General features: G+C 35.4%; 1 protein-coding gene and 1 pseudogene across 1 annotated transcript; one reads left to right on the forward strand and one right to left on the reverse strand.

Moving 5' to 3' along the window:
* The first annotated feature begins 12,015 nt into the window (after window positions 1-12,015).
* LOC149147583 (uncharacterized) lies at window positions 12,016-18,023 on the forward strand. The gene is made up of 3 exons (XM_089441880.1): window positions 12,016-12,131; window positions 12,844-17,023; window positions 17,082-18,023. The coding sequence occupies exons 1-3, from the start codon at window positions 12,016-12,018 to the stop codon at window positions 18,021-18,023; spliced, it is 5,238 nt and encodes a 1,745-aa protein (XP_089298006.1).
* Window positions 18,024-21,400: 3,377 nt separating this feature from the next.
* LOC149147584 (LRR receptor kinase SERK2 pseudogene) lies at window positions 21,401-22,231 on the reverse strand (annotated as a pseudogene).
* Window positions 22,232-72,089: the final 49,858 nt, after the last annotated feature.

Raw genomic sequence — 72,089 nt, forward strand, 5'->3', positions numbered from 1 at the left:
CGCACGGAGGTGTGACAAGATTGTAAAATTGGCTAAGTATGAAACTTGGTGTTTCCAAGTATACTTGTAAAGCTTTGTGATATTGAAAGATTGTATAATATATTATTCGGGCAAACTCATTGTTCAGGGAGTTGTCCCTCCCTTTAAACTATGCAATTGTGTTATTGTTTATAACTGCTGATGTTAATGAATGTGTATGGGTGTTCATTGGTATAAAGGAACATTAATAGTACTTAGTTGCGAAACACAAACTAAGTAGGATAAGTGGATAGGCGTAGTCCACGAACATAAGTATTGGTGAAAAGAAAGTGTTCGGCGGTGCCGCACCTTGCTATAAGCAGTTGAAAGACTACCCCCGGCCTGGGGGCGTGATAGGTGGTATCAGAGCTAGTCCGAAGACTTGGAGGAGTCTTGCAGGAAGCTGGGTGAAGCAGGTGTGTAAACACTTGACAGTTGGTGACAGTGAAGTAGGTACTTGCAGGTGAAGGAAGTTGTTTCACATACAAGTGGAACAAGGGCTGGTTCAGGTTGTAGGCAACTTGGTAAAGTTGTTGGATGGTCGAAACTAGATCGCAAAGAAGAAGGAAGTTGTTAGCAATGGCAGCTGAATCTCAGGCTGGGTCTAGTCACGGTGCGAAGGATGCTACTACGGCATTCATTGAAAAAGTGTTGGAAAAGATGGAGGACTTAGAGGCTTTCTGGACTAAGAAGATGGACTTGGCGAGAGAGATCAAGAGGCCAATTCGAAGATGAGGGAAGAGCTCTAGGAACTCCAGACTCAACACGAGTACGCTGATCTTTTGTGTACACAACTTGAAGTAAGGGTCAAGGAGATTGAAGAGGCAAGGGATTGAGGTCTGGCAGAGATCGTGGACTTGCAAAAATATCTTGACGAAGCCAGAGATGATATCGTGGTGTTGAAGAAGGCCGTGAGGCATAACTCAGGTGGAGGAGTGCCTCATGTGAAAGTCAAGGAACCGGAATCTTACGATGGTACAAGGAGTGAAAAGACTCTTGGCAACTTTCTGTGGGACATGGAGCAATACTTGGAACGATTGGGTCTATCTGATGATGAGACGAAGGTGAAGGTAGCTGCTCAGTTCTTGACAAAGGATGCTAAGATGTGGTGGCAAAGGAGGATGGATCAGATTGCCAATGGAAGTGCTGGTGACATTACTTCGTGGGACGAGATGAAGAAAGCTTTGTAGACCCATTTCAGTCCTCAAGATGAAACGTGGGAAGCAAGGATGAAAATTAAGTTCATAAAGCAGACAGGGAACCTTTAGACATATCAGCAGGAGTTTGCAAGTGCGGTTCTGGAACTTCCTAACATGGCAGAGAGGGACAAGGTGTTCAATTTCATTATTGGGTTGAAGCCTTGGGCACGCAATGAAGTGAAGAGGCAGAGGATTAGAACACTTGAGGAAGCTTTTGCTGCTGTGGACAGGTTTGTGGAGCATTATGATGAGACTTCTGATGATAGGAAGAAGAAGTCCGATAAGTTGAAAGAGAAGAAGAAGGATGATGCTTCGAAATCGGATGATAAGACGAAGACGAAGAAAGCCTTGAAGTGTTGGATATGTGCTGAACCACATACGGTGAAGAACTGTCCTTCTAGACCGAAAGCAGCTGCTATAACATAATCTAATGCGAAGAATGAAGAAGCTTATGTGGGGATGATGCAGATTCTTGGAGCTGCTGCTGCTACAGAGGTGATCTCTCGGAGGGATCCTAAGAGGAACAGTTTAGAGTATGTTCGGATGAAGGTTGCGAGTGCTGATATACTCACTATGGTGGATAGTGGGGCTACTCACAACCTCATGAGTGAAGATACTGCGAGAAGAATTGGGCTGAAATTTGTACCGGTGAAGGCACAGATGAAGACAATCAATTATCCTCCTAATTGTGTTCTTGGTGTAGCTGAAAAGTTGGACACAACACTAGGTGAGTGGACAGGGAAGGTCGACTTCACTATAGTGCGAATTGATGACTATGAAGCTGTGCTGGGAATGGAATTCTTGAAACAATTCGATACTATGATTGTTCCACATTTGAAGAGGATGTATATTTATGATGGAAGGGAAGATGTACCCATTGGTGTAACAACCATTGGAGTGACAAAGACTGATTGTAAGTTGGCAGTAATGCAAATGGGGGATGAGAAGTGGATGGGAGATATGAGTAAGCGGTTGTCTATCGTTGAGACAAAGCTTACCGAGCAGTCATTGATCATTAGGACACTTTCTAATAGTATCTTGGATTTGTCAAGAAGGTTAGAAATGGTTGAGGATGATGATGATGAGGAGGAGGCATATGTGAGGCCGAATGTCCGGGAGGAGGATCGAGTCACTTATCTACGGAGGATGGAGATAGAGAATCCTGACAGATGGATTGAGATGATTAGTGAGGGAGAGCCTTCAGGCTCTACTCCTTCCACATCTTCTTAGATGACGAGAAGATGAGGCTCATTGTTAGCTGCTCATGGCAGTGAGTCCTTAAAACAGATTGAGCAAGTATGACAGATGGTGTAGGGATGGTTCGACATCAAGCATCATGACATGTTGCAGATGGGATGGAGTTTCCATGGACCTGAGCATGGGTGAGATTCTTGGTGAGTCCGGGATGTGGCAGAATCCGAGATACACTGGTGAAGGCATAAGGATGTTCACTCTCATGGCTTGAGCGTGACATTTGGATTAGCTACCCAACTAATTCAAACATGGGGTCTGGAAGTGCATGGAGAGATGCTGGCATCAGGCAGACGAGGAGGACAATTCATAGGATGGGACGACACATGATGGAGATGGAAGTTCTACATATGTTGCAGGGATGTTTGCAGTATGTGGAGGAATTGACATCATGGACCAAGGATGAGACAGATATTGATGATGATCTTGGTGGATGGCTACCAGGATGGTATGTTGTCGAGGACGACAACGACTTCAGGTGGAGGAGGATGTAAGGACCTGCAGTCCTTGACACGCGCTCCGGCATGAAGTGCGATGACAAATGAAGAAAGTGCGAGCTCAACTTAGCGTGCGAAGGTGTTATGTTATAATACAAGTGCGTAGGAGGAGAGCGAGGAGTTTATATATGCGTGGGGAGCATGAACGCTCAACCCACGGCCGACCCATACTTGGAAGGAGGCCAACTCATGTTTTAGAAGAGTTTGCGATGGAGATGAGGGCGTGGGCAGGTCGGCTGGGCAGCCACGACCTCGCCCTGCCACTCGTATATATTGGTGAGGCGTGGAGCTCATTTGAGACACACAACAACTTCACTCATCATGTGAAGAAGTGCGCAGATCTAAGAGGTGGACACAACAAGATAGGAAGGCACAGATTTTGGTGATGCGCCCGTTCTTGGGCAAGGCCGCACGAAGGTAGCGCATAGCTTGGTTTTGGGTGAGACTTGGCACGGGTGTCTTGGTAGCTCGGGTGAGCGCCCACCCATCGTGCAAGGGTAAACAGTGGAGACTTGGTGAGTTGTCCGCTGGTGTGAAGTTAGAAAACGGTGGAACGTAGTGAAGCCGGGTGCATGGTGAAACGTTGGTGAAGCTAGTTGTGCGAAGAGGGTGTCTTGGTGACTTGGTGGAGTCACCCACTCATCGTGCATGAAGACAAGGTTCAGTTGTGAAGTGCGGAAGGTAGCTCGTGTGAGGGCGCGCCCGCCCGCCTTGGGCAAGGAAATCTTGGTTGTCGCACAGAGGTGTGATAAGATTGTAAAATTGGCTAAGTATGAAACTTGGTGTTTCCAAGTATACTTGTAAAGCTTTGTAATATTGAAAGACTGTATATTATATTATTTGGGCAGACTCATTGTTTAGGGAGTTACCCCTCCCTTTATACTGTGCAATTGTGTTCTCGTTTATAATTGTTGATGTTAATGAATGTGTATGGGTGTTCATTGGTATAAAGGAACATTAATAATACTTGGTTGTGAAACACAAACTAAGTAGGATAAGTGGATAGGCATAGTCCACGAACATAAGTATTGGTGAAAAGAAAGTGTTCGATGGTGCCGCACCTCGCTATAAGCGGTTGAAAGACTACTGTCGGCCTCGGGGCGTGACACGAGGGGTCAAAATTCTGTAATTCCACTTTTGGTTCTATTTTCCTGTTCATGAGGGACTTGAGCGATACCTTGTTGAATGTAAATGGACTGGTGAATTGGACTCATTTTGAAGGATGAATGAAACTCTTTGGTGATTCCATTCAGAGCAATATACAATATGTTTACCCTTTGTTTATCACTTCATATATGTTTTTCTCCCTCTGAAATAGTGTAATGAAATTGTCGGTTTCACTCTTATTTATGGTTGTACATTTTGTTACTAAATAATAATGATACATACAGTAATTATAGATTTACTTATATTATTCAATAACCTACAATGTTTAAATAACCTACAACGTTTATATGAATACAAATTTACATATACTAATTAATAAAAAATATATTCATAATATATAAATCTTGGGAACTTAATTAGCGCTTCACTGTTTCTATCATCCCACCTCTTCAGTTTTCCATACTTCTACTTGAATGTTGTTGCTTAAAATTGGTGTTTTTAGTAGTAATGCTAGTCGGCACCAGTGATCAAATTTGAATGGCTGGTCTTAATTTTATTTGGAAGGGCATATATTTATCTAATCCTTCAAAGATGAAAAGTTAAAAAAAAAAAAATTGTATTTCTATTAACCAGTGTATATTAAATAATTTTTTTTATAGAAAAGAATGACAAAATGAAATGGTGTCCTAAATATTTAAAATTTAGAAATTGTTTACATTAAAACACTATAAAATCTCAATAGAATTTAGTATATAGGCAAACATTTTTCTCAAATTCTGTTTAAAAAATTAAACATATGTTTCTTCTATTCATTAGATAATCTTCAAAAGTATTTGAATTTACATCATTGAAAATATAAATTTATTTGCACAATGGAAAAAAAAAAAGGTTAGTTTTCATTGTTTCTAATTTATAATATATCTTTTGCTTAGCTTGAAACAATTTAAAGAAAACCAAAAAAACAAATATATACTCTCAACAACCAAGGGAAAACCAAAAAAACAAATATATACTCTCAACAACCAAGGGAAAACCAAAAAAACAAATATATACTCTCAACAACCAAGGGAATTGAACTTTTCTTTTAACATTGCTCAATCAAAGAACACTATCAATAGACTTTTATCTCCATTAAAAACATCAAGCTCTATAGATTCAAAAATTTATGTAATTAAAAGGAAAGTTTTCCATATCTAATAAGGAAATATTGTAATATTGTAATATCTAATAGGCAAACATTTTTCTCAAATTCTGTTTAAAAAAATTAAACATATGTTTCTTCTATTCATTAAATAATCTTCAAAAGTATTTGAATTTACTGCACAATGGAAAAAAAAAAGAGGTTAGTTTTCATTGTTTCTAATTTATAATATATCTTTTGCTTAGCTTGAAACAATTTAAAGAAAACCAAAAAAACAAATATATACTCTCAACAACCAAGGGAATTGAACTTTTCTTTTAACATTGCTCAATCAAAGAACACTATCAATATACTTTTATCTCCATTAAAAACTTCAAGCTCTATAGATTCAAAAATTTATGTAATTAAAAGGAAAGTTTTCAATATCTAATAAGGAAATATTGTAATATGTAATACACATCTGCAGTGTTGTTGTTGTATGGCTTGGTTGATCATTTTTGTTGTTGTTTAAGAACGGTTTTCAAATTTGGTCCTTACAATGAATTCAAGTTTGGTTGATATCTTTTTCTAATAATGTGGTTTCTTTTCGTTGATGTCTTTTTCTAATAATATGGTTTCTTTTCATTAACAATGTCTTTTAATTTTTCTATGATTTCAACATCTCCTTAAAAACCCCTTCATAGCAGCAGCTACATGGACACCCACACACACAACTTATTTCCTAGATACCGAATGGAAAAAATGAAGCGGGAGAGACAATAATAGTTGTATGGATAACTATTGGCATTCTATATATCTTTTGGGAAGACCGACTGGAAAAAGAAAATGAAGTTGTAGCCCTATAGGCAGACCAATCTTCGGTTGTGTGGTTATTAATAGAGCTTTGGAGTTTCATTTTAACACTTCTCCTCGGTTCAAAACTCTACATAGTTTTATGGGAAGCACACTTATTATTTCTCAATTTTTTTAAAGCATTAACTTCTATGTTTTCAAAAACTAGAGAGTTAATAAAGAAAAAGGCTTTTTAAGATAAGAGAAGAAATAAAAGGTTTTAAATAAAGCTTGATTTTACAAATGTTAAGCTTAATAGTAAGCTTGATTACAGTAAGTTCAAATGGAAGCAATGCTAGGCTTTTGTAAGCATTATGATTGTCAGTCATAGAATCATCTAAAATAGAAAAGAGATGGTAGTAGTTATTTACCACCATCTAGTGGGGTAATTTCATAATTGAACAATCTTGTATGAATGGTTGTTAAAATTGAACAATCATCTAAAATAGAAAAGAGATGGTAGTAGTTATTTACCACCATCTGATGGGGTAATTTCATAACTGAACAATCTTGTATGAATGGTTGTCAAAATTGAACAATCTTGTCTGAATGGCTGGTTGACAAGAAAGAAAGAAAATTTTACAAATTAGGAAAGAAAACGAAGATACAACAGAAAATATGGTTATGATGTAAAAATATCAATATTATCATTTTAATCTATTTTTAAACACAATAAAATTACATCTTTAACTAATTTATTTCATTTATTACTATAAAATGAAAAATTATTCATTTATTACTATAAAATGAGAACATATTCATTTATTAGTATAAAATAAGAATTCAAATTAATAAACAGATTACTATGTCTATATACCAATGTTCGCTAAAAAGAAACCCTAAATAAAGAACCCTATCGGTCTCATTATGCTATCTCAAGATTTCCATGTTGAATAGAGTTTCAAACTAATGATGTTTTCATTGAAAATGTAAGCAACCATATCAGCGTTATTATACTATGTCAAGATATCTATGTGGAACATCAAAGTAATGTCATGAATATGTCCACATAAAGGTAGGATGGAAGATGTTTTCATAGCCGTAGGATGATTAGTACTCGAATATATTCATCATCCTCGAAGATGTAGTAGATGGTAGTAGTTATTTACAAGATGACAAATAAAAGTTTGTGAATCAGTAAGCGTAGGTATCACTATCTAATGGGGTAATCTCATAATTCAATGATCTTGTGTTAATGGTGGGTTGACAAGAAAGAATAAAAATTTTCAAATTAAGGAAAATGAAGATACCACAGAAAATGCAGTATGTGGTTATGATGTAAAAATGTCAATACTGTCACTTTAATCTATTTTTAAGTGTTGGACAAGTATAAAAAAATATCGTTTTAAATGCTAAATTGCATATTTGTTGAAGGCCATTGATTGGGACTTTGAAATCACTTATCTTTATTGACGCTTCAGAAGCTTCATAACTCCCCTTCCAATACCCTAGAAAAACGAATATATGAAAAAATGTGAAGTGAAATATTTCAACGGATTGATTTTTCAGAGTTGATCACAGCAAGATGTAATTACAAGCAGAAGTAAATAGAAGGAGACACAAATCCACATCAAACCTTCGAGTTGAATGGAAAGATTAAGAGATTCTGCTTGATATAGAGTGTAACCTTGATGCTTCTCATTCCGCAGCTATTTCATCGTTTCCTCCTTAGGAAGGGCAAAAAGTTGTCGACTTTGCTCAAAGACTTAGTCCAAAAAATCTTCATCGATGACATGATGGACAATATAAAAAAAATCCAGAGTCTACACATGACTATATAAAGATCAATAAACCATTCTAGACATAATAATTTTAATTGGTTCCGCCTAACTGAATGAAAGGCCAGGGAAATGAATGTTGAAAATTAAAATTGAGAGTTAAAACTACCTTGCGAACTTGTGTTGCACTCGTAATAAGATTGGGATTGGAAAAATCAATGCAGGCAAGATTCACAGGCTTAGAATAATCTATCTTAGTTATAATTAATTCTGTCTTTTGACATTTGTTTCTTCTAAATCTCCGATACCTTCAAAATATGCCAAGTTCACGAATACCAATACATAGCTACTTCTCCTCTGCTATCAATGAATGCGAAAAGAAACCTGTGTTATCAACGAATGCGAGCATAAACCTCATATCATGACTTCGTACTCTATCAGTACTACCATTATGACTAATGGCCTGGGAATGGATGAACAACCTCCATTACGTCCCATTGCACTTTCTAGAGTGTTGCCAGAGCCTCCTGCAGACTTTAGAGTGTTACATCAATCAGACAACTAGGTTTTTTTTGAAATGTCCTACAGATAGTGTTACATCAATCAGACAACTAGGTTTTTTTTGAAATGTCCTACAGATAGATAGCCTTTCATACGACATTTTATAATATTCTTTAAAAATTTCTCTGACGTGCTAGAGAGCTTCCAAAGGGCTGTGGGCTGTGATGTGTTCAAATTTGAACACTGGTTGGCACCTGAAAATTATAAATTCCAAAAAAGTAGCCATCAACTTTTTCATTCGAATGTTATACGTCAACTTATTATTAATTACAACTTCTTCATTCAAATGTGATACGTCAACTTATTATTAATTACAACGTGTCAATTTTTTACGTGCCATAGAACTCGTGGCTGGGATTCATCAGAGCGCTTGTGGCCAAAATTTGTTGAGAGGATAACGTCTCAAATGACAGGAACTAGACGTACAATGGTTATGTTTAGAATCTTTTGACACGTCAGCGCGATCTCTCTTTTCTGGGATGTATTTTTGACGGCGCGTTTATGGTCATTAACCCTCCCCGTTTCTCCATTTAAAATTATTTTTTTAAATATGGTATTATTTTAATGATAGTTTTGTATGTTTTATATCGGTATATATGTTATAAAATTTATTTTATTTTTATTAAATTATATGACGGCAGCGAACAACCAGAATGAAGTTGGTGGTAGCGGTTACGATGACAATGAGAAAGAAGTGTTTTTAGATTACTATAGTTTTACTCATTGAACAAGTCAAGAAGGTTGGTAGTGTGGCAAATATTACAATTAATATTAAATAAAGAGTTTGTGGTCTTGATTGATTTGATAATGGATGACGATGATGACGACAATGGCGGCAGCGGTGGCGACGACGATGGGAAAGAAGCGTTCCTAGATCACTATAGCTTTCCTAACTGAACAAGTCAAGAAAGTTGGTAGTGTGGGAAGTATCACAATTTTATTTCTATGATCAAATAAAAAAGAAAAAAACATTCCTAGATCACTATAGTTTTCTTAACTAAACAAGTCAAAAAAATTAGTAATATAGTAGATATTACCATTAAGATATATTGTTTTAAATATAATTCACTATTTTAATAATAATTCTTTACACAAATTTATTTATTATTATTATTATTATTATATATATATTATATTTTTATTTTTATTTTTATTAAATTATAAGGTTCTTATATTGTAAATAAAAAGTTTGTGATACTAATTGATTTAATCAACTAAAATTTATTATATCAAATGTTTGAAGTAATTTTATGAGAATTTTCATATTAATATTATTCATTGGAATTATAAAAATATTATTTTTTATGGCCATTATTTTAATAATATGTTTTTTAGAAAATTATATTTAAAAAAAAAATTATTTAATAATATTTGCAATCATGAAAAAATTATTAAAAAATAAAAATAATATTTACTAATTAAATGTAAAATTCCCAAATTTATTTTGGAGATGTAACATTATCCGGACATTATAGAATCAAATCATTTTTGTTATAAGAAAATTATTTAATTAATTAATTATATATATATATATATATATATATATATATATATATGTTTAAATAAATAATTTTAAATTATCATTTTTTATTAATTAAAAAAATATGTTAGATTTTAAGCTTCTGTGGAAGTTTTTTGTAGTTTCATGATCCGGATTATCTGAGGATAAAAATTGAGAGGAGAATTGCGGACCTGCAATATCCAGGTCGCAAGGCTCTCTTCTCTCAATAATTTTTCATTCATATTCTTTCTGATTTGTCCTGATGATGGACCCCCTTTGGGGTTTGAAACGTTGGCAGAATGAACTAGAAACTGTGGATAATCCGGATCATGAAACTACAAAAAACTTTCACAGAAGCTTAAAATCTAACATAACTTCCCTGTATGGAGGGGAAACATGGAAGGAGATCTGTCTTCTCGAAATCCTGAGGATAAAAATTGAGAGGAGAATTGCGGACCTGCAATATCCAGGTCGCAAGGCTCTCTTCTCTCAATAATTTTTCATTCATATTCTGTAAGGGCCTGATTCCTATTATTAGAGCCTCAATCTATTATACACTAACAGATCTATTTTCCTGCTGATTTAAAAGAATAAAATGAGCTTACTGACCTTCTTACATAGCTTTAAACATTTAACATCTTATCATTTTATCATAAGCAACATAAATTAAGGTGATCATTCCATTGATATCAACTTAACAAGAGTAGTCCATGGAAAAATACCTGTTCCGGTGGTTGATGATGATACCTTTGTCTTATAGCTCCAGCTGAACGCTCCTTATCACCGACCCAACCGGATTTACCTCCCAACCAACTAGGAAATAAATTCCTAGCCCAGGAAACCTCCACAGGTTCCCTAGCCCTCCGTGCCCAAGTCCAACCAGATATAGTGTGTTCTCAAGAAGAATGTGCAAAACTAGATAATGATACTTTCCTCTTCTCAAACCCAAGAAACCTCCACAGGTTTCCAAGGTCTCCCAAAATCATAACAAGGCCAACCAATCACAACCAACCCCCACAATCCTAAGCAAGACTCCAACCCCCCTTTTCTTCCTTCCCCCTTCCCTTTTATACCCTCTTTCCTCAACCACCTCTCATTAATGTCATTAACTTCTCATCCATCCTTAGTTGACTTCTCTTCTCCCAAGTAAGCTAGGAGTACATTTGGAATTGTGACATGAAAATAAAATTGAGAATTTAATGGGAAAGGATCATGTCTTCTCCCAAGTAAATCTGAAAAGTACATTTGGGAATGTGAAGTGTAATTACATGGAGAGGACCATGTCTTCTCCTTAGTAAATGTGAGGGTACATTGGGGAATGTGAAATGAATAAATATATATTGATGATAAGATGGAGAGGACTATGTCTTCTCCCAAGTAAATGTGAGGGTACATTGGGGAATGTGAAATGAATACATATATTTTGAAATAATGGAAGGAGACCATATCCTACATAATATTCAATTTGAGAAGGTAAGTGGGGAATTTGAATAATGGAAATCATAAATTTATATTAGACCAATATTTCTCAATATTTTCAGATAATGTAAATATTAACAAAATTTGTACCTGGCGAAAAGGCGGGAAGACGGACTGCGACGCTGCGATGGTGCTCTGATCGATCGCCCTGTGCCTCTGCCCTCGCCCCCAGGCTCTGCCTGGTCGGGCCCCCGCTGCGTTCTCGTCGTTTAGCGCGGACCCCTCCCACGGGGCTCTTGCCGCTTGACGGTTTGTCCTTCCTGTTGTTCTCAGCGGGCCTGCAATGGCAGGATCCGCTTCCCCTCCTCCAGCTTCAGATCCAGAACAAATCTTTGCCTCTCTTCTGTCAGAGCCATCAGAAGCCAGACCTCGACCCTCTCTAACAAAGTTCATAAAAAAGCTGGATGAGATCCCTGAGGTAAACCTACCTCCTTCCCTCCCAAGGAAATCGGCAATAGCTTTATCAGAAAGAGGTCTTGTTGGACAGTTCACTGGCCTCTGGCCATCTCCAAGAACGGTCCAAAAATGGGTGGAGCGCAACTGGAGCACAATGATCCAAGGGAAGATCGCCATCAGATTCTGCGGGCGAGGATACTACACCTTCCTGTTCGAGACTAAAGAAGACAAGCACCTCATCTTCCGCAATGGACCTTACTTCATGGATACAAGAGGTCTTTATCTGAACAGATGGACCCCGGACTTCGATCCGGAAATGGACATTCCCAACGCGGTTCCTGTTTGGGTGCGCCTCCCCCATTTGCCCCTGCACTGCTGGGGGGATGAATCGGTCAAAGCGATCGGCAATGCAGTTGGAAAATATATAGACAGGTCGGAACCAAGGGAGAATATGCATGCATGCGCAAGGATCTGCGTTGAAGTTGATCTTGGGAAAGGACTGCCAGAAGCCATTAAGTTAAAGGTGGACCAATGGATGCACATTCAGCAGCTGGACTACGAACAGCTGCCCTTCAAATGCAAGGTATGTCATGAGTACGGTCATTTCGCCAATAGATGTAGCAAGTTAAAAGTAAATGAAGTAGAACATAATGAGGAAAATGTTGAAGTACCATGGGAACAAGTTAAAAGGAAAAAGTCCTCCTCTAACTCGGGCAATAGCTCCTCAGCCCCTCCGGCATCTAGTCACCCTCCCCCTCCTCCCCCTCCCTCCTCAGCTTTCCCCTCCTCCTCCAACCCCTTCGAATCCCTGACAGCTGAAGTTCCGCCCTCCCCTCCTCAATCCCCTCGCCCAGCCTCTCCGTGCTCCAACCCTCCTCCCTCCCCCCTCCTACCATCGAAAGAATCCTCACTAGAAACAAAGCAAAAGAAGCCAACCAGCCATCCGACCCCCCGAGAAAAGTCGGTCGAAAAACGAATAAAGAGCTAAGGGATGAAACAGCAGCAAAGGAGATGGCAACCGGTACTCAACAACCCATGGACTCATTCCTAGGCAAGCTAAAAGGAAGTGGCGAAAAAGCCAAGGAGAAATCAGGATTCCACCCCACAACTGGTAAATAATGAACTTGGTCTCTTGGAACTGTAGGGGGATCGGCTCTTCCTTAAAGCTGAAAGCAATCAAGGACCTTATAAATCAGGAACAGCCAGATATACTCCTAATCCAGGAGACCAAAACCACCGAGCAGGACTTTCTGCTCCAAACCCAAAGATTCAAAAACTACACAGGCATATCAAAAGGCTCAGATGGGGCTTCAGGAGGTATAGGAACATTATGGAGCAAAAATAAGTGGGAAATCATCAACTCACAGCTATGTAACTGGTGGATCAGAACAGATCTAAAGAACAAGAGCACCCAAGAAGTTTATTACATTTATAATATATATGCACCTAACCATTACAGAGACAAAGCCAGCTGTTGGAACTCTATAGAAGCGGATCTCACCACTATCAACAGCAGCTGTATAATTCTCGGGGGAGATTTGAATCTAATTAGGCAGGTGGAAGAAAAATATGGTGGGAACTACCATGCAGATCCATCGAGAGACAAGTTAGAAGCCATCATTCAGCTCTTCAATCTGATCGACACTCCTTTGTCGAATGGCAAATACACATGGACCAATAAGAGAACAGGATCTCACAATATAAAAGAGAGGCTGGACAGGTTCCTCATCCAGGAAGGTGTAGCAGGTAATTTCCAAGCAATCAGGAGTCATATAATTCACGGCACAGCATCGGATCATAAGGCCGTGGTCCTCACCTTGGACAAAGGAATAAACTTAGGTCCCCTTCCTTTCAAATACAACAAAGCCTGGGACTCCCATGAAGATTTTCGCACCCTTGTACGAAAACAGTGGGCAAATGAAGTATTAGGCTCTCCACATTTTGTATGGGAATCAAAGCTAAAAAATCTCAGGACAGTTATAAAGCAATGGGCGAGGGATAAGGCAACATTGGAAAGGAAAAAGAAAACAGAGCTGATAGCAGAGATGGAAAGCTGGCACAAAGAAAAGGAACAGATGCAATACACAGCAGAGGACTTAGAGAAGGAAAAAAATATGTACAAAGAACTATATCGGCAAAACCGAATGGAGGAAGAGGAGCAAAGAATGAAATCCCGCTGCTTATGGTTGAAAGCTGGGGACAAAAACACTTCTTTCTTTCACAATAATGTCAAAATCAGAAGAGCCAACAATCAGATAGACAAAATCGAAGTGGAAGGGAGAGAATTGAAGGATCAAGAAGACATAAAAAACGCAGCATTTAACCACTTCAAGGCACTTCTCTCGGCAGATCCCCAACAATATGACAGCGATGCATTTCTAAGTGTAATAGAGACCAAAATAACAGAGGATCACAATAACAAATTGGAGCAAGAACCCACAGTAGAAGAAATCAAAGAAGCCACCTTCAGCATGCAACAAGACAAGGCCCCGGGGCCGGATGGATTTACAGTTGCATTCTACAGGCAGCATTGGGAAACCATAAAGAAGGACTTTGTGAGAATGGTTAAAAATGCATTTAAAAATCACAAGTTGGGGGACAACACAAAGTCTTCACACATAGCTTTGATTCCCAAGGAAACAAACCCCAAATCCTTTGATAGGTTCCGGCCCATCTCGCTCTGCAATGTCTCATACAAGATCATAACCAAAATAATTGCCAACAGGTTAAAGAAATTCCTCCCTCTTCTAATTTCAGAGAATCAGGGCGGCTTTGTCCCAAAGAGGCAAATCACAGATAATGTTATCTTAATACAGGAAGCCATCCATAGCAGTAACAACAGAGGAGATCGTGGAATGATCATCAAACTAGACATGGCCAACGCTTTTGACCGAGTGGAACACTCCTTCTTACGTGCAGTCCTAAAAAAATTCGGTTTCGCCTCCAACTTTATTAACATCATCAGCGGGTGTATCTCCAACCCATGGACTGCCCCGCTGATCAATGGCCGACCCAGCAAATCCTTCAGAAGTTCTAGGGGGCTAAGGCAAGGCTGCCCCCTCTCCCCTTTCCTTTACATTATCATGGCGGAGACTCTCAGTGTTCATCTTGAAAATCTTCGCAACAAAAAAGAAATCACAGGCATACGCATTGAAAGAGGAATAAAGGAGATAAATCACTCGTTATTCGCGGATGACACCTTATTAATTGGGGGAGCCTCCAGTTTGATGGCTAGGAGGTTCAAAAGAGTTTTGGAAGCATTCCTCCAAGCATCCGGAGGCAAACTGAACAACAGGAAATGCAAACTGTACACTTGGAATGTGCCCTATCAGACACAGCAAAGAATAGCCCAAATTCTCGACATTCCACTTCAAAAAAACTGGAACTCCTTTTCTTACTTGGGCCTGCCTCTGGCAAAGGAACACATTAAAGCAGAGGTCTGGACAAACCACATTGAAAAGATGAGAGGACTACTCCAGAGCTGGGGCGCCTCCTGGCTAAACCTAGCTGGCAGAACCATCCTTATAAAGGCTGTCCTCTCAGGCCTCCCTATTTATCAATATGCGGTAATTATGGCTCCTGCTAGCATCCACAAACACATGGAAATCATGATGAGAAGTTTCCTCTGGCAGGGAGGTAAACAGGACACAAAGAAATTCAGCCTCGTCAACTGGGACCAAGTCACTCTTCCTTATGAAAAAGGAGGCCTCGCCATAAAAATTCCAAGCCTTTCCAACCAGGCGCTGGGGCTCAAGCTGATCTGGAGGATTCTCACAGAAAATGGCTCGTGGTGGGTGGAGACAATAAAAAGAAAATATCTCAGAGGTCCAAAATCCAACATCCTCAATGAACCTATAGCAGACAGGCCTTGCACTCCGATGTGGCGCCTCATCAAGAAAGTTTTGGCTCACTTCAGAGAAAATGTCTCCAAGCTCCCAGGCAACGGAAAGAACACCAAGGTATGGTCCGACAGAATAATGAACTCCAGTCCAAGAAACCTTCTTCAAGAGCTCAGGTCCCTGCAAGATTGGATGGAGGAACGAAAGATAATCACCCTGTACGATATATCTCAGTGGAACCAAAATCGATGGCTGGCTTGGAAAGATCTGCATCTCCCTCCGGACCTCATAGAGCTATGGCTCACACTGAAGCGTTCACTATCTGGATCAGCACCAACCTACAAGGAGATCGAGGATAGATACATCTGGGACACTGGTGGAGGGTCCTTCTCAGTAAAAGAAGGATATAAATCATTACAAAATACAACTCCTGTAGCAAATTGGAACCTTCACTCAGCTGCCTGGAAGACAGAATGCCTTCCAAAGGTAAAACACTTCAATTGGACCCTCTTAAAAGGGAAAATTCTCACAGCTGAGAATCTGAGAAAGAGAGGAATACAAGGCCCATCGATCTGCTGTTTCTGCCGAGCAGAGGAGGAGTCTATTCAGCACTCCTTCCTTCTTTGCCCCTTCGCTAAAAGTTGTTGGAAACAGTTAACAAGCCCTTTGGAGATACGAGGAACCCACGAACAGATGCACAATCTACAGAAGAACTGGAAGAAAGATTTCCCATATTCTAGAAAAGGCAAAAATAATTTAATTAGGGTGTGGAAGTGCATCCCTGCATCCCTTTGCTGGAACCTCTGGCTAGCCAGGAATAATTACGTTTTTAACAACAAAATGCCTAAACTAGACAATGTCATAGCAAAAACAATGGCTAACATCTCTGAAGCTGTCAGCGCAAACTTCATAGCTTCCCCAGATCAGTCGAGTTGGGTTCAAGAAGAAAGGGATTGGTACAGTAACTTCAACATCACCCACTCCCAGAGTCCTCCCCCCCAGAGCAAAGCACTTCAGAAGCATTCCAACTGGAAACTCAGGGGAACAAAAGCAGAGATAAGTCAATGGATCTCCAATCAAAATCGCCCCCTGCTCTTCTTCGATGGCGCATCAAAGAAAAATCCCGGAGAAGCGGGAGCAGGAGGCATAATTAAAGATCATAAGGGGAATCTCATTTGCAGCTACGAATGGGGACTTGGAAAGGCATCGAATAACGCAGCCGAAGCATACAGCTTACTACTAGGCTCCGCAATTCTCTCCAGATTGGGATTAAGGAACGCCATCATTATTGGGGACTCGTCTATCATCATCTCAGCTATGAGCACAGGCAAAGAATTCAGTAAAGCAAGCCTCAACAACATAAGGATAAGGATTAATGATTACATCAGAAGTATGGGTGAAGTAACCTTTAGGCACGTGCTAAGAGAAAATAACACAGAGGCGGACTCCTTAGCAAGTAAGGCAGTCAACAGGCAGCATGGTCAGGTCCGTGAGAATGAAAATTTTTATGAAAGGGCGATACCATAAGGAATCAAATGGTCAGAAAACACATCAGAACAGCCTCTCAGAATTCCGTCATATCAGCAATCACTTCATCGGTCTCTCACCCTTTGATTCTCCTTTCTCCTCCTCACCGCCGTCATTCTCCTCTCCCTTCGATCCCAGAGCAATGCACCCTCAATCCTCTCGTGATCTCCCCACTGACTTTTCAGGTAAACATCACTTCCGCCCAACCGGAGAGTGCACTTCGAATCTGAAGCAGGATCCGCTCCCAGCTCTCGCAGAAAAAAATATCCCGCCCTCTCATCATGAATGGTCCCCCCCTTCCCTTTATATCCCCTCTCCCTCCCCCGACTTCATCAGAAACTCATTGCATCTTCAGTCTCAGATTGGTAGAGTCGGGCGTTCTGAGTGTTGCAACGCAGTCCACCACAGAGAAAGCAATCAGTGCGTCCTCATACCACTGCGGTTCCTTTCCTCTGATCTCCTCTTCAGCAACAAGCAAGGCAAAAAGCAGAGCTTCCTCGATCAGCAGGCCATCCACGCAGTCCTCAGGTATAACTCAAGTCATCATTCTACTCTTTGTTTGCTAACCAGCTTCTTCTCAGTCATGGCAGAGAACAGACAGCAGCCAGCGGCGCAGGAGGGAGCAGAGCCTCAGGGGAATCCTCTGGATAGGGTGCTAGGAAATGACACCTGTACCCTTTGCAAGGAACACTGTTTCTTGATTGCCCGGTTTGTCAAGAACCACAATGACCTCAAAGACGATTTTCATGCCGACAGTCGTTCCAAACGAAAAAAGCTTGAAAAACAAAAGAAGGAAATCGAGGATCTTAAGGAGAAGTGTCAGCATTTGGAGGAGGCCATCAGCCATATCAAGAACCTCACGGAGAGCATGCAGGCGGAGGCCTCTACAAAGGCAAGCCAAAAGGATCAGCAGAAGGATGATCAGATGGAAGACACAGTAAACCAATTCTGGTGTTAATCTCATGAATAGCAAAGTAAGTATTATAGATGGCTTGTTCGTCAGACAGTACAGTAGATATCTATTTCAACATTTTCTCCTCAAGTTAAACTCGCAGAAGTCAAGGGCTGCGTCCCGGTTTTGGACTTCTCCTCTACTTTCTCTCCTTAAATCTGATGTAATAGCTTTTGCATAGCACAATTTTATAATATATGAGTAGACGATCTTGTAAAAAAACAAAATTTGTAGGATAAGATTTAAGTGGGGCATTACATACACCCCTCCTTCAAAAAACTTCGTCCCGAAGTTAGAATGAAAAGATACAAGGAGTTTGAAAGCATAGCAAACCAAAGAGAGTTATAGCATTAAAATCCGATAAGTCAGACAATGACATTACTTCCCATCAAGAGTCTCCAACTGATCTATATCTTCCTATCCACCCTGGCCTACTTCCGCTCCCGCCCTATCCATCCTCTGTTGCCTTATCAGTGGCAAAGGCCATACTGACCACTGATAAAACCAACATGGTGGAAGCGTCGAATGCCTCGACCAAACTTTCCCCGGCAGGAATCTGGCAATCGTCATCACACGTCTAGGGGGAGCGTTCAGTTATCCTCCCCACGATTCCAGGTTTCGGAGGATACACGATGGGAAACACCTCCACCCCTCCTTCAAAGCACGGACCACACTACAAAGCTGGTTGGACTTGTCATCGAATAATCCAGTCAGGTCGTCTTGCCACCTGTCATTTTCATTTTACTCATGTCATAGGAGTGCATATCAAGTAGATACCAAATGTAATAGAACAATGTACATCGTACCTTTCCTCATTGGTCATCTCGACCTTCCCCAATGGAATAGTAGATCTTGGTTATCATACGGTTCTTTCCAACCTGTAGTTTAGTTCTCATCCATGCATATATACAACCACAAAATAGATATAGATACATGATCTTAAACATCATGTTTATTAAGCCCAGTGTCCACGTGTCAATTTTTGTTGTTCATACTGGAAATAAATCTTACATCAGATAAATCATAATTTCACTAAGTCATTGATTAGATAAATCATATCTATATAAGCCCATACGATGCAAAAATAACTTTGACAAGTCATGCACTAGATAAATTGTAACCAAGTAAGTCATACATTTGGTCATACATCCAACATGTCCATCATCAATACCAAAACCATCAATTGATTTTCACGTGTCCAACCAAATGTATATAATGTTCATAAATAACATGGAACTGCAAAATAGAACCTTAACATAGGTGGCTATCTATGTTAAAATGGGCATCATAAACGCTCATGTGACATCCTTGTGGAACCCCTTAATAACAATTAGAGTTGAAACAGAATTAACTATTTGTCATGGAAAATAGCATTTGAACCCGGATATGCTATAAGGTGGTACCAAAACCAAAATAATGGCAAGCAACGGATTCGTGCACTATCAATTTCCACTAGAAGGTGCTAGTATAAGTTTCATGCATATAATTTCTTTGATACCTTAGTGAATATAAAAGTCCCACTCTTCCAATTTGTTGGTTTTTCATCTTCCAAACCAATTAGTTAATCTTGAAAATAAAAGACTCAAAACTTCAGAAATTGTTTCCAGTATGATTTTCATACCTTTTTTTTTGTAATTTGAGAGAAATGTCCTTTACATATCAAAGGTTCAATTTTTTTTTTTTAATCATTGTTTACTAGTACTAAAACAATTTCATGATATATAATGCAGCTCACAATATGATCTGTCAAATGAGAAATAATTAAACAAATGGAATAATTGCCTATATTAAAGATGTTTTTAAAGTAGAGTTGATTTTGAAATTTTTGTGTTTATATTTATATAATAATAAGCCATGTTTCCAAACAACTAAGAGGTTACATGGTTATTTTAATGCAAGAACCAAGAAGACATTAGCATAAACTGAACATAAACGGATTTTTTGGAATAAGATCAATATGATTCCACAATATTCACCATCCAACAAATCTATGCATTTTATGCATATTAATGTTTGTGGAGAAGAGAAGATGAATTTATAAAATCTTCACCATAATATGATGCATGGCCACAACACATAACTTATACAATATCACTAAGATACCGCAGTACATAAATGCCACTGACAAGAGATGACACTTAATTTCATAAGGTTAAAATTTCATTTGATCAAACTAAGGTCCAAGAATCAATGTTGTTTTGTTCAAACTATAAATGACACCCTTGTAACACGTACCACATGAAAAATAAATGAAGATTGCATATTTATTATTAAAAAAACAGACTAGTCAATTGGTTAGGAATTTTGATTAGGAGAACTAGCATAGGCATTCAAATCCCACAAAAAAAAAACAGTCAGTTTTCATTATATTTTGGACACTGCCCTCTTTGAATCCTCTCTTTATTTATTTTCATGTGACTAAGGCATCAAAAAAAAGAGCTAAGAATTGTACATCAAGCAACAATTTGTGTCCAAATACAAACAAAAACTGCATCATCTCGATGCCCTCAGATACTCTTTCTTGTGTGAGCCTCCTATTCAGGGGCTTTTCTTAAAAGCTTTCCCAAAGCATCATATTCTTGTCATATCTTCTACAGTCAACTTTGTCTCTTTGCATAATTCTCAAAAAGTTGTACAAGGGAAAACGGCTATAGGCTGCCATGTGGCAAGAGCACCCCTCTCCAGTGTGGTAGGTGCCTTTATAATATTGTATAAGGGCATGGGTTGTTTGGAATTATTCTCATCATTCCGTTCATACTTCCTATGCTGCATAAAAATGCTTTGCTTCTATTAGTACTTAGCTGAACAGCGAGTGAGTGGGATGATTTTCATTTCGTTCTTGAAAATTAAGCCAATAAATTTGAACTCAACCAGGGTAAATTGGTCGTTGGAAGTGACACTCACCCAAAACAATGAGATCCCTTAGAAAGGAAAAACATTTAATTTTATCTTTTCACATTACATCAAGGAATTATTCCAATTCAAAAAACCAGCTTTGGAGATTAGTATTCCATGATAAATACAAAAACTATAATATTGTTGGATATAATTTCCTCACCATAATCCAGATCTCTCCTGGTTAATGAAAGTCAGGGTTTTCCTGGTATTCAGATGTTCAAGGATACCTAGGTGAATATCTAATGTACACGATTTCAAATGGACAACAGCATGATTGGAGATTTCATACTGATGAAGCAAGGATTCAAAATGAATTTGAGTATCGTTGAACAAGCAGTCACACCTTGCTTACAAAAGTGGAAGAATAGGTAAATAAAATCTTACGACCTTAAAAACCACTTTTACAGTTCCAATAATGATATATTTGAGGAAAACTGTAAAATGTTCCAAGTTACAAAAATATGAGACAACAAAGCCCATGTTGATCATCTTCCACCAGAGAGTTCGATTGCATCCTGGTTATATACAGAATCCTCAACCCACTCAAACCTTCGAGGCATTAGTTCATATTCTTGTCGACGAATGACTTCAACCTGCTGCCACTCTTCCCAACGTTCATCCAAACCCTCTCCTTCCAACATGCACACAACTTTTGTCATTTTGGGTCGATCTTCCGGTGAGGTCTGTGTGCACAACAATGCTACCTGAATCATTGCCTCAACTTCTTTAACGTCATTGTTCTGCTTTAGGTTTTCATCTACAATAGCATCTAATCTTTTCTCTCTTTGTAACTTCTTAATATGATCCAATAATAGAACGTCATCCTCTTCCTTGAGACGTGAAAAATCTATAGCACGTTGTCCAGTGACAAGCTCCAAAAGAGTAATACCATAACCAAACACATCTATCCTCTCTGAGGATCTTCCAGTTGATAAGTATTCAGGAGCAATGTGACCCACGGTTCCACGGACTTGAGTTGTAACATGAGTTTTCCTAGCATCAACCAATTTCGCTAGCCCAAAATCACCAACAACAGCTTCGAAGTCTTCATCTAGCAAGACATTAGCAGCTTTCACATCCCGATGAATGATTTTAGGATTGCAGTGCTCACGAAGGTACTCCAAACCACAGGCTGCACCTAAGGCTACATTTTTCCGAGCAGGTCAGTCTAATGGCTTTTCTGTAGGTTTGAGCTCCCTTAGCCTGTATGCAACACTACGTTTTTGCATATATGGATAGACTAGAAGCTGCTCTAATGGTGCAACACAAAATCCTATCAAGCGCAGAAGGTTGCAGTGGATTGCCACACTGATCATCTCAACCTCCCATAGAAATGCTTGCTCCCCACCAGGGCTATGATAGTCAGTCAATCGTTTTACTGCAACCTTTGTATTGTCTGCCAGCACACCTTTGTATTGTATGCCAGCACTCCTTTATATACTTTTCCTGTTGTTTTAAAATATTTAGTTTTTATTTATAATCTTTCTTGTACGCACATCACCTCTGAAACGAACAAGTTCATATACACAGTAGACTACTTCAGAAGATCTGAAATATATAAACATCCATGATAGGAAAATAATATATTATAAAAGTATATTTGAATACAAGTGAGATGATTGAATTACAAATGAAACTCTGCTTTATATACCTAGGCAGGTATGCTTTCATGAATGGTCATGTCCTTAGGGACATGCCTATTGATTAACTAATTACTATTTAATTAACTATTTCTTATTATTATTATATTTATATTTTATTCCTAATAGTTAAAATGTAGAAACTTTGAACACAACAATGACCACTAAAAAGTTAAAAGTTAAAACATTTATGTTGTAACTTTTCAAATGGATTTCATGAAAGTACACGTGAGGTTCTGGTTCAACACAAATGACATTTTTGCATTTTCAATCATATTTGATTGTTTCATTTGTTGTTTGCATCAAAAGATAATAATTGTAAAAGGTATGTAATTGTATGCTGAAACATATGCATTAAACCAATAGTTTGAGAAGGCAAGCAGCTACAATAGTATATTTGTACACTTACTTTTTGATATAATATACAAGAAATAACCTGGGTTGCAATAGATAGGTCGAAAGCATAGAACATCTGATATTTCTATGTGCTTGGTTTGTTATATAAATTATAAAATGGAAAAGATTTTGAACTGATAGCCTGGACAGGAATTTCAATCTGCAGCAGGCATATTAATCCATCTTTAAGTGATAAACTTATGGAAAATTATTTGGTCATTCACGTAGAGCATACCCATAATTTTCTCTATCCCCCATCTATTAAGCATTTTGGTTTTGTACAGTGCTAAAACAACTACAGTTGTATTAGCAAGAAAGGTCACTACTTGCTTAGCTTCATAAACATAACAAATGGTTGAACTTAAAAAAAAAAAAAAACTGGTTTGACTGCTACATACTTTATAAATTGCTTGGTTTGATGGTGATTTTGAGCCAGGCTATTTTTAAATAATAGAGGTATATGCGAGTTAAATATTGGGTTACTGCTTTCAAGATTGTCACCAACAAAGTAACTATTGAAGAAAGTATATCATTTGAATGTTTTTCAGATGAGTTTCATTGATGTTACGACAAGTTTTATTGACTGAATTGAACAATTACATTTATATTTCGGCTATCAATTGAAGTTAGTGTGCCTGGATTCATGCTTATCATATTTGTATTTCTAGTTATGTTTAATTCTGCCTGGACTCCTGCTTATCTATTGACCAGGTTACTGCTTGCAACGAATGCAATTCAAAGAAAGGCCGCAAAACCCTGGAGGAGGCAGAAATGAAACTGATTAGGACTCCTAAGGTTTTTAAGATTCCCTTTCTGTTGAACTATTTGGTTGTTATTTCTTAGAAGCATTTTGCAGTTAGTTTTGATGCATGGCAGAAAAGGTTTCTAACGGGATGTAAGTGACCATGTAGCCACCTAAAGATCATGGTGCGTGGGGTATACCTTTAACATAAGCAACTTACAAGCTGCTGAAGTATCGAGAAAGGATGCCCGATGAGTGGAATGATTACATATCTAAACCATTGTTTGGGTCATGATATTTGTTACTGTTCCGGATGTAAAATAGGCGTTCTGCTTGGTTTCTTTCATAATATGCCAAGCTAGTAAGATATCGATTGTATAAAATAGTATAATACCAGATCAAATCCAACAGAAATAGCCTCCAACTTGGCTCTGTGACTTTCACATCCGTATAATCGAACATGTATCTTGGATTACCAAATTAAATAAACCTCAAGTCAAATTGAGAGGAGATTATGAGAAATTTTTTCAATCTCATTTATAAATTGAACGCTTGGCAAAACAAAGAGATCAGGAATGGTCAAAGATCATGTTGAGCTGTGATGTGCATGCTTTAACAGTGCATATAGTATATGGCCTCCAATTTTTTTAGTTGAAAATAACTTCATTAATACTTGGATTGTTATAATCACATGACAATAATAAGTGGGTGGCTACAAGGCTACAAGGCCTTTGAACTTTTTCTTTTTTAATTATTGGATTCTTTATGTGTACTTGTTGATTTTGATTTACTCCTCGCTTGAGCCTTCACTACCTGCATCTTGGGTTTGGGAAGTTCATCTTTATTGAATTATGAATCCTCATCCCCCTCCAGGATAGTTGGTTCATCTAGTTTTGGAACTAGTTCTAGTTCATCTAATTCATCCTTCTCTAATCTAAATTCCACACTAGTCATTATCATGGCTAGAACCAATGCTAGATATAATATAGGATATAATGCCAACCAGTGCCTTCTACATATATGGCAGGTTTGAATCTCCTCAAATAATATTAATGTTCCTATCCATAAGTATCCAAATTGGCCAATATGCCAACTAATCTACCCTTAGTCATTCCTAAAACTAATGGTAAACCTAAAGAAGATCCCTCCAACCACATTATATCTGTAGGGGAGATATATTAACTGTTGGTTGTAGTTTTTCATGTTATACTTTAAGGGCATGATTATTGTTCGATCACTCACAATCTCAACTACATGCGTACCTAAGGCACTATTATGGATGAAATTAAGTTGATACCAATACAACTAGAAATTGGTACAGAAAAGCAAACCATGAAATATTAATTGAACCAACAAGGTCAAGGATGGCTTAGACAAAAGAAAAGGTTCACTCTTGGAATTCTTCATTCGTAAACACTGTTAGCTGTTCACTTACCAAGCTTGTAAAATGTAAAGTAAATGTGAGTACAAAGGTCTTATGTTCAAATCCCCTATTATTTACCTGTGAACACCTGCTGGGGGTGGCGCTGTTCACCCAGCAGTTATAATGGTTGTTTTTATAGTGGTAGTAGTAGGGTAGGAATAGACCCCATATCACACAAGTATGAGACCGGTCCAGTTGCTGATTAATCTAATATTGCTGGCCAAGAATGGAAGTCAAATTGGAATTTCCATCTTTTTATTTGACAATGTTATGATCGTCACTACCCACAAAAGAAATATAGCAAGACACAGGTAAAGATATTAGCGTGTCCCTGGTGATATGATAACCATAGCAAGATAGGAAACAATTTGAAACAACTTATGTTTCTTGCCAGATGTAAATATTGGATATACAACTATACTATATAGACATACCGACAATTAAGCTAGTGTTCTGGTTTTTTTTTTGAAAAGTCAATTTATTCAGAGTGGCATGTTTCAAAATGCTGCAATGACTGGAGTCAACGAGGATGCTAAGAAGAACTGTGATTTATATTCATATATGCTTAGAAAATACTCCATCAAAGCTTGCAACATACCTGGTAGCCACGCCCACACACAATACTTTCTCACAGTTTAGTTACATGTTCACTGTAAAGTTTGGAAGCAATTCAGTTACCTGTATCTTTAGTTAACACTCTAATATCACAAAACAGTAGAACATGGGTCAAAGCAAAACAGGACTGACATAAGTACAAAATTGGGATCGATCTCTTTCAAAAGTTACTTTTCCAACATATATGCATTTCACGAATCTGCCCTCTCTTCAGGCTATGCAGAGATATAATAATGGGCTCTTACCATTCACACTTTCTTTCAGGAAGCTTTGTTGGATCCCTTTGGGAGGGATTTGGAGAGCCCCCGGATCACGGAGACAGTTATGAGCAAAATATAAATGGATAGACTATGATAACTGATTCTTTGTAAGCAGCAAATGCACACCTTCAACAAAATGATAATTTAGATGCCTAATAAGCATGCAGTTGCAATCAAGGCATGAGCTGAAAGCTCTGGCACGGTTGCATGGGCGTACCCAGTTCTTAGGATTTTTGGCTTAAAAATGGCCACAAATCATATGAATTTGCATCGATTTTTCTTATGCATTTTAACTTCAATGTACATTTATATCGTAGCTCCTAGACAGAAACAAAAACCCAAAACACTGGATTCGAGATAGCCTGGTTTCAGCTCTCCTGGGCCATCATATTCAGGAGCTCTCGAGTTCGAATCCAAGGAAACAAAGAATGAAAAGGCAAAAGCCAAGAAAACCCTGAACCATAACAGGTTTCACTGAAACAAGGCTGGATCTACTCACTCACTCGGTGAGAAATTCGGAAACGCACCCAGGCAGACCAAAGTTTTCCCGCCTTCTGGGCAATGTGGCCTATATAGTGCATACCCCAATTTATAGTGCGTATGTGACTACAATCCCGCAGGCTGATGGCACCCTTGAAGCAAAAGTAGTTTTCCCTGAAGGATTACAGCAAGGTGAAAACCGACTCCAGCTACTAACTTAACTGCTATAAATGAATGAACATGTAACGTTGTCTTTGCCAACATGCTCTATTTAGCTATTTTGTCAAAAAGAAACCCTTTTGGGAGATTTCAAGAACCACCAGTGAGTTTGATGTAGTATTTCAATACCTAGATTTTAAGAGGAAATCCAAGAGTTCCTATTTTCTTATGCCTATGCACCTGTGGCTGTGCAATTTCTTTAGATAATGTATTTATGTAACCAGTTAACAGAATCTCAATGGCATCAATCAGTTTTTCTTGTCAAGTGAACGAAGAGGAAAATTATAGGTAAGTTCACAGAATCTATGCAGATACATGGATCTTATGATTTCACAAGTGTAAACGTGGAGACTTGGACACAATATATAGAACAGAGGGGTATCATAGACCCATGTGCATGTATTCTGATTTCACTGTTCTAAAAGAGGAGATGACAAAGATATACGTAAGAGGAATGCTATGATATTCTCCCCCATTGACACAAGGAGATATGTGCAGTAGTGAAATAGGGACCTGAAAAATCAATTTAAAATTGAACAACAAATCAAATTGTCTCTCTGTTAGCGCTCGAATTTGGCCTCAGGATGAAGAAGGCAAAATGCAAGGCAACGTCAAACCACTTAGCCTCGTAGCTAGCCCTACGAGGACAGGAGAGGGCTCTCTCCAGTCTATCTCAGCAAAAGGGTTTTCAAAAGGCGGAGATGACTTTAAAAGAAACTGATTTTAGGCTAGTAAATTGATAAAAAGGGGTTTTTAATAAAAGATGGGGTTTTTCTGGGCTGCATGGGGCAAAGAAACAACTTGAACAGAGAAATGTAATCAAAAACACAGATTATCTCCTGAGGCAAGGTAGGCAAGAAAGTTTAACATCAAATTGAGATTAAATGGAATGGCAAGACTGCTGAGGAGCTGACAAGGGCATAGAAGATGAATCCTTGTCAAACAGAAGAAAACATTAAATATGAACAAACTTAAAGGCAGAGCATATAAATTATGAATTCTACCTTAACACTTCATTTGTTCAAATGGAAACGATCATGAAATGACATGAACACATAACAGGCTACATATGAAACAAAAGAGGACACAAATGTTAAATCTCATACCACAGGAATCTCAGGGGTCAGAGCTGCATTTTTTAATTAAAATCTCTGTCAAAACTGTACAATGAAACTCTCTATTCTCCACCAGCTCTCAAAATTCTCTTCTTCTACTCACTTTTACAAATGATTTTTTAATACATTAAATAAACGCTGCTAGGGGAAAAACAAATCGACCCCAAAACAGGGGCGTTGTTTCACCTGCAGTTATAAAAATAGAAAAGAGCGTTTCCTCTATTCTAAAATAAAACAGCGTCCCTCTAAAAATCCTCTGATGGTCGACAAACTGGAGCGTAGATCCTGTTGAATCATTAACTGAAGTCCTTAGTAGGAGATCAGTTCCTATTTTTCTGTTGTGGTCGATGTCTTCGTGGCGTTCGGTCCTTTATTTTTCAACTTTGTTTTCTGTTTGAAATCTTTAACAATTTCACAATTGTGCATATTATGCCAGTTGTATTCGTTGAATGCTCTTATTTGCCTGAAAATATTCATAGAATCTCTCAATCTAATGATTCTTCATAAAACTTGGAAATGTCATGTAGTCGTAGCCTACAAATGAGCCAACTGTCCTATTCTCCATATCTGCCTTCCTAATTGCATGATTCTCAGAGTCTGCAAAATATAGGAAATCTTGATCAGCACTAACAAAAAAAATGAAGCGGGGCAACATATCTTCGCTGTCTCAAATGGCCCATCCTCAAACCCTGGAGAGGAACCAATACAATCTAAAACGCTTCCATTTCCATTTTCCACGATGATTCGATGATAATTAGTGTCAGAAACAAATATGTGTTGCCTATCTTCATCTGCGGAAATAGAACCTGGAATTGATAGCAGCAACTCTTTCCATATATCACAAACAAGAGGCTCTTTCACAGGCTTAGAAGGGTTCTCCGCCAAACCCAACTCTACACTAGAATCTACCATTGATTGTTGTGCTCCATTTTCGCAAAAGTATTTTCTTTCATATGCATCAATGGCTGGAAGCATTGTGCCAATCTTCGAATCATTTCTACCATAGGCAATTGGATCCTCAAAACCTTCGAATAACAAGTAGAATGCTCCACTTATATCCTTGCTGAAATCCTTAGAAGACAGAAGAACAGGAAATGTGATAAATTCTTTCAAAATAGTCATATTTACTTTAGCAGCGTTTTGAGGAGAAGTGGATGAAAGAGAATGCTGAATACCAAAAACCTTAAGATTTGGAAATCTTTTCTGAATAAATTTCAATTTTTGAATCAAAAGAGAGCACTCATTCTTATGTACAATGTCATTCTGAACAAAAACATTTACAGCTACAATAAAGATACTATCCTTGTCCCAAGTTCCCTTTTTATTGTTCCCTAGGTTCAACCATCGGTGAGAAGGACCTTCGACAGTGTCTAATGTGGACTTCAAGTATGTTAAAACATCTAATACAGGACATATCATGTTTGGTTTATCTGTCATTGTGGAGCATCTGTAATTGAAAACTTTCTTCCATTTCTGAGTACCATTTGCTCTTCTACCATCAGAATATGTCCACAAAATAGATCCAGGGAATAATTTAGATTGTGATCCTTGAATTGAGGTCCATGCGTGTGTGAGATTCCCATAGCTGAAACCACGAAAATGGATTGAAAGGCGAACGAATTGATATTTTCTTCTCGATTGTGGCAGGCGATTTGAGAAGAACCAACATGACATCACAGACATCGCATCTTCTTACTTTCTTCCTCGCTGCTAGAGCCCTGTTAACGCATCTTTCCTTCCATTTATCGTAGGCAAAGTTTAAAATGATAGAATATACTGCAGAGCTCCCTGTAGCCAGTTTGAAAGTTAAGAATTTGAGTCTGCTTCCTTTGCCTAATTCAATAAATCCACCATAACCCCCTTTATTGGTCATACCCTGTTCTTGGACTTTGAAGAAACTCTGGCATACTTTGAAAAAACAATCAATGTAGACAACTTAAAAAAATCTCTCGACAATTGTCGGTGAGCACATTTGCAAGTTGAAATCTTTGAGCTGCGATAGTAAATCACTCTGTTGCCTTACTGGGAATGGTCTCCTCTTGATCTGGTAGTGTTCTTAATATTTCCTGCACTTATTCTTTATTGTCCACTACTGAAGAATCTCCTGAAGCTCGCCCTCTGAAAATAATGATATCTATTATTGTGTCTGAAGGCATAGACTTCTTATGTCAAAACTAATTAGAAAAGCGCACATATGTGCAACAAATCCCACATAGGCTATAGAAATATAGGAATATGGCCCTGTGCCCATGAATCACCAATTTCAAATACCCAGGTAGCACCCATGAAACCATTTCCAAAGTCGGCGCTGATAGCCAAGCCCACTTTCAAGTTCAATTGCTTGTAATGTTCTGTTCTTCCCATTTTATGCAATGCCTCAATGGAAGGACCAGCATCAATTAAACCGGTGTAGTTCCATTTCTATACCGTATATAGAAATTGTAGATCTGTACAGTGTATCCTCTTATTAATCAGAAGAATGATAGTATTATGCCCTTGTTGAAGCATGGTAGACACATCATGTGCTGTGAGCTGCATTTGGAGATAAAATTGAGCTGTAACCTGCGTAAGGATGACTATATCTGGAGATAAAACTGGCTAATTTCTGAACAAAAATGATAATTCCAAGGAATTAAATAGTTCAAAATCTCATACAAGCCTCTCGTACTATGGATAACTCCGGTCTCAACATTTATGCATCCTTGATAGCATCAAGGATATAAATATCTTCCAATTCATCCTCTGAGAAGGGTATAGAAGCCTGATGCCAATGTTGCCAGTCGAAGTGAGGATCCTCCAGAATTTCTGGGAGGCAAAGACCCCGATACATGTGTATTATCAATGGATTTTCCTCCAACTCAGGGATATCTTCTTATTCTTCACAAGAAGATTCTGCATGTCTGTCAGCATTAAGTATCCTATTATCTCATATTTCAATCCTATGTACAGCAACCACTCGGAAACTATTCCAATCCTTCATGTATTAAACAGACTTGATGATTTCTTCTTCAAAACAGGGTTTTGAAGAAGAATCAATCTCTCATTGACTGATAAGACGGAGTCTAACATCGGCTCCACTAGGGATGGCAGCTGCCGCTTTTTGGAGGTGCCAAGAACCGCAGAACTTTGGGAGAGCAGACAGTGCCTCCATCCATTGGGCAATGGAGTCCATTATTTCAACAAATCAACACAACTGAAGACTCAACTTATTAACTGGAAACTGACTGAATTGATTGAAAGACTAATTCGGCAAACTTCAAACTAAACTGAAACTGGAACAAAATGCTGCCTTTTGGTTGCTTATTTATTTACAAAATCTACCCTACTTTGTTGTAAAAAACAATAGATCAGGTAATACTGAAGTGCCAGATCAACCATTCAAGTAAACCTGAGAATGATGCCGCTCGAGAATGCTTCCGCCAGGACACAGATGTAATTGCTGGCAGCCCTTCATGCACGTAATGAGCCTGGTCACATACAAGACAGCCTGATCTATCAATCAAATTGAAAAATGTGTCCATGTAAGTTGCCATTGGATCGCGGAAGCTGGACTCTGTTGGCTGCCCCAACTCTGCAATACATACTTCCAGCTGCACACTGTCAATGTAAACATCTGTAGGCAATTCTATGATTTCTTGTTGCGAAGGAGGAAGGATTTCCAAGAACTTTTTAGGGTCTTGGAAATCATATGACTGGATTTGCTCATCTAAACATTGAATCAATTTTTCTATTCTTTCAACAATTAACTCACAAAATCTAGTTTTGAAACAAGGGAACTTTGGAGATTTCAACCAATGAATCAAGGCACTGAAAACAGCTTCATCAAATTCAGTATCTGCTAACTCATTTCTTATTTCTTCTACAGCTTCACACAGGGCAGGGTTTGCCACATACCCTACCATTGCATGAGTGAATCAACAAGCGTTGGAATGTCTGGATCGAATTGGAGTCGCCAAGTGAATGGTTCAGCCTGCATATGTGTCTGACTGTTGTCCACCATCAGCATCAGATCTGCAATTTGATTTCATGTACTGGGACAAGACAATCAACAAGTCGAATGTTCTCCCCAGTATGGTGGCCAATATGTTAGCGCTCGAATTTGGCCTCAGGCTGAAGAAGGCAAAATCCAAGGCAACATCAAACCACTTAGCCTCGTAGCTAGCCCTACGAGGACAGGAGAGGGCTCTCTCCAGTCTATCTCAGCAAAAGGGTTTTCAAAAGACGGAGATGACTTTAAAAGAAACTGATTTTAGGCTAGTAAATTGATAAAAATGGATTTTTAATAAAATATGGGGTTTTTCTGGGCTGCATGGGGCAAAGAAACAGCTTGAACAGAGAAATGTAATCAAAAACACAGATTATCTCGTGAGGCAAGGTAGGCAAGAAAGTTTAACATCAAATTGAGATTAAATGGAATGGAAAGACTGCTGAGGAGCTGACAAGGGCATAGAAGATGAATCCTTGTCAAACAGAAGAAAACATTAAATATGAACAAACTTAAAGGCAGAGCATATAAATTATGAATTCTACCTTAACACTTCATTTGTTCAAATGGAAACGATCATGAAATGACATGAACACATAACAGGCTACATATGAAACAAAAGAGGACACAAATGTTAAATCTCATACCACAGGAATCTCAGGGGTCAGAGCTGCATTTTTTAATTAAAATCTTTGTCAAAACTGTACAATGAAACTCTCTATTCTCCACCAGCTCTCAAAATTCTCTTCTTCTACTCACTTTTACAAAAGATTTTTTAATACATTAAATAAACGCTGCTAGGGGAAAAACAAATCGACCCAAAAACAGGCGCGTTGTTTCACCTGCAGTTATAAAAATAGAAAAGAGCGTTTCCTCTATTCTAAAATAAAACAGCGTCCCTATAAAAATCCTCTGATGGTCGACAAAATAGAGCGTAGATCCTGTTGAATCATTAACTGAAGTCCTTAGTAGGAGATCAGTTCCTATTTTTCTGTTGTGGTCGATGTCTTCGTGGCGTTCGGTCCTTTATTTTTCACCTTTGTTTTCTGTTTGAAATCTTTAACAATTTCACAATTGTGCATATTATGCCAGTTGTATTTTTTGAATGCTCTTATTTGCCTGAAAATATTCATAGAATCTCTCAATCTAATGATTCTTCATAAAACTTGGAAATGTCATGTAGTCGTAGCCTACAAATGAGTCAACTGTCCTATTCTCCATATCTTCCTTCCTAATTGCATGATTCTCAGAGTCTGCAAAATACAGGCAATCTTGATCAGCACTAAAAAAAAAAATGAAGCGGGGCAGCATATCTTCACTGTCTCAAATGGCCCATCCTCAAACCCTGGAGAGGAACCAATACAATCTAAAACGCTTCCATTTCCATTTTCCACGATGATTCGATGATGATTAGTGTTAGAAACAAATATGTGTTGCCTATCTTCATCTGCAGAAACAGAACCTGGAATTGATAGCAGCAACTCTTTCCATATATCACAAACAAGAGGCTCTTTCACAGGCTTAGAAGGGTTCTCCGCCAAACCCAACTCTACACTAGAATCTACCATTGATTGTTGTGCTCCATTTTCGCAAAAGTATTTTCTTTCATATGCATCAATGGCTGGAAGCATTGTGCCAATATTCGAATCATTTCTACCATAGGCAATTGGATCCTCAAAACCTTCGAATAACAAGTAGAATGCTCCACTTATATCCTTGCTGAAATCCTTAGAAGACAGAAGAACAGGAAATGTGATAAATTCTTTCAAAATAATCATATTTACTCTAGCAGCGTTTTGAGGAGAAGTGGATGAAAGAGAATGTTGAATACCAAAAACCTTAAGATTTGGAAATCTTTGCTGAATAAATTTCAATTTTTGAATCAAAAGAGAGCACTCATTCTTATGTACAATGTCATTCTGAACAAAAACATTTACAGCTACCATAAAGATACTATCCTTGTCCCAAGTTCCCTTTTTATTGTTCCCTAGGTTCAACCATCGGTGAGAAGGACCTTCGACAGTGTCTAATGTGGACTTCAAGTATGTTAAAACATCTAATACAGGACATATCATGTTTGGTTTATCTGTCATTGTGGAGCATCTATAATTGAAAACTTTCTTCCATTTCTGAGTACCATTTGCTCTTCTACCATCAGAATATGTCCACAAAATAGATCCAGGGAATAATTTAGATTGTGATCCTTGAATTGAGGGCCCTGCGTGTGTGAGATTCCCATAGCTGAAACCATGAAAATGGATTGAAAGGTGAACGAATTGATATTTTCTTCTCGATTGTGGCAGGCGATTTGAGAAGAACCAACATGACATCACAGACATCGCATCTTCTTACTTTCTTCCTCGCTGCTAGAGCCCTGTTAACGCATCTTTCCTTCCATTTATCGTAGGCAAAGTTTAAAATGATAGAATATACTGCAGAGCTCCCTGTAGCCAGTTTGAAAGTTAAGAATTTGAGTCTGCTTCCTTTGCCTAATTCAATAAATCCACCATAACCCCCTTTATTGGTCATACCCTGCTCTTGGACTTTGAAGAAACTCTGGCATACTTTGAAAAAACAATCAATGTAGCCAACTTAAGCAAATCTCTCGACAATTGTTGGTGAGCACATTTGCAAGTTGAAATCTTTGAGCTGCGATAGTAAATCACTCCGTTGCCTTACTGGGAATGGTCTCCTCTTGATCTGGTAGTGTTCTTAATATTTCCTGCACTTATTCTTTATTGTCCACTACTGAAGAATCTCCTGAAGCTCGCCCACTGAAAATAATGATAGCTATTATTGTGTCTGATGGCTTAGACTTCTTATGTCAAAACTAATTAGAAAAGCGCACATATGTGCAGAAAATCCCACATAGGCTATAGAAATATAGGAATATGGCCCTGCGCCCACGAATCACCAATTTCAAATACCCAGGTAGCACCCATGAAACCATTTCCAAAGTCGGCGCTGATAGCCAAGCCCACTTTCAAGTTCAATTTCTTGTAATGTTCTGTTCTTCCCATTTTACGCAATGCCTCAATGGAAGGACCAGCATCAATTAAACCGCTGTAGTTCCATTTCTATATCGTATATAGAAATTGTAGATCTGTACTGTGTATCCTCTTATTAATCAGAAGAATGATAGTATTATGCCCTTGTTGAAGCATGGTAGACACATCATGTGTTGTGAGCTGCATTTGGAGATAAAACTGAGCTGTAACTTGCGTAAGGATGACTATATCTGGAGATAAAACTGGCTAATTTCTGAACAAAAATGATAATTCCAAGGAATTAAATAGTTCAAAATCTCATACAAGCCTCTCGTACTATGGGTAACTCCGGTCTCAACATTTCTGCATCCTTGATAGCATCAGGGATATAAATATCTTCCAATTCATCCTCTGAGAAGGGTATAGAAGCCTGAGGTCAATGTTGCCAGTCGAAGTGAGGATCCTCCAGAATTTCTGGGAGGCAAAGACCCCGATACATGTGTATTATCAATGGATTTTCCTCCAACTCAGGGATATCTTCTTATTCTTCACAAGAAGATTCTTCATGTCTGTCAGTATTAAGTATCCTGTTATCTCATATTTCAATCCTATGTACAGCAACCACTCGGAAACTATTCCAAACCTTCATGTATTAAACATACTTGATGATTTCTTCTTCAAAACAGGGTTTTGAAGAAGAATCAATCTTTCATTGACTGACAAGACGGAGTCTAACATCGGCTCCACTAGAGATGGCAGCTGCCGCTTTTTGGAGGTGCCAAGAACTGCAGAACTTTGGGAGAGCAGACAGTGCCTCCATCCATTGGGCAATGGAGTCCATTATTTCAACAAATCAGCACAACTGAAGACTCAACTTATTAACTGGATACTGACTGAATTGATTGAAAGACTAATTCGGCAAACTTCAAACTAAACTAAAACTGGAACAAAATGCTGCCTTTTGGCTGCTTATTTATTTACAAAATCTACCCTACTTTGCTGTAAAAAACAATAGATCGGGTAATACTGAAGTGCCAGATCAGCCATTCAAGTTAACCTGAGAATGATGCCACTCGAGAATGATTCCGCCAGGACACAGATGTAATTGCTGGCAGCCGTTCATGCACGTAATGAGCCTGGTCACGTACAAGACAGCCTGATCTATCAATCAAATTGAAAAACGTGTCCATGTAAGTTGCCATTGGATCGCGGAAGCCGGACTCTGTTGGCTACCCCAACTCTGCAATACACACTTCCAACTGCACACTGTGAATGTAAACATCTGTAGGCAATTCTATGATTTGTTGTTGCGAAGGAGGAAGGATTTCCAAGAACTTTTTAGGGTCTTGGAAATCATATGACTGGATTTGCTCATCTAAACATTGAATCTCCTTTTCGATTCTTTCAACAATTAACTCACAAAATCTAGTTTCGAAACAAGGGAACTTTGGAGATTTCAACCAATGAAGCAAGGCACTGAAAACAGCTTCATCAAATTCAGTATCTGCTAACTCATTTCTTATTTCTTCTACAGCTTCACACAGGGCAGGGCTTGCCACATACCCTACCATTGCATGATTGAATCAACAAGCGTTGGAATGTCTGGATCGAATTGGAGTTGCCAGGTGAATGGTTCAGCCTGCATATGTGTCTGACTGATGTCCACCATTAGCATCAGATCTGCAATTTGATTTCATGTACTGGGACAAGACAATCAACAAGTCGAATGCTCTCCCCAGTATGGTCGCCAATATGTTAGCGCTCGAATTTGGCCTCGGGCTGAAGAATGCAAAATCCAAGGCAACATCAAACCACTTAGCCTCGTAGCTAGCCCTACGAGGACAGGAGAGGGCTCTCTCCAGTCTATCTCAGCAAAAGGGTTTTCAAAAGGCGGAGATGACTTTAAAAGAAACTGATTTTAGGCTAGTAAATTGATAAAAAAGGGTTTTTAATAAAAGATGGGGTTTTTCTGGGCTGCATGGGGCAAAGAAATAGCTTGAACAGAGAAATGTAATCAAAAACACAGATTATCTCCTGAGGCAATGTAGGCAAGAAATTTTAACATCAAATTGAGATTAAATGGAATGGCAAGACTGCTGAGGAGCTGACAAGGGCATAGAAGATGAATCCTTGTCAAACAGAAGAAAAAATTAAATATGAACAAACTTAAAGGCAGAGCATATAAATTATGAATTCTACCTTAACACTTCATTTGTTCAAATGGAAACGATCATGAAATGACATGAACACATAACAGGCTACATATGAAACAAAAGAGGACACAAATGTTAAATCTCATACCACAGGAATCTCAGGGGTCAGAGCTGCATTTTTTAATTAAAATCTCTGTCAAAACTATACAATGAAACTCTCTATTCTCCACCAGCTCTCAAAATTCTCTTCTTCTACTCACTTTTACAAATGATTTTTTAATACATTAAATAAACGCTGCTAGGGGAAAAACAAATCGACCCTAAAACAGGGGCGTTGTTTCACCTGCAGTTATAAAAATAGAAAAGAGTGTTTCCTCTATTCTAAAATAAAACAGCGTCCCTCTAAATATCCTCTGATGGTCGACAAACTGGAGTGTAGATCCTGTTGAATCATTAACTGAAGTCCTTAGTAGGAGATCGGTTCCTATTTTTCTGTTGTGATCGATGTCTTCGTGGCGTTCGGTCCTTTATTTTTCACCTTTGTTTTTCTGTTTGAAATCTTTAACAATTTCACAATTGTGCATATTATGCCAGTTGTATTCGTTGAATGCTCTTATTTGCCTGAAAATATTCATAGAATATCTCAATCTAATGATTCTTCATAAAACTTGGAAATGTCATGTAGTCGTAGCCTACAAATGAGTCAACTTTCCTATTCTACATATCTGCCTTCCTAATTGCATGATTCTCAGAGTCTGCAAAATATAGGCAATCTTGATCAGCACTAAAAAAAAAAATGAAGCGGGGCAGCATATCTTCACTGTCTCAAATGGCCCATCCTCAAACGCTGGAGAGGAACCAATACAATCTAAAACGCTTCCATTTCCATTTGCCACGATGATTCGATGATGATTAGTGTCAGAAACAAATATGTGTTGCCTATCTTCATCTACAGAAACAAAACCTGGAAATGATAGCAGCAACTCTTTCCATATATCACAAACAAGAGGCTCTTTCACAGGCTTAGAAGGGTTCTCCGCCAAACCCAACTCTACACTAGAATCTACCATTGATTGCTGTGCTCCATTTTCGCAAACGTATTTTCTTTCATATGCATCAATAGCTGGAAGCATTGTGCCAATCTTCGAATCATTTCTACCATAGGCAATTGGATCCTCAAAACCTTCGAATAACAAGTAGAATGCTCCACTTATATCCTTGCTAAAATCCTTAGAAGACATAAGAACAGGAAATGTGATAAATTCTTTCAAAATAGTCATATTTACTTTAGCAGCGTTTTGAGGAGAAGTGGATGAAAGAGAATGCTGAATACCAAAAACCTTAAGATTTGGAAATCTTTGCTGAATAAATTTCAATTTTTGAATCAAAAGAGAGCACTCATTCTTATGTACAATGTCATTCTGAACAAAAACATTTACAGCTACCATAAAGATACTATCCTTGTCCCAAGTTCCCTTTTTATTGTTCCCTAGGTTCAACCATCGGTGAGAAGGACCTTCGACAGTGTCTAATGTGGACTTCAAGTATGTTAAAACATCTAATACAGGAAATATCATGTTTGGTTTATCTGTCATTGTGGAGCATCTGTAATTGAAAAATTTCTTCCATTTCTGAGTACCATTTGCTCTTCTACCATCAGAATATGTCCACAAAATAGATCTAGGGAATAATTTAGATTGTGATCCTTGAATTGAGGGCCCTGCGTGTGTGAGATTCCCAGAGTTGAAACCACGAAAATGGTTTGAAAGGCGAACGAATTGATATTTTCTTCTCGATTGTGGTAGGCGATTTGAGAAGAACCAACATGACATCACAGACATCACATCTTCTTACTTTCTTCCTCGCTGCTAGAGCCCTGTTAACGCATCTTTCCTTCCATTTATCATAGGCAAAGTTTAAAATGATAGAATATACTGCAGAGCTCCCTGTAGCCAGTTTGAAAGTTAAGAATTTGAGTCTGCTTCCTTTGCCTAATTCAATAAATCCACCATAACCCCCTTTATTGGTCATACCCTGTTCTTGGACTTTGAAGAAACTCTGGCATACTTTGAAAAAACAATCAATGTAGCCAACTTAAACAAATCTCTCGACAATTGTTGGTGAGCACATTTGCAAGTTGAAATCTTTGAGCTGCGATAGTAAATCACTCCGCTGCCTTACTGGGAATGGTCTCCTCTTGATCTGGTAGTGTTCTTAATATTTCCTGCACTTATTCTTTATTGTCCACTACTGAAGAATCTCCTGAAGCTCGCCCTCTGAAAATAATGATAGCTATTATTGTGTCTGATGGCATAGACTTCTTATGTCAAAACTAATTAGAAAAGCGCACATATGTGCAGCAAATCCCACATAGGCTATAGAAATATAGGAATATGGCCCTGCGCCCATGAATCACCAATTTCAAATACCCGGGTACCACCCATGAAACCATTTCCAAAGTCGGCGCTGATAGCCAAGCCCACTTTCAAGTTCAATTGCTTGTAATGTTCTGTTCTTCCCATTTTACGCAATGCCTCAATGGAAGGACCAGCATCAATTAAACCGGTGTAGTTCCATTTCTATATCGTATATAGAAATTGTAGATCTGTACAGTGTATCCTCTTATTAATTAGAAGAATGATAGTAGTATGCCCTTGTTGAAGCATGGTAGACACATCATGTGTTGTGAGCTGCATTTGGAGATAAAACTGAGCTGTAACCTGCGTAAGGATGACTATATCTAGAGATAAAACTGGCTAATTTCTGAACAAAAATGATAATTCCAAGGAATTAAATAGTTCAAAATCTCATACAAGCCTCTCGTACTATGGGTAACTCCGTTCTCAACATTTCTGCATCCTTGATAGCATCAAGGATATAAATATCTTCCAATTCATCCTCTGAGAAGGGTATAGAAGCCTGAGGCCAATGTTGCCAGTCGAAGTGAGGATCCTCCAGAATTTCTGGGAGGCAAAGACCCCGATACATGTGTATTATCAATGGATTTTCCTCCAACTCAAGGATATCTTCTTATTCTTCACAAGAAGATTCTGCATGTCTGTCAGTATTAAGTATCCTATTATCTCATATTTCAATCCTATGTACAGCAACCACTCGGAAACTATTCCAATCCTTCAAGTATTAAACAGACTTGATGATTTCTTCTTCAAAACAGGGTTTTGAAGAAGAATCAATCTCTCATTGACTGACAAGACGGAGTCTAACACTCTCTACGGGGAAAATCGATCCAGCCAGCCCAGAAAAACGAGTAGTAAATGCAGCCACAGCCAAAGGGGAGGTTGGACTTAAATTGAGGAATACGCAGGAGTAAATGGATTTGAATCGACATTATCATAGTAGCAGTTTGAATAGGATCCTGTGATTTCTCACAACATATTAATATTTATCTAATAACAATTCGAGATCGAAGTCGAAAGCTCTAATGCGTTCAGTTTTACACTTAAACACGTACGGTCTCTATTTCTTTGATCAAACTTGCAGTTATATATATGTATATATATAGCCTCAGAACTGTGATACTTTGCCACAAGTTCTCGTCTTTTATGGCGTTATACAAGACTGCAAAATATACCTTAAATAAGGTGACTGTAATTTGATGACCGCTCTTGAGTGACTGTAATTTGACTTTAACAGAAGAGCTACTCTATATTTGCTATGTGAAACCATAAAATCGATTATCCACTGATGTATATGATGCTTCGGATCTCATAGGTGGTTCAGAATTCGGATCTCTTAAATGCTGGAAAACTTTCTTAGATGATGAGACCCTTCGTTAACTTTGTCAATGCCCTGGAGTTTGGTCACACATAAATGTGCACAAAATTCTGAGCTTCGGATTGAGGTAGCTCAGAGGCTTTGATTCTCTTCAAGGGTAAACACAGACCTCATCTATTGTGTCCAGAACTGCGCTCTCCTTACAAGGATATTCGATCATCTTTGGGCTTTAGAACTGGCCACTCGGTTTTCTAAAGTAGGGTTTTATATGATCTTTATCTTGATCCACAAAACTGCAGCCTAATTACTGTTTGCAAAAGTCCCTAGAACTGCAAGCTTCTTCATCTAGGAGCTCGGTCCAGATTTTTTTTTATTTCTATAATATTATTTATTCTGTCAGGAATTTTACAGGTGCATCTAAGTTGAAGCAAAACACTAGCTCTGTCATATCCCTAGGCACTAAGCCATTAGATTGCTGTTGAAACATTTTGACATTCTAATTTTCTGGATTTTCAACTATTTAATAAGAAATTTGATTATGGAATAGCTATTTAGTGGGCTTTGGGTCCAGATTTTGAACCAAAGCTCTGATACCATGTGTAAGGGCCTGATTCCTATTATTAGAGCCTCAATCTATTATACACTAACAGATCTATTTTCCTGCTGATTTAAAAGTAATAAAATGAGCTTACTGACCTTCTTACATAGCTTTAAACATTTAACATCTTATCATTTTATCATAAGCAACATAAATTAAGGTGAGCATTCCATTGATATCAACTTAACAAGAGTAGTCCATGGAAAAATACCTGTTCCAGTGGTTGATGATGATACCTTTGTCTTATAGCTCCAGTTGAACGCTCCTTATCACCGACCCAACCGGATTTACCTCCCAGCCAACTAGGAAATAAATTCCTAGCCCAGGAAACCTCCACAGGTTCCCTAGCCCTCCGTGCCCAAGTCCAACCAGATATAGTGTGTCCTCAAGAAGAATGTGCAAAACTAGATAATGATACTTTCCTCCTCTCAAACCCAAGAAACCTCCACAGGTTTCCAAGGTCTCCCAAAATCATAACAAGGCCAACCAATCACAACCAACCCCCACAATCCTAAGAAAGACTCCAACCCCCCTTTTCTTCCTTCCCCCTTCCCTTTTATACCCTCTTTCCTCAACCACCTCTCATTAATGTCATTAACTTCTCATCCATCCTTAGTTGACTTCTCTTCTCCCAAGTAAGCTAGGAGTACATTTGGAATTGTGACGTGAATATAAAATTGAGAATTTAATGGGAAAGGATCATGTCTTCTCCCAAGTAAATCTGAAAAGTACATTTGGGAATGTGAAGTGTAATTACATGGAGAGGACCATGTCTTCTCCTTAGTAAATGTGAGGGTACATTGGGGAATGTGAAATGAATAAATATATATTGATGATAAGATGGAGAGGACTATGTCTTCTCCCAAGTAAATGTGAGGGTACATTGGGGAATGTGAAATGTACTTACATGGAGAGGACCATGTCTTCTCCTTAGTAAATGTGAGGGTACATTGGGGAATGTGAAATGAATAAATATATATTGATGATAAGATGGAGAGGACTATGTCTTCTCCCAAGTAAATGTGAGGGTACATTGGGGAATGTGAAATGAATACATATATTTTGAAGTAATGGAAGGAGACCATATCCTACATAATATTCAATTTGAGAAGGTAAGTGGAAAATTTGAATAATGGAAATCATAAATTTATATTAGACCAATATTTCTCAATATTTTCAGATAATGTAAATATTAACAAAATTTGTAGGATAAGATTTAAGTGGGGCATTACATATTCTTTCTGATTTGTCCTGATGATGGACCCCCTTTGGGGCTTGAAACGTTGGCAGAATGAACTAGAAACTGTGGATAATCCAGATCATGAAACTACAAAAAACTTCCACAGAAGCTTAAAATCTAACATAACTTCCCTGTACGGAGGGGAAACATGGAAGGAGATCTGTCTTCTCGAAATCCTGAGAATAAAAATTGAGAGGAGAATTGCGGACCTGCAATATCCAGGTCGCAAGGCTCTCTTCTCTCAATAATTTTTCATTCATATTCTTTCTGATTTGTCCTGATGATGGACCCCCTTTGGGGTTTGAAACATTGGCAGAATGAACTAGAAACTGTGGATAATCCGGATCATGAAACTATAAAAAAATATGATACAAATAAAGTGAAAATAATAATTATTATGATGTAAAACAAAAATATTTAATTAATTTTATAGTTTTATCTTTTATTTAAAAAACTTTAAAATAAAATAAATGTTTTTAAACTATAATTTTTTTTATTAATTAAAAAGAAAGGATATATGAATAAAGTGAAATTTCACACTTATAGTAGTAGATTGGGAGTTTAGACCTCATTTTAAGTGAATGAGATAATACACCAAATTATTTAATTAATTAATGGTTGTTTTAGTTAATGGATACCAATTAAATTTATAATAATAAATCACTATAAAGTATTGATATTTTTATATAATTATAAATTTTTTGATAAAATGTTTTATTGATTTTTAAATTAGAGTGTATATAAAAAAGCAATTATAACTAAAATGACATTCTACATATAGATGCATTAGATATCAAAATAGTCATAGAAATTAAAAGAATAAGATGTATATTGTGACCTAGGCTAAGTAGGCCAACAAAATAGACTATAAGAACATAATAGAAAATAAACACAATCATGATATGTATGAAGTAGAGGGATCAAAATCAGTGGTAACAACTTGAATTGGATCTTCAGTATTGCCAAGATTGTTGTTAATCAAAAGGGGAATGCCCAAACATTTCTCGATGCAATCCAAATGCTAGTCCAAGTATGTCAGATGTTGATGGAACTGTTCTAGAGAGTGAGGGATATTTTCTATGTGCTAAAATCAATCCATAAGAATGTGACCCAAGAGAAAATTCAAGTGCTAGTATAAGTCGATGGTATACATGTATCAGTTGAAGCGACCTTGGGTGTGGCCCATGCATAGTACCCAATCAGCTAGCTCAGCAAGAATCTCGGGTTTTGAGAGTTATTGTTGTACTTAGGTTCCTTCATGTGTTCAATTAGGTGTGTTCTTCCTTAATGGGGTCAGGTGTGAGCTCTCAAAATCTGGCAATCATTTCTTCCAGGGGTTGGTGGGTATGGGAGTGGCCCTGAGAGACACACTCTTGATAATATGTTGCCCCTAGGTGGGCACAAGCCCCTTGTCGGGGCATGCATAAAGAAATTACAAGAGGACATAATTGAAAGGTCAAGGTCATAGGGGTGAAAACAGGAGGTTGAGAAAGAAATGCCACATAAGGGGTTATAGGAGCATATGGAAAGAGACCCACTATAACCACAAAATCAAGAAAGTAGGAGCAGAAAAAAGACTATAGTGAGAGTGATTTGAAAAGTAGAAGAAGAAGTCAGGGGTTGACTAGAGTGGAACATCCATGGGCATGCAAGAGCACTAGGGGCAAGATAGAGAAGGCATAGAAGACCACAAAATACGAAAAATTACACAGGGAGCATTCAGTCATAAGAGTACCCAAAGGAGAGCATGAAATTAAACACACTTAGAAAAGAAAAAAAGACCAAGGAAAAGAATCAAACCAAAGATTTTTGACACCTAGAGCTCGACACTATGGCTTTTCTCAAGGGATTCACTTTAGATATCACTACATGCATGACAATTTGAAGTGGAAAAGGAAACATCAGCACCACCTCAAAGTTCCATGTAGCCAAATACGTTGTGTTATTAAATCATCATCTAGGGAAATAGGAATTACCAAATTATAGGTTTCAGGAGAGAAAGCAGAGCAAGGGGACTGGGCTTAGATGCAACTCACTAAAGTGGGCTAGCTAGTGCCCACAGAACAAAATACAGAAGCGCTTAGAGGTGGCGATAGGAAAAAAGATCTAGAATAGAAGTCATCCAAGAATGAAAAGAAGATCGAATAATAATGTTGGGAGCGAGGTGGAAAACAAAAAAGAAAAACAATTATAATCTACATGAGCTAGACAATGGAAGGACTGGTGATTCAAACTATAATCAATGCTAGTGGAACAAATCATTATGTTTGCAATGGCCAACAAAACACTTGTTTGGGGCTCCTCGGGTGCAGCAAAGAATGAGACGTGGTTATGGGGGGCATGCTTCCATGTCCCCCAACCACTTGGCTCATTGGGGAGGTGATAACTTGCCCTGCCATTTTGTAATCTCATCACCCCATCTAGGAATTTACACAATTATGATTGACTGGTATAAAAATTTAATATATATATATATATATATATATATATATATATAGTTAATATTAATGTTTTTTTTTTAAATAATACATATTATGATAAAATGGGTAAATGAATGAATGAATGAATGACAAACTTTTGGAAGAGATCTTGGGGAAATGTCTTGAATTAATATGTTGGTTGAAATATAGTGTTAATGAAAATGATTGTGTATGAAAGAACTCTCTTTCCCTTATTTTGTGTTGGAGTTAGTTTTTCACTTAGAAAATGAATTCCCCTCGAATGCTCACTTTTTTTGTTAAACATTATATTTTACTCTACCGATGTATGTCATAATTTACTGGGAATGTTTCAACTTATGATGTAAAGGTGCTTGAATCAACTTTTCTTTAATGAATATATTTGCAACATATGGTGGGTGCACTAGTTCGGGGTAGGTTATTATGAATTAAAGTCGTCTCTATTTCCCCTTTTCGCTTTCATAACCTTCAAAGGTTATTGTAAACCCATCAATATACCTCAGTAATACATCACCTTCTTGTAGGTGTTGAAAATGTCGATTTCTGAGGGGGATTTGTTGGTTTAAATTCTGAACCCTGGGTCACCCTTGTGTTGCAACAATGTATTATATGTCATGACTAGACTGTTTTGTCCAATATTGCGTTCATGGCTGATGTGATACACAATGTGTTTATGCTTATTCATTTTGATTGCTATGGTTGAGGAATTCAATAACTTATTGTCTTAGATGACATATATTGTTATTAGAGTATCTACAATTCCTCATGTATTGTTATTAGAATAATATGCTTGCACTCTGTTGAATTAATAAACACATGCCTCTAAGCATGTCTAACTAATCGAAAATAAGTTAGCTAAATTGGAGTGACTGGTGCATTATCCTCTTGCATAGTATAGTCATTTCTGTATATTTTGCTAGTGGACTAGATCTTACCTTTTTTCAGCTTAAGAACTGGTGCATTATAAGTGATATGGAGTGTCGCACCCCTGTTACTTAGAAATTTGAAATTTTAGGGCCCTGGGCCCATGCGCCATATTCCATCAAAATTTAGTGTTCTCTCCCTTGCACTAAAACTCACAAAGAAATCTAGAAAAGGGGAGCCCAACCACCTCCACCACTAGTTTTTTAAACCTTGAATTCCTATATATGGGAGGTGAACCAACAAAAGATTATATTCATGTCCAGTGACGCAAACATATTTGTCTCATGTCAGATCTATCTATCGAATTACCTAGTTGAAGTGTTGTAAGCATTTGTGAATATGGTCAATGAGACCGTGAGTTGATCTGGTGGTGGAACCTATCCCTATTGAACCTTGTTACTTGACCATCATACCCTTTGGGTAATTTTTCTCTTGACCTCTAGGCTTTAATAGCGTTAAAAAAAGGTAGATGAAGAAGTAGGATGATGGTCCGGTGTCGCAATGTGTTGGGAGTGGTCCCATTAGGCTCTCGGGCCTTCAAGTTCATAGATGATTAGTTGTGTGGGAAGGCTCGAGAACCCTATGTCAAGATCATGTGGCTTTGGGTGATGTGGCCCGCGAGTGGACCCTACCAAGCTCATGGGTCTCTGAGCCACTGATATTTTCAAAGGAATTAAGTGGAGAGGAGACCTAGAGATTGATAGTCAATATCGATTAAGGTGCCCCCTTGCGGTTTATGTTTAATGAGTAGGGGTGGGGGGAATAGTTTGGAAAAGTGACAACCCACCCATATTTCAATCAATGAATGATATTAATTGAGAGCCCGACATTCCCAAAATGTTAAACCACCAAGGGAGGGTTCCTTGCTACCAATTATTTTGGTTAAGGCCTAGCTAAAACGATAAATACGTGTATAAAAAGGAAGAGATTGGGACTAGAGCAGAACCCTAGTTACTTGAACTATACCATTGAGACGTCGAACCTTGAAGAAAATTGGAAGAGCCAACCTGTGGAGGGACCCGATGCCAATTGACCGATATCAATCCTCGGTCATTGGCCCCTAAGTTTTCATGTGCAAGGAGACTCAAGAAAACCTAATGCCAAGACCCCAAGATGATGTGGGTCAGTAGGCTCCACCTCAAAACACGAGTTAGTGAAGTAAAGCATGGATCTTAGATCTTGGATCTCAGACCTCGTCACTTTTAATAAAGGTAATTTTTGAGGGAGGTAGAGAGGAAACCCTCGATGTCAAGGTGCTTAGATGATGTGGATTGGTGGGCTCCACTTTAGGCATCGAGTGGACTATATTGATGCCTCGATTCTTAGACCTTGTACCTCAACACTTTTACTTGAGGGGGATCCTGAGGGAGGTGACGAGGAAACCGTGACATTGAGATACCGAGATGATTTGGATGAATAGGCTCCACCTCATACGCATGTTACAATGAATGGAAGTGTGTTTCTCGTGGCGTGGTCAACCTAGAACCCATCCACAGATGGTGTGGTGGTGCCACGAGAGTAGAGTGGAGGTCACGTGGGTGCCACATGGTGTCCTTGTGATGACATGGCTTATGTTAATAGGGAAAAACTTATAATGAGGATAAAATTTAATTGGAAACTTAGATTGAGACGTAAATTATACCGTCGAAAGCTCTCGACTAGATGGTTGTAATGGTGATTTAGAATTAATTTACATAAATTTTGAAAAGTGTAGTTTTTGGTAACCCAATCTTCAAAATAGATCTTTTAGGTTGAGTCAAAACAAACAGGTAACACTACTTCATCCCAGGATGATCAGGGGATGGGAGGTGGTTACATCTTTAATCGGGGCTTTATGTCTTAGGCACTATTGAATGGTCTCCCTCCATTGGATTTCCTTTCACCTCAGAAGGATTTTGTCCATGGAGAAGGGTTTTCCCAAGCCACCTTTGTTTCATTTCCCTCTTGGCAAGATAATTTATTTATCTTCCTCAAAAAGCTTATTCTTCATTCCTTAGTCTTGAACCTTCTAAGTTTGGCCTATGTTTTATAGCCTCCAATAATCATGAATCGATAATGAGACCACTGTCATAGAGGAGGAGGATGTTGAGGTAGTAGGTATGGCTCTAGGCCACACTTTCAGGTGGAGTACTCGACTCAAAGATGCCGAGAGTACACTCTGCCAAAGATATAAGTTGAAATTCAGGACGTGGAAGAGGAAATTCATTATTGATCTGAATTGGAGTAGATTAGTAATGATGTGCTAATTCCCCATTCAGAAATAAACCCATGATGCTTATCATTTGTTTTTTCAAGTGCTTAAGGAGTCAGAACTTTTGCATAATTAACAAATTCCCATGAGAGTTTCTTATGTAAATGTTATAATAAGTTTAACATAAAAAAAACATATGCTAAACAACAAATAACATCAAAATATAACGCACAACAAGAAAATGATAAAGGAGTTCACCCCTCCTGGGCTACATCTCCATGGTCTAGCTTCCAATGGCTTGGGCCTCTCTATTATGCTCAAATTACATAAAAAGTGTGTTACAATGCTCAGGTGACTCTGAAACATGTCTCAATGAGTTCAAAATACACAAAAATACTAGAATTGACTATTTTTGCATCAAATTTGGGTAAGAACTGAAGGAGTTATGACTTCTCCTAGTTCTTCCTCTATTTCATTCCACAAAATCCTCTAAAACCGGTAGAAAACTACAAATTATCCCCAAAATCTGCTAACCGGGAAATAATTTCTCCTCACCGTAGGCCATATCCTGTTAGGGGTATCGCAAATCGCATTCGGCGATGTTTGGCGGTGATAAATTGCGCGACTATGTTGTCTTGTGCAATTATTGTTTACTGCATTGCAATCGGGGCCGATATTGCATCACAACCCAACCCTTGCCGGAATCGATTCTTGTTTTCGTTGTAATTACGATATGCGATCACATCGCATTTCAACTCCCAACCTTGCCGGTGTCAGGGCCAATATCTGTTTGTCAATCCTTTCCTACGATTGCGATATGCGAGATCGCAAATCACAATTGTCTCTGCCTGGGGGTAGATTCTTAACCCGAACCAATTACCGTTGGGATATGTGATATACGAGGGCCAATGGTGGGCTACCACTTGGTGCCTCCTTATTCATTGAAGACCTTTCCACATCATCCTAATACTGCCATGTAGGCAAGTCAAATTTAAACTTTGACTTGCTCTAACTTCTGCATACGAACTCGGATTTGAGTGTTGTTCACACTATTGGATTCAAAATGACGAGCTCTTCAAGATTCTGACACTTTTATTTTTTAGCATAATTCTAAGCACCTGATTAGAGAAGCAATAGATCATTGATTTAGAAGTAATGTTAAAGGTTGCTTAGTGGGTTCTAGACACTAGAAATTCATGTGGGAATCAAAACATTATTTCCATACTATGGATATATAGTGGCATGTAAAGCTACTTCTTGGCAAGGTTCTGGTGGACAAGTGCCAAACTTAGGACAATTTGATGCATAGGGTGGATGAGATAAATAATTTTACACTGGATGTAAAAGGATGTTTGTCTAGGGTCAAGATGGGCTTTCCTCCTAGTTCTCCCATTCCATTGTTGTGAAAGGTTGAGGAGTAGCTTATCGTCTCATACACCTCTCTATCATCCTGATGCACAAGTTTTTCTTATTGTTTTTAATGTTCAATTTTTTGGAAGAGAGTCTTCCCCCCATATCTGAAGTGGTTTTTTTTCTCTAGTATTAGGCATGCCTTCTTGAATCTGCAGATTTATGGAGTCACTTTTTTTACTGTACTTAATTGCTGGTTTCTTTATCTACAAGGAAGCAACATGGATTCATGTTTTATGATTTGGTTACTATTTTTCTCTTTGATTTTGATACACTACAATCCATACCTTTTTTCTCTGGTATGGTCTCCTAAGCGACATACCAAAGACGAAGAGTATCTTAAACATGATGTGATTTTTTTAATCGTTAATGTAACCTTCAACTTATAAAAGCAAAACTAATATCTATATCTATATCTATATATATATATATAATTTTATCAATAAAAAAAAATACAGTATCACAAATTTTTTAATTTTTTAATCAAAAAATTACTTGTAATTTTATTAATAAAAACAAAATTACAATATAACTGAAGAAGAAACACCAAAACAAATAACAGAGCAAAAATTCAATAATAATGCACACACGAACTCTAGCAAACTACATTATCAAAGATATATATTTATACATCGGGAGAGGTCTCAGGAATTTGTTATCTCCACAAATTTCTCAATCAATCATTCTACAATTCTCTCATCAATCAGTCCGCAAATATCTCCATAAATCTCTCACACAAAATAACAGCTTTACAAATGAATCATTATTCCAACATTTTTCCCTCATAATGATCACTTGGAAATATTCGAAGATCATCAATGAAGTTGGAGAGATTTTCCTTATACATTGTTTTAGTGAATATATTAGCTACATGTTCATCTGTTATGTACTACTTGATCTTGATCACTCCTTGTCGAAACAAATACCAAAAAAATGACACAAAGTATCAATATGCTTGGTATTCTTATTAAAAACAAGATTCTTAGTCATCTGAATTACACTTTGATTATCACATATGAACTAAGTAGGTTTCTCTTGAGTTCATGTAAATTGTCTATAATTATTCTCAACCAAATTGCTTCACTTACTGTTGCTTTATACTCTACTTCTACAGTGGAGAGAGAAATTGTGGGTTGCTTGTTAGTACTCTAAGAAACTATTGCTGAACCCATGTTGAATGAATACCCTGAAGATGATTTCCTATCATCCATGTATTCAACCCATTTTGAATTTGTATAAGCAATCAACCTAGAATATTTTATAGATCTGTATACTAAACCATAACCAATTGTTCCACGCAAATATATTAAAATTCTCTTAGCTTCCTTTCAATGCAATTCCTTGGGTTCTACCATAAATATTGATACCATACTTACTGCAAAGAAAATATATAGTCAAGTTGCAACTAAGTAGATCAAACTTCCAACTAATTGACGATATAAAGTAACATCAACTGAGTTTGAGTTATCATGTCCATATAGCTTCAACCAACTTCCAAAGGAGTTGTCATTGGCTTGTAGCTCAACATTTTTAACTTCTTAAGAATATCCCAAGTATACTTGGCTTGTGACATGAAAATACCATCTTCCTTCTACCAAAATTCAATTCCCAAGAAATAATTTGACTAACCAAGGTTTATGATCTCAAACTCATAAATCATATGTGACTTAAATCTTTGAAATAGTTCAACATTGTTCCCTATGTAGATCAAGTCATCAACATATAAGATGGCTATTAGAATGTCCTATATTGAATGAAAGATAGAAATATTGGGCTCAGATAAACTTTTAAATAAGACAAGATCCTAAAAATACTTATCAATTCTTGAATACGAAGCCCTTGTCTCTTTCTTAAGACCATACAAAGTCTTCTTCAACTTATAAAACAATTTTATTTTCTTGGCACTTCAAAACCATCAAGTTGCTCCACATAAATTTCTTCATCCACGTAACCATTCAAAAGAGTTGAATGTTAGTATCCATCTGAAAAATTGGTCATTTGTACTAAGTAACTAATGCAAGAACTATCCTAACTATATCCAACTTCGTTGCTGGGGAAAATGTCTCAGTATAATCAATGCCTTCCTTATGTGTGTAGCCTATTGCAACTAAACGATCCTTGTACTTATTAGTTTTGCCATCTGATTCATACTTGGTCTTATAAACCCATTTAGTGTCAAGTACATCTCTTCCCTTTGGTAATTTGACCAAGTCCCATGTATCATTTTTCACCAAGGCATTTAACTCTAATTCCATAGCTTCATTCCACTCTTTCTTTCTTGTTGCTTATTCATAATTATGTGGTTCATCCATTTTCATTACCTGTACCATAAGTGCATAATTTACTATAGAACTTTGAGATCTAGTAACCCTTCTTTCAAAATTATCCAAAATACTACTTTCTTAATGACCTTTTTCAAGCCACTCAATATTCTTCTTAACTTCATCTATCTTTACGTATAATTGGAATTTGATTCATCAACAATATCCACTACATCTTTCCTCAATTTAAACTGTAAATGTTATTGCTAATAGATTCCCTTCTCATCAAACAAAACATATCTACTTATTATCACCTTCTTTTCTTAAGGATAAAACAACATGTAACTTCTTGTTTCAATATCATTTCCAATAAAGATGCACTTCGCACTTTTATCAACCAAATTTCTTCCTCATTTCCTTAGGAACATGTACATATACAGTACAACCAAAAAATTTCATATGTGCAAGATTTGGTTTGTATCATGACATGCTTCTTCTGGAGTCAAATTCAACATTTCGTTTATAGGACATTGAATAATATTTTATACTATTATGTGCATTTATTTGGCTCAAAACTCATTTCGAAGAGAATTTGTTTTTAGCATGCTCCTAGCCATTTCAACTAATATCCTATTTTTCCTCTCCACAACTCCATTTTTTTAGGAGAGTATGAATTGGTAAACTCTCACTGTATTCCAATCTTTCTACAATAATGAAAAAACACATTTGACCTGTATTCTCCCCCATTATTTGTTCTTAGGGTGAGATTTTTCAAACCACTTTTCTTTTCAACTGGAGCCTTAAACTCAAGAAAGTGCGAGAATACTTCATACAACTTCTGCAAAAAGTATACCCAAGTCTTCTTGGAATAATCATCAATGAAAGTGATAACATAAATTGTCTTTCCAAAAGACACAATCTCCATTGGAACACACATATTTGAATGCACCAACACTAAATGTTCTCTAGCCTTCCATGTTCTATTTGAGAAACTTCCCTATGTTGTTTCACAAAATACACCCTTCACATACTTCATCATTCAACTTGATACAAGGAAGACCATTCACCATGTTTTGTTTTCTTGGCAACACCAAACTTCGAAAATTCATAATTACCATCCTTAAATGCCAAAGCTTATTATTTTCTTCCTCTGTTCCATTCAAACTCTATGAATTACTTGAATGAAAGGATAGCTTGAAAATTCTATCTTCAATAATTTCTCCTCAGGATACAATTGCATGTTAATTCAACTTATCCATGATTAAACACTCTTTATTATCAAACACTAACTTGTAGATTTGGTCCATCATCTATCCTACAAAAAGTAGGTTCTTCTTCAATGTTGATGTTAACAAAGCGTCCTCAATTAACTTCTTCTTTCCATGCAATGTTGGTATTGCAACTGTGCCTTTCCCTTTCACTTCAGAAATACAATCATCACCAAATATGACTTTACCAAAATAATTGTCATTAATTCTTGTAAACAACTCCTCTTGAGATCTCATATGAGTTGAACATCCTAAATCAATATACCATGCTCCATTGTCTTCACTATGCGCCATCAAACTTGATATGTATAACCTCTCATTCTTAGTTTCTTCAACAACTATATTGACACCCTTATGCTCGATACCGCCTCTTCCTCCATTTTTTCCTCCATCTCTTCCTCGTCCTCTGCCATGAGATCTACCTCTTCCTCTAAAGTAACTAGGACTCCTTCCACTGCCTCTTAAAGGTGATGCATTACCTTGTGAATGTAGTTGATTTCAATTTGATTTTGATTTTGACCTCTACTTCTTCCTCTTCCTCCATGCCTCGTAGAGAAAGGATGTTCCACTTCCTTAAATGAGTGATTTTCTTCCACGGTTAATAATAATCCACTCAATTAACTAATTTTCATTGTATTTAAGTCTTTGGAGATCATAATACTGGTAGTGATTATCTGAAACTTGGGCACAACAATTCTTAAAATATTCTCAATCAACCTTTTTTTTGGAACATCTTCACCTAATGACCTCCTCTGATTAACAAGAGCTTTCATTTTTGTGATGTAATTATGAATGAATTCGTTGCTTTACATATGAGCATTTTCAAAATTCCTCCTCAATGTTTACAATTTAGCTACAACCACACCTTCATATGTGTTCTTTAAAATATTTCATGCTTGTTTGGATGATACTACACCACTAATTCTTGGAAATATAGATTCTTCAATATCACTTCCAATAAGTGAAAGCATTTCATTACCTTTTTTAATAAGTCCTTTTAAAGATTTCGTATCATCATCACTCAATGCATTGAATTCATCGGGAGAAGGCATAGTATATCCATTAGTTACAAGTTCCCACAAATCTTTAGTGATGAATATAAGTTGCATGCATTCGCTCCAATAAAATTAGTTTGTGCCAACAAATTTGGGTAACACAATAATGTTTGTCATCCTGAGGAGAGTAAGAGAAAGAAAAAGAGAAAAAATGCACAATGTCTCATACTTTGACATAGGACAAGAACCAATGTCCCAAAAATTAGGACTCAACAACTACCACAAAATTATCCATTTATTAATTTCAAGGTACAATAAATGCATGTCAAGACCATTCAAAAAAGAGATAAACCCTTTATAAAATATTTGTACCCAAAAACATTTCAAAAAAAATAATAATTTCTTTTACACTTACAAACTCAAATTTCTATTTTCTCACACACTAGTTCTCTCTCCTTATAAATTTTATATTACAAATATATCAAAAATTAATTAAAAAGAGAATTTAGCCTTCTCGCTCCACTTTTCACGTTCACTCCAAATTTCAAGTGCAAAAGAAAAACAATTTTTTAATATTTATAATTCCATGTCATTTAAGATTTTAAAACTTCATTTAAGATTTAGGATTTATGAATGAGAATAAAATAACTTCTTTTATTAAAAAAAAAAAAAAATTCAGGTGAAGTGTTTTTCTATAGCTAAATAAATTTAAGGTTCATTTTATGTTTAAATTTATATTCACTATATTGCAATATTGTTGTTTAGTACTTGCTTTTTATATAAAAAATAGTTAATATTTTTAAATAATAACAATAATTTTAATGATAATTTTAATTTTTTCAAAAAAATAATGTTTAATATTTATAATTGAATTTTAATGTGTATTTTTCATTTATCAAAATGATATAATTACATTTTAAAAAATTAAATTAGATTATTAAACATAAAAATAATGAAATTTTGTAATAATTAATATTTTTTAATTTAAATATGTATGAAATAAAATAGATATATTATTAAACATAAAAAATAATGAAATTTTGTAATAATTAATATTTTTTAATTTAAATATGTATGAAATAAAATAGATATAGTAATATGTTTTTCATTTAAATATTTTTATATAATAATAAGGAAATAGTGATATTGTTAATTGATTTTGATTTTAATGATTATTTTTTTCTTCTTTATCTCAATTTAAATTTCCATTTTATAATGTATTTAAATTTTATATAATTTTTTGGAAAGAAATTTGAGAAAAAATAATATATATAAATATAAACTTAAATTTTAAATAAAGTGAGTGGTGAATCAATTATTTACAAAACGAAAATCGCATTGTTGGTCATAAAGGTCTAATGTTTAATATTGAGTATTGAATTTTAGTGCGCTATTTCTATTTATAAAACTTATATAATTGCATTAAATTTTAACATTTTTAATAGATACATCAATAGTTTTCTATAAACCATGTATATATTCTAAAAATATTTTAGACTATTTTAATATATATTATAAGAAAAATATCTTAAACTATGTTAATGTATATATAATTTATAAGTTAATTAATGAGGTGTAAGATGATTTTTTGTTTTTATAAAATAAAATTTAATTTTTACAATGTTATGATTCTAGAGGTTAAGGATGGGAATTTAATTAATTTTTTTCCAAATTGAAATTTATCTGTATATGGCCAAAAAAAACAAGAAGAAAAAGGGTCTTAAGTTTATAATATAAAGGTGAGCTTTGTACAAATCACAAGAGTGATTGCAACAACAATTGCATCGATATTTAATATGAGGAACACATAGGGATTTGAAAACAAAAAAGGCCACGTAGCTAGTGTTCCCTCATGAACACATAAGACTTTGAAAACAAACAAGGTCACATAGCTAGCGTTCCTTGCCACTGGGTTTGATTATTAAACTTTGAAGTTGGAAAATTAAATGGTTTTTTTATGTATACAACTTTTTGGTATGTCATTCTGTAGTGCATTCTTGCATATTCTCCCTAATTTCGATGGAGAGTAATAGTAAAAAAATTGTTAATGTAGGAATAAAATTTCTTGCTTTCTTTGTACAATAAAGATTTTTTTTGGAGATTATTTGAATGTGAATGAGAGCATGACACTTTAAAGTCCATTATAACTTATCATATTTTAAAACCTATCTATAAATCTCTTTATGCAAAGAGCACTATAGACATTAATAATTGAATATATCTTTCAATATTAGGACTATTTTAGTACTTTGCTAACTAAGCATCCTAGCATATGTACTTTGTCCAAAAATAAAACACAATTACATATATTTTCATTTTTCATTGAAGAATAACAACACTATTTTTACACTAAATTTCTATCAATGCTAGTTATCTTAAGGTTGCAAAAAAATAGAAGACAACACAAAAAACACGTTTTTTACACCAAATTTCCATCAATTCTAATTATCTCACAATTGATAAGCTACTACTAGAGAATAAGACAATCACTTTCAAAAGTGTTATAAAAACCCAGACTATGTTTATGCAAAAACAATGTATCAGCTTGAGAGTATGATCAATTGACAATTCCTTCACAATTTTATTCTAGAAATAAACACAAATTTGAATTTTATTTCTAAATTTGTGCACACCTGTCCTTGAGTGAAAACCTACCTTTATTTTTATATTCCTTTCTATGAGTTCATGTCAACATTTTAGTAATGTCCAACCTAACATTGTAACATTAAACAATTTCTACCATATATAAGAATAATCACATGAATATTCATTGTGGCTTAACTATTGACATTTAAATCATGTTAAATAAACTAAATAAAATCTCTTCAGACACTCTTGTCAAGAATTATTTTAGATCCAATTACCTTTAAATACCTTTAAATATTTAAATTCCTTATTAATGTAATTGTCATTTAACTATATCAACTTCTAAATACACCAGCAACAAATAATAATGTTAATAATAACTGAACATTAGAATAATTACATTAATCGGACAAAATAAAACACAAATTAAATCACATATAGCGTATATCATATTCAAAAACATAAAATTGCGAAAGTTGTAAAATGAGAGTTTCCAGTTGAACATAAAGCTCGCTGCAATAATTCTGGAAGACAAGTGAACTATTCACTTGAACATGATAATAAAATAATGATAAAATTAACTGTGAGAATGGGCTCGAGCTTTTACTTATGTATGAAGTTGTGTTGTTAACTATTGTTCTAGATATGCATGAGTGTTAAAAAGATATTTGAATGTGTTATCCAGAAATATATGTTCATATTGTAAAATCTAAACACAAAATAGAGTGAAAAGAGAGAAGAGAATTACATAAGATAATACTAAGCATATTATTAATCCACAAAAATATATTTGTCATTCTAATTTAAATTTAAAAATATCTAAAATTAGAAAATAAAATAAATCTATATTGTTAATGCATAATAAAGAAAGAAATGATTAATATATTGTTTTTTGATTTCCCATACTTCAATAAAGATATGTAGAAACACGTTATAATCAAGTCATATGCGTTCAATAAGTTCTGGAAGGAAAGATAAACACAAAAAGTGTCTTTCTAGTAGCCCTCGAGACCAGTGATCAAATTTGAAGGGCTGGTCTTAATTTTATTTCGAAGGGCATATATTTATCTAATCCTTCAAAGATGAAAAGTTATAAAAAAAAAATTGGATTTCTCTTAACTAGTGTATATTAAATAAATTTTTCTATAGAAAAGAATGCCAAAATGAAATGGTGTCCTAAATATTTAAAATTTAGAAAGTGTTTACATTAAAACACTATAAAATCTCAATAGAATTTAGTATATAGGCAAACATTTTTCTCAAATTCTGTTTAAAAAATTAAACATATGTTTCTTTTATTCATTAGATAATCTTCAAAAGTATTTGAATTTACATCATTGAAAATACAAATTTATTTGCACAATGGAAAAAAATGGTTAGTTTTCATTGTTTCTCATTTATAATATATCTTTTGCTCAGCTTGAAACAATTTAAAGAAAACCAAAAAAACAAATATATACTCTCAACAACCAAGGGAATTGAACTTTTCTTTTAACATTGCTCAATCAAAGAACACTATCAATAGACTTTTATCTCCATTAAAAAGTTCAAGCTCTATAGATTCAAAAATTTATGTGATTAAAAGGAAAGTTTTCCATATCTAATAAGGAAATATTGTAATATTGTAATATCTAATAGGCAAACATTTTTCTCAAATTCTGTTTAAAAAATTAAACATATGTTTCTTCTATTCATTAGATAATCTTCAAAAGTATTTGAATTTACATCATTGAAAATACAAATTTATTTGCACAATGGAAAAAAATGGTTAGTTTTCATTGTTTTTCATTTATAATATATCTTTTGCTCAGCTTGAAACAATTTAAAGAAAACCAAAAAAACAAATATATACTCTCAACAACCAAGGGAATTGAACTTTTCTTTTAACATTGCTCAATCAAAGAACACTATCAATAGACTTTTATCTCCATTAAAAAGTTCAAGCTCTATAGATTCAAAAATTTATGTGATTAAAAGGAAAGTTTTCCATATCTAATAAGGAAATATTGTAATATTGTAATATCTAATAGGCAAACATTTTTCTCAAATTCTGTTTAAAAAATTAAACATATGTTTCTTCTATTCATTAGATAATCTTCAAAAGTATTTGAATTTACATCATTGAAAATATGAATTTATTTGCACAATGGAAAAAAAAAAAAGAGGTTAGTTTTCATTGTTTCTAATTTATAATATATCTTTTGCTTAGCTTGAAACAATTTAAAGAAAACCAAAAAAACAAATATATACTCTCAACAACCAAGGGAATTGAACTTTTCTTTTAACATTGCTCAATCAAAGAACACTATCAATAGACATTTATCTCCATAAAACTTCAAGCTCTATAGATTCAAAAATTTATGTAATTAAAAGGAAATTTTTCCATATCTAATAAGGAAATATTGTAATATGTAATACACATCTGCAGTGTTGTTGTTGTATGGCTTGGTTGATCATTTTTCTTGTTGTTTAAGAACGGTTTTCAAATTTGGTCCTTATAATGAATTCAAGTTTGGTTGGTATCTTTTTCTAATAATGTGGTTTCTTTTCGTTGATGTCTTTTTCTAATAATATGGTTTCTTTTCATTAACAATGTCTTTTAATTTTTCTATGATTTCAACATCTCCTTAAAAACCCCTTCATAGCAGCAGCTACATGGACACCCACACACACAACTTATTTCCTAGATACCGAATGGAAAAAAAAATGAAGTGGGAGAGACAATAATAGTTGTATGGATAGCTATTGGCATTCTATATATCTTTTGGGAAGACCGACTGGAAAAAGAAAATGAAGTTGTAGCCCTATAGGCAGACCAATCTTTGGTTGTGTGGTTATTAATAGAGCTTTGGAGTTTCATTTTAACACTTCTCCTCGGTTCAAAACTCTACATAATTTTATGGGAAGCACACTTATTATTTCTCAAATTTTTTTAAAGCATTAATTTCTATGTTTTCAAAAACTAGAGAGTTAATAAAGAAAAAGGCTTTTTAAGATAAGAGAAGAAATACAAGGTTTTAAATAAAGTTTGATTTTACAAATGTTAAGCTTAATAGTAAGTGGGCTTAATAGTAAGCTTGATTACAGTAAGTTCAAATGGAAGCAATGCTAGGCTTTTGTAAGCATTATGGTTGTCAGTCATGGAATCATCTAAAATAGAAAAGAGATGGTAGTAGTTATTTACCACCATCTAATGGGTAATTTCATAATTGAACAATCTTGTATGAATGGTTGTCAAAATTGAACAATCTTGTCTGAATGGTTGACAAGAAAGAAAGAAAATTTTACAAATTAGGAAAGAAAATGAAGATACAACAGAAAATATGGTTATGATGTAAAAATATCAATATTATCATTTTAATCTATTTTTAAACACAATAAAATTACATCTTTAACTAATTTATTTCATTTATTACTATAAAATGAGAACATATTCATTTATTAGTATAAAATAAGAATTCAAATTAATAAAGAGATTACTATGTCTATATACCAATGTTCGCTAAAAAGAAACCCTAAATAAAGAACCCTATCGGTCTCATTATGCTATCTCAAGATTTCCATGTCGAACAAAGTTTCAAAGTAATGATGTTTTCATGGAAAATGTAAGCAACCATATCAGCCTTATTATACTATGTCAAGATATCTATGTGGAACATCAAAGTAATGTCATGAATATGTCCGCATAAAGGTAGGATGGAAGATGTTTTCATAGCCATAGGATGATCACTACTCGAATGTATTCAGCATCCTCGAAGATGTAGTAGATGGTAGTAGTTATTTGCAAGATGACAATAAAAGTTTGTGAATCAGTAAGCGTAGGTATCGCTATCTAATGGGGTAATCTCATAATTCAATGATCTTGTGTTAATGGTGGGTTGACAAGAAAGAATAAAATTTTACAAATTAAGGAAAATGAAGATACCACAGAAAATGCAGTATGTGGTTATGATGTAAAAATGTCAATATTGTCACTTTAATCTATTTTTAAGTGTTGGACAAGTATGAAAAATATTGTTTTAAATGCTAAATTGCATATTTGTTGAAGGCCATTGATTGGGACTTTGAAATCACTTACCTTTATCGACGCTTCAGAAGCTTCATAACTCCCCTTCCAATCCCCTGGAAAAACGAATATATGAAAAAATATGAAGTGAAATACTTCAACGGATTGATTTTTCAGAGTTGATCAGAGCAAGATGTAATTACAAGCAGAAGTAAATAGAAGGAGACACAAATCCACATCAAACCTTCGAGTTGAATGGAAAGATTAAGAGATTCTGCTTGATACAGAGTGTAACCTTGATGATTCTCATTCCACAGCTATTTCATCGTTTCCTCCTTAGGCAGGGCAAAAAGTTGTCGACTTTGCTCAAAGACTTAGTCCAAAAAATATTCGTGGATGACATGATGGACGATATAAAAAAAATCCAGAGTCTACACATGACTATATAAAGATCAATAAACCATTCCAGACATAATAATTTTAATTAGTTCCGCCTAACTGAATGAAAGGCCAGGGAAATGAATGTTGAAAATTAAAATTGAGAGTTAAAAATACCTTGCAAACTTGTGTTGCACTGGTAGTAAGATTGGGATTGGAAAAATCAATGCAGGCAAGATTCACAGGCTTAGAATAATCTACCTTAGTTATAATTAATTCTATATTTTGTCATTTGTTTCTTCTAAATCTCCGATACCTTCAAAATATGCCCAGTTCACGAATATCAATACATAGCTACTTCTCCTCTGCTATCAATGAATGCGAAAAGAAACATCTGTTATCAACGAATGCGAGCATAAACCTCATATCATGACTTCTAACTCTATGAGTGCTGCCATTATGACTAATGGCCTTGGAATGGATGAACAACCTCCATTACGTCCCATTGCACTTTCTAGAGTGTTGCCAAAACCTCCTGCAGACTTTAGAGTGTTAAATCAATCAGAGAACTGGATTTTTTTTTGAAATGTCCTACAAATAGGTAGCCCTTCATACGACATTTTATAATATTCTTTAAAAAAATTAAAAAACATGTAAAAATCAAAATTTAAATTTCTTTTGACTAGTAAACTTCGCTGAGCACTTCTCTCACATGCTAGAGAGCTTCAGAAGGGCTGTGATGTGTTCAAATTTGAACACTGGTCGAGACACTCCCTGTCGCGGGGATAAGAATGTGTGGATTTGGGTTGTGTATTTATTATGGACAATGTGACGTGAAGATAATGTTGTCCGAGAAATAAAATTTTAATATAATTAAATCTGTGAACCCAGAATAATTAATTAATTTTGTGGACACATGGTTGTAGAAGGTTTTTAATTTTTAATTTCTCACTTGTCACTTCATAATTATAGGACAAGTCTATTTTAACCATATTGTTTTCAAATATATATATATATATATATATAGTTTTACAATGTTAAAATAAACCTTTGTGTCTTCAATAATTTACATTAATCAATTTTTTTTGAATTTCAAAATTTATAAAAATGATTTTAATTTTAAAAAAAATCATTTTAATATGATAATTTATGATCATTTTTATAAATCTTTATAAAAAAATATTTAAATGCAAATTTTTTTTTGAATTGCAATATATTTATGCCTAAAGAGTCTAGGTAGGTTCACTTGCCTTACAAGCATGGAAACTCCTCACAAATCTGTAAGTCATTCAGGGAACAGGTTCATTTACTTGACGCAATAGTCTACATGCCAATCCACATAACAAAGCAAAAATTCAATAATAAACTGCATTATCAAAAACATATTGATACATACATGCCAATCCACATAACAAAGCAAAAATTCAATAATAAACTGCATTATCAAAAACATATTGATACATAGAGAAGAGGTCTAGATAATGTGTTATCTCCATAAATCATAAATCTTTAAATCAATCAGTTTACAAATTTCTCATTATTCAATTAATGAAAATGAATCATTATTCCAATAACAACAAATTGATTAAATTGAATCATTATAATTATTAATCAAAACTTTGTTTGCAATTTGATAAATAAATAAAAAATTACAATATAACAAATTAAATTAAATAAATTTATTATTTTTTTATTACTTTTTATTTTTTCTATTTTTAAATTAAAATTACATTAATTTTATTATTATTTTTACAATTAAAATGATATTATGTCTTATTATTATTTTTTATTTAATATATTATTTTAAATATACTACATCTCTTCTGATGGATTGCTAAGCGCCTATTATCAGAATAATTATAATTAAATCTAATAAAACAAACCTTTAATCATATAAATATAAAAAAATTTAATGAATTACATGACATTACTATTAATATTATTTTGAGTTGTATTTTTCATTTTAGTTCTAAAATCATTATGTAATACGTAGAATCAACATATAACTATTAAGAAAAGATGTTCCTTAAATCAAATATATATAAAATATAAATATTTAATGAAAAACATTGTCTAATCCCAATTAATGACAATTTTGTCGGGATGTAGATATCCTTCAGAAATTTTTCCAAACATTCATCATTTTATCCAGGTGGAATTTGTCTATAGTTGAATTTAAAAAAAAAAAAAAAAAAACCTTCACTTCCATTTGGTGTAAAATACATAATACATTCAAATATTATATATTAATTTGTCTATAGTTGAATTTAAAAAAAAAAAAAAAGAAAAAACCTTCACTTCAATTTTGTGTAAAATACATAATAACATTCAAATATTATATATTAATATTTATTATTATATACTAATATTAGATAATAAATATTATATATTAATATTTATTAGTTTATTCATTAATAATTATTAGATGGATGATAGGGATTTAACTTCCACAAAATATTTATTTTTAATAAGTCACAAATTAAAGCTCAAGAGTTATGTCCAAAATAATTATGTGTTTTTTTAATTAAATTGATTAATTAAAAAAAGTCATAGTTATGGTTTTTCATATTAAAGCTCAAGAGTTATGTCTAAAATAATTATGTGTTTTTTTTTAATTAAATTGATTAATTAAAAAAAGTCATAGTTATGGTTTTTTGGGCATGTGATATTAGTAAGCCATAATATTGGCCCATGACATTGTAACAAAACTTATTTACCACTTGAGAATTTTCATGATAAAGCGGGGAATCTCCATCTTAACAATATGAAATGTATCGTACAATAGTATTTTAATACCTGTATTTATCAACCATTTAATTTATACAATTACTTATTAACCAGTTGCATAATACATAAATATAATTATAAAAATGACTTACTATTATTTTTTGTTATTAATAACCTTGGAACCCAATAGACAATAAATTCAAATTCTAAATTAAAATCTTAAAAAACTAACTTTTACACGTCAACTTAAAAAAATTATTTCTCAAAAAAATATATATTCTATAAAACATTTTATATTAATCATAAATTTTAAAAATATTCCAAAATCTAATATAGTTTTATATATTAATTATAAATTTTAAAATATTCCAAAATCTAATATATAAACTCAAGATCAATTATTTCAACCCAACTCCTATCCCTTAAATTCTAAAATTGTCCCAAATTCACAATCGACATAAAAATTACCCACTCATCAAAAAGTAACGGTAATCCAGGCACCTGCACACAGGCCTAAACGATTTGAGCTAATTAATTGTATCTCTGCCCTCAATTGGAGACCTGCTAATAGGTTTTACACTTGTGTATAGATTTGTATTACAATAATTTCAGTTAAGGGAAAACTAATTGTGTTATAAATAGAGTATTATGATAAGTTCTTGTTTAAATGAAACCCTAAATTATGAAAATTCTATCAAAATTTATTCATGACTGTATTGTATTGGAAAATTATGCTGGATAGTTATATAAATTGATAAATGTTTATATGTATTTATCTATTATAAACATTAAAATATTTATCTCATAATATATTTTATATATTGTTTAGAATCAAAAACATACACATTAATTAAATTATTATTTTCAATTATAAAAATTAATATATGAATTAAATACATATATTTAAATAAATACATGTAACAAGATTTTTAATTATTAGGATTTATTTTTATTTCATCTAGGTTTTGTTACAATACCATGGCTTATTAATATTACATGTTTAAATACTCATAACATATTCATGATTTTTTTTTCATTAATGTGATATGTGACTACTATTAAGAATATTTAAAAATATTTAGTGGAAGTTAAATCCCCATCATTCACTGATAAGCAGTCTATTTCAGAATAGTCCTTCTAGAATTTTATTTTAATTATCATTAGAGATTTAACTTGGATGGAATATGCTGGAATATTCATAATAGTATTCACATATGAAGGGTTAATCTTTATCTCCAAGTTAGTTATACTTATATATTAATTCTTTTTATAATTAATAATAATAATAATTGTCTTTTAACAAAAATGAGAAGACTTTCTATTAAAATGTGTGCAGAGATGGTGTCTCGATGCAACAATTACAACAATTCATCTAGGAGCAGGTCCTCTAGTGAGGAGCTTTCTGGAATTACAAAAAGGATATATTGTAAGTCTACTATTATTATTGACAAGCCACATGCATAAACTTTGCAAAATTGATTTAGAAGCAAAACACATTTATAGAGGGAGTACATAGAAGAATTGATAGGGAATCATCTTTGGGAAGCTGGTTGAGATCACATAGTTCTGTTGACATGTGGATCAAAAGCATTGTTGTTGGTAGTATGATTATCACTAGTTGGCTGGTGCATCTTTGAATCTTCTATGTGTTGTCCAAGAGTGTCGATTATGTCATCCTATTGAGCTAATTTTCCTTTCAAGGTTTGTATTTATTCAAGGAGGTAGAAGGACGTTGTCATTTGCTAATACAACTTCTAGTTAATTTCCATTCTTTCTAGTTGCAGAGATTCAATTTGCTCACATGCTAGATTGATGGCAGGGCAGGAGACGCTCCAGAACAATAGGAAGGTTACAAGAGAAAGGTGATAGGGAAAATAGTTGCCGAGAGAAAGAAGACAAAAACGACACTGTAACAGACAACACATTTAGACAGAGAAAAAACAACCACAATTCATCAAAAGAGTCATTCATTTACAAAGTAAACAATCAAAACATATATTTACTTATTTTTATTTTTCCATATTATAATCTTTTATTTACTATAAATTTAATAAGTGAAATATCTTGATCATAAATTCCATCCCAAATATCATCGAAAATAAGAATATGCCCGATATTTCTTTGTTAAACCCTGAACTACAAAAAAAACTAATGAAATCAATCCAAAGCCCTTGTTGAATAGGTTTGAATTACATCCCTATACTTAATAATATAATAATATAAGGTTGGTCATAGTGGGAAATCTGGGGAACCAAACTTTGAAGGCGATTTGTTTGGCTATAGAGATATTCAGTGTTCGGTGATACTCTCACGACGATGAATAATTTAGAAATTATTTTCATGTTAATTTAGAAATTTAATGAACACTATCCAAAATATACTTTACACTTTATAACTTGCTAAAACCACGTTACTAAAATAAATTTGGGTGAGATTTATATATGATAGCTAGATTGTTAAGCCACCCACCCATCAGAAATTGGTGGAAAACTTGAACTTGAATTCAAACTGGAACTTGAAACTTGTTAACTCAAACACACTACTTAATTGAAACTGACATTCTTTTAAGTTTCACCAATAATTCAGCTCACCTCAGCATTATTTTGTATGGCTGCACCACTGTCAGAGTCTATCGTTACAGGTTTAATAATAGTTGATTTGCTGTCTCACAGCTTTTTAAAAATTCTCCTGTCATTATAGTTGAAACATTTTCTGTCATTTTGTAATTATTGTGGGTCTTTGGTTGCTATTCGTCTCATTTTGTATATCTCGTCTTGAACAGTGAAAGGTGGGGTATAATTAATATTATTATACACTAAAATTTTGGGTGGATAAATCTGGTGGTGCCACCCATTTTCAAAGGTGGACCTCCCTATGGAGTGACAATCATAAAATATGATGCCCTGCAAGCCTCTGGTGCTTGGACATTGTCTAATCTCCCATCTTTATCATGAAATGTCTCAATATAATAATCTGCATAAATGTTTTATTTGCCAATAATGGCAGGTAACATAATACATATGTGGTGTGGAGATGATTTGAAAAATAAGAAACAACAAATATCAAAAAACTTATGTTTCTGTCTCTTTCAATTTATAAACTGGATGGATAAATGGTAAACTGTGGCATATTTTGTTAAATAAATAATGTATTTAAGGAAGAGAGTAACAAATGGTGGGTATTTCTCTACAGTTTTTTTTATTATATGGGACAGTTTTAACATAATTTTTTTTTTAATTATTTTAATAAAATATCAAAATATATTGAGAATCTAAGTTTATGAGATAATTAAAATTTATATATATATATATATATATATATATATATATATATATATATATATATATATATAGATATATATATTAATTTTATTTATCAGGTTTTAGTTTGAGGATGAAATATTTTTTAAGATGAATTATTTATCTACTTATATATGTAAATATTTTTTTTCCATGTTATTTAAAAAAATAATTTATGCATGTTATTTTTTATTTTTGTAGATGTATCATATAGAGTTATAAAATGTTTTTTTACAAATATCTATTTTTTTCATGGGACCGAATCTAAAAAAGGGAATTTTCACAAATAATAAATGAGTGAGTGATTTTTTTGCCCCTAGTAATGATCTCTTGAATAGATCTTTTACTTTTTAGTTTTGCAATTGATCTGATCAAACCATTAGCTATTAAACTATTATTAGGAATAAATAAAGTGATAAGGTGCATCTATTTCTTAATCCATATAGGGTTGTAAAATATATAGGCTAAGCCATTGATGAATACCAAGAGTACACCCTATATTTCAATTAACAATGGCTAAGATAAAGCCAATGTTAATAACCTTAAGTACAACCAGCAAACTCTATCATGGGCTTTTGGTAGATCAAGTTTAATCAACATGGTACTAGGAACAAGCTTATTTTTGATAATATGAAAACTTTATTGAGTTGTACCTATAGCTTCATGGATTTGATCCATCTCTAAAAATTCAAATTGTTCAGGGAAAAGTAAGCTAGATAATAACTTCTTTAGTTTGACAACAAGCACTTTTGAAATAATCTTATATGCACAATTATGTAATGCAATAGGTCTAAAACCATCATCAAACTTAACATAGTCAACCTTTAGATTAAGAGTTATGAAGGCGACATTAAAGTTGACTTACAATTTACTAAAGTTCTTACCTCTTATACTATTCTAAGAATGTCTTAGCTCAAAAAAAAACTCAAGTAAAACTCTACAATCCACCCATCAAGGCTTGTGCTCTTATCTTTATGAGAGGATGATAAGGAAACTAGGAGTTTTTATTTGGTGACCACTTCACACATCTTTTGGTTGTCTTCCTCATTGACTAACCTAAGAAGGTATGATGTAATTAAACAATCTTTCCAATATTTACTCTTCTAGGCTCTTGAGAATTCCTCTCAAAATATCTAACCCCCAATTCTTCCAACTCATGTAATAAATGTTAGGTCCCTATACTACTAGTATAACCCCTTATTATTATTAGTACAACCCCCTTATTATATTGTTGTGCCCATGTTGTCCCCATATTGTTATTGTTGTGCCCCATAGAAGCCCACTATTTTTATTATTGTGCCCTTACATTATTATTGTTATGTTGGCTCTCATTATATTATGACCCCTTAGACTCCTATATATAGAAAGGAGGTCTTGTCATTTGTATCATCCAAGAATTGTTCATTTGTGCAATGTAAAGGAGGTTGCCCATTCGAAGAGCCTTATTTCTAAGGCGTTTATCTATCTTTTCTATCTTTTTGTGAGTTGTTTCATAACAATAAACCTTCCACAATTTGTATCTCATACATGTTTTTTGTACTCTTCCTATTATTAACAAATTTAAGAAGTAAAGTTGTGTCTTGATCCTCTAATTACAACTAGGTGGTCTTGCTTTTCAGTCTCCAATCCATTTTCCCCCTTTGATAGTTTTTCCTACCTTATTTCTAAAATCTTCAGTTCCATCACCTCCTTTTCATGGAATAAACAATCCACATTAGTTGTAAACATCCTCTCTAGCTACTTTTCCACCATATAGAGAATTTTATATTTGTTTCTATAGCTAAAACTGTAACTTTTTTCTCAACTCCCTTTTAGGAGGATACAAATGGTTCACAAGTAGAACAACCAAGATTAAGATCATAATGTATCCATTGTTCCTTTGCCAATTTTTAAGAGTCATCTTCCTCAAGCCAATCAAGGTTACATTTGAGCGGGGTCCCTAGTTTATAATTATTGAAGTCCAATTTTAATAGGTGATCTGAATTTAAACAGGAACACAAAAAATTATAGAAATAACCATAAATATAGAGATGCAGCAAAAACAATACTTCGTTTCATTAATGTAAAATACTGAAATATGCTTACAAACAAAAATGGAAATAAACCAGCTAGGGCGATGGTAGCTTATCGCTGAGAAGAGATGTGGCAGATACATGCCTCTGAACTGCCTTATAATGAGGCTCGAAGGCCTATTTATTGTTGAGAAATAATAGAAAACCCTAAACATCCAAAACCCTAATCCTACGAGATGAAGCACCAAACTATGGGCCCCATTTTGGGTAAATTGGTACATCAATTTCTCGGGGTCGTAACTTTGGCATATGATCTCCATTTGACGCGCACAATACCTTGTTAGAAAGATCTATTTGAGGAATACAACCTTGGGATGAGAATCATTGGTCCATGGACTCATGTTGCTCCCAGTTTTCCCAAAAAAACGTCGTTTAGGGCCTCAAAATGGCTCCGAAGTTTAGGACCCAAAAAATTGCTAAAAATAGTGAAATGTGCTACAATTAAGGAAACTGAAAAACTAAAAGAGACAGTTGTGGGGGTCCAAATGGGATAGGAGGATCGCCACCAACATCCACCTAGATCATTCCTCCCCCCTTAGGAAGCAATGGTCCCCATTGCGTTGAGTTCCTCCATGAGATGAGGAAACTTCCGTTGAACTTGGTCCTTGGTGAGATGTTATGCAACCTCTGTTGTGTCCAGTAATGGTGGGAAGCATGTTCGAGGGCACTCCACATTGAACACTCGATGCAAGCAAAGGAATGGGGGAATGTTGTGCTCCAAAGCATTGTTTCCCATAGCCTTGGTAATGGTGTAAGGACCATATCAAAGTGGTCTGAACTTATGATGGGCTCTTGTAAGGCATTCTTTCTGTAGGTGCAACTAGACTTTGTCACCCACATGAAACTTGTGTGGAACCCGATGTTGATCATGTCATTGCTTGTACTTGGCATTATCCACAATGGAGTGGCGATAGATCGGCCCATTGGGTAGAGGTGCTCCGAAAGTCAAATCGGACGAATGCTTGACCTGATAGCACAACGGTACCCCTGTGGGTGAGGAGAAGATGTCCCTGTCTTCTTTCATGACCGTATCCATCTGCTTCGGTTGCGTGGAGGAACCTTTCCCGAGGGCCATGGATGCGGCTACGATCTTGTTAAGCCCCTATAATACTAGTGATTCCCCCATTACTATTGTCATTGTATCCCTTATTGTTATTATTGTGCCCCTATTGTCCCCATATTGTTATTAGTATGCTCCATAGAAAACCACTATTGTTATTTTTTGTGCCCTTACGTTATTACTGTTATGTCAGATTGATTCTATTGTGACCCCTTAGACTCCTATATATAGAAGGCAGGTTTAGTCATTTGTATCATCCAAGAATTTTTCATTTGTGTAATGTAAAGGACGTTTCCCCTCGAAGAGGCTGAATTCTAAGGCGTTGATCTATCTTTTCTATCTTTCTGTGAGCTGGTTTCCTAACATTTGGTATCAGAGCTTTGGATTCTAGGGTTTCGTTGCTCCAAACAGGTCATTATGGCATTTTCGCTATAACGTTTTTTCTATGACGTTTCAAAATCTACAAAAAAAACCCATTTGAGCAGAAATCGTTCTAAACATCGAGTCCGAATTTCATAGTTTTTCTCGCTATATTTGCAGAGATATGATCTAAGTTATGGTTTTTTTAGACTCCCAAATTACATTCCAAACAGGTGACCTAGGGAAAATTGTCATAACTTTTACGTTGAGCACCAAATTGAAATTTTGTAAGAAGTTTCAGAACGAGGACAGCCTGTAATTTTGTTTGTATCAGTTTCCAGTACTAAGTTCAAAACAGGGACATGTGGCACATTGTACAATTTCGCTCAACTGAACTATTCTATAATCAGGTCACCATGGGAGATTTGGTATAACTCTTGCTTGAAGAATCCAATATTGATCAGACTTGTGGGGTTATAAATAGGACTCAAAGGACTACTGCAGGATGAGCTTTTAGATATTCGTGATCTGTAGCTACAGAGATACAACAAATTCAATATCGAGCTCTTTCAAAGTGAAAAAAAAGGTGTGTAGTTTTTTTTTAAATTTTGCATAAGATTGGTTTAAAAAATTAGTTTGAAGGAATTCAAAGGGAATAGTGAAGAATTATTAGCATTAATTAATGCCCCGAAGAAAGAAAATGGAAACACCTAGTAAGCAACCTGAAAGCTCTAGCATGACTCGTGAAGAAGAGGAAGAAATACAACATGATATTTCAAAATTACAAGACCACGTACGAAACATTTTACCCTCACTAAAGGTAAATGAAGCCAAGATGAATGGCATGGAAGCTAATATGAATGGCATGCAAGCTAAGATGGATGGTGTGGAAGCTAATATGAATGGCATATAAGTTAAGATGGATGGTGTGGAAGCTAAGATGAATGGCATGGACGCTAAGATGAATGGCATGGACGATAAGATGGAAGAATTGAAGATAAATTTGAATAAGTTGCTACAAGAAATGGTCACTAATGGTGAAAGGGTAGTAAAGGAAACTCAAGATGAGAACAAAAGAAATGTTAATCATGATTTCATAGACTCTAATATTGGATTGAAGAACCACCATGTTCCAAAAATCGATATTAGGAAGTTTGATGGCAAGGATCCCAGAACATGGATACTACATATGTAATAATTTTTTGATCTCCATAATGTGCAAAATATGCAAAAGGTACGTATTGCAACTTTATATTTGGAACCAAATTAGTTTGTATGGTATCAATGGATTTTCTCTCGTAAAAAAATTGTCACTTGGGCAATTTTTACGGAAGAAATGATAACACATTATGAGGATACAAAAAGCAACACCTTTTTTAGCCAATTGATAAATCTCAAACAAAAGGGTTCAATGATGGAGCACATTGAGGACTTCCAAAAATTGAACATAAGGGTAAAAGATATTCCAGAGGATCATAGGATTGATGTGTTCATAGCAACTTTAAAGGATAATATCCAAAATGAGGTTCGCCTTTAGGAACCTAATTCATTAGAGAAGGCATTCAAGTTAGCAAGAAAAATGGAAAGCAA

This window comes from Pinus tabuliformis, chromosome 9 (genome assembly GCF_031772625.1).
Source record: "Pinus tabuliformis cultivar Carrire ecotype Pingquan chromosome 9, CPIR1, whole genome shotgun sequence".
NCBI classification, from domain to species: Eukaryota; Viridiplantae; Streptophyta; class Pinopsida; order Pinales; family Pinaceae; genus Pinus; species Pinus tabuliformis.

Bases quoted from the DNA above. Each gene is read 5' to 3' on its own strand.
- LOC149147583 (XM_089441880.1), top strand. From the start codon at position 12,016: ATGGACATTCCCAACGCGGTTCCTGTTTGGGTGCGCCTCCCCCATTTG. The intron at 12,132-12,843 runs GTCGGAACCAAG...TTGGAACTGTAG, and splicing joins GTTGGAAAATATATAGACAG to GGGGATCGGCTCTTCCTTAA. The intron at 17,024-17,081 runs GTCCGTGAGAAT...TCAAATGGTCAG, and splicing joins TCAACAGGCAGCATGGTCAG to AAAACACATCAGAACAGCCT.